The 72089-nt window shown below is 38.3% G+C and overlaps 2 protein-coding genes and 1 pseudogene across 3 annotated transcripts; 1 reads left to right on the forward strand and 2 right to left on the reverse strand.

Moving 5' to 3' along the window:
• Positions 1 to 7106: 7106 nt before the first annotated feature.
• On the forward strand, positions 7107 to 12694 carry LOC104233500 (uncharacterized protein At5g49945). The gene is made up of 3 exons (XM_009786897.2): positions 7107 to 8241; positions 11879 to 12082; positions 12165 to 12694. Exons 1-3 carry the CDS (start codon positions 7183 to 7185, stop codon positions 12393 to 12395), a joined length of 1494 nt encoding a protein of 497 aa, XP_009785199.1. The 5' UTR covers positions 7107 to 7182; the 3' UTR covers positions 12396 to 12694.
• A 6946-nt stretch (positions 12695 to 19640) lies between these two features.
• On the reverse strand, positions 19641 to 27124 carry LOC104227485 (embryogenesis-associated protein EMB8-like). Of its 2 annotated transcripts, none has more exons than XM_009779729.2 (14): positions 26759 to 27124; positions 26436 to 26525; positions 26046 to 26107; positions 25176 to 25276; positions 24758 to 24847; positions 24183 to 24305; positions 23545 to 23622; positions 22685 to 22770; positions 22464 to 22512; positions 21447 to 21503; positions 21236 to 21366; positions 21030 to 21113; positions 20580 to 20646; positions 19641 to 20391 (listed from the first exon to the last, which is right to left on the reverse strand). In XM_009779729.2, the coding sequence occupies exons 1-14, from the start codon at positions 27007 to 27009 to the stop codon at positions 19960 to 19962; spliced, it is 1701 nt and encodes a 566-aa protein (XP_009778031.1). In that variant the 5' UTR covers positions 27010 to 27124; the 3' UTR covers positions 19641 to 19959. The 2 variants fall into 2 exon arrangements, with proteins under 2 accessions (XP_009778031.1, XP_009778032.1); XM_009779730.2 differs by having other exon boundaries at positions 19641 to 20385; positions 26759 to 27093.
• A 761-nt stretch (positions 27125 to 27885) lies between these two features.
• Positions 27886 to 40459, reverse strand: LOC104227486 (embryogenesis-associated protein EMB8-like; annotated as a pseudogene).
• Positions 40460 to 72089: the final 31630 nt, after the last annotated feature.

Raw genomic sequence — 72089 nt, forward strand, 5'->3', positions numbered from 1 at the left:
GCCTCGTATCAATGATTTGTTTGACCAGCTTCAGGGAGCGAGAGTGTTCTCCAAGATTGATCTCCGTTCAGGTTATCACCAGTTGAAGATTAGGGACTCGGATATTCTTAAGACGACCTTCAAGACCGATATGGTCATTATGAGTTCTTGGTGATGTCTTTTGGGCTGACCAATGCCCTAGCAGCATTCATGCATTTGATGAACAACGTGTTTCGGCCCTATCTTGACTCGTTTGTCATAGTTTTCATTGATGATATTCTGGTGTATTCACATAGTCAGGAGGAGCACACTGAGCATTTGAGAGTTGTATTGCAGAGATTGAGGGAGGAAAAACTTTATGCAAAGTTCTCCAAGTGTGAGTTTTGGCTCAGTTTAGTGGCTTTCTTGGGGCATGTGGTGTCCATCGAGGGTATTCAGGTTGATCCGAAGAAGATAGAGGCGGTTCAGAGTTGGCCCAGACCGTTCTCATCCACAGAGATTCGCAGCTTTCTTGGTTTGGCAGGTTATTACCGCTGGTTTGTTCTGGTATTCTCATCTATCGCATCGCCCTTGACTAAGTTGACTCAAAAGGGTGCTCTATTCAGGTGGTCGTATGAGTGTGAGGAGAGCTTTCAGAAGCTCAAGACTGCCTTGACCATATCTTTAGTGTTAGTTTTGCCATCAGCTTCAGGTTTATATACCGTGTATTGTGATGCTTCGAGAGTTGGTATTGGGTGTGTATTGATGCAGGAGGGTAGAGTCATTGCTTATGCTTCTCTCAGTTGAAGCCCCATGAGAAGAACTACCCTGTTCATGATTTGGAGTTGGCTGCCATTGTTCACGCGTTGAAGATTTGGAGGCATTATTTGTATGGTGTGTCTTGCGAGGTGTTTACTAATCATCGTAGCCTCCAGCACTTGTTCAAGTAGAAGGATCTCAATTTAAGGCAGCAGAGATGGTTGGAGTTGCTAAAGGATTATGATATTACCATCTTGTACCATAAGACCAATGTGGTAGTCGATGCCTTGAGTAGGAAGGCGGTGAGTATGGGGAGTTTGGCATATATTCCAATTAGGGAGAGACCTCTTGTAGTTGATGTTCAGGCCTTGGCCAATCGGTTCGTGAGGTTGGATGTTTTGGAGCCCAGTCGGGTATTGGCTTGTGTAATTTTTCGGTCTTCCTTATTTGATTGTATCAGAGAGCGCCAGTATGATGATCCTCATTTGCTTGTCCTTAAGGATAAAGTTCAGCACGATGATTCTATAGATGTAACTATTGGTGATGATGGAGTGTTGAGGATGCAGGGATGGATATGTGTGCCCAATGTAGATGGGCTTCGGGAGTTGATTCTAGAAGAGGCCCATAGCTTGCGGTATTCCATTCATCCGGGTGCCGCGAAGATGTATCAAGATTTGAGACAACATTATTGGTGGAGGAGAATGAAGAAGGACATTCTAGGATTTGTAGCTTGGTGTCTCAGTTGTTAGTAGGTGAAATATAAGCAGCAGAGACCAGGTGGCTTGCTTCAGCAGATGGATATTCCAGAGTGGAAGTAGGAGTGGATCATCATGGACTTTGTAGTTGGGCTCCCACGGACTTTAAAGAAGTTCGATGTTATTTGGGTGATTGTGGATAGGCTGACCAAATCCGCGCACTTCATTCATGTGTGTACTACCTATTCTTCAGAGCGGTTGGCAGAGATCTATATCCAGGAGATTGTTCGTTTGCATGGTTTCCCAGTTTCCATCATTTCAGATAGGGGCACTCAGTTTACTTCACAATTTTGGAGGTCTGTGCAGCGAGAGTTGGGTACTCAAGTTGAGTTGAGCACAACCTTTCACCCTCAGACGGACGGGCTATCCGCGCACACTATTCAGATATTGGACGACATGTTGCGTGCTTGTGTCATTTATTTTGGAAGGTCATGGGATCATTTTCTACCGCTCGCAGAGTTTGCTTATAACAACAACTACCAGTCGAGTATTCAGATGGCTCCATATGAGGCTTTGTATGGGAGGCGGTGTAGATCTCCAGTTGGTTGGTTTGAGTCGAGTGAGGCTAGGCTATTGGGTACAGACTTGGTGTAGGATGCTTTAGACAAGGTGAAGGTGATTCAGGAGAGTCTTCGTACAACGCAGTCGAGACAAAAGAGTTATGCTGGCAGGAAGATTCGGGATGTGTCCTACATGGTTGGTGTGACCACGCAATTTTTTGCCTCATACGAATTACTCCAAAAGAATTCCCCCGTTTCGATTGTACTTTAATTAGAAAAACTCCCTTTACATATACCCTTTTCCGGGGTGTAGGTGAAAAAGGAGGTGTGACAGTTGGTGAGAAGGTTTTGTTGAAGGCTTCACCCATGAAGGGTGTTATGAGATTTGGGAAGAAGGGTAAATTGAGTCCTCGGTTCATTGAGCCTTTTGAGGTACTTCGGAGGATTGAGGAGGTGGCTTATGAGCTTGCTTTTCCACCTAGCTTATTGAGTGTACATCCGGTATTTCATATTTTTATGCTTCGGAAGTATATTAGCGATCCATCTCATGTTTTGGATTTTAGCAGGGTTCAGTTAGATGATGATTTGACTTATGATGTGGAGCCAGTAGCCATCTTGGAGCGTCAGGTTCGAAAGTTGAGGTCAAAGGATATAGCTTCAGTGAAAGTGCAGTGGAGAGGTCGACCCGTGGAGGAGGCTACTTGGGAGACCGAGCGAGAGATGTAGAGCAGATATCCTCACCTGTTTGAGGCTTCAGGTATGTTTCTTGAATCATTCGAGGACGAAAGCTTGTTTAAAAGGGGGAAGATGTAACGACCCGGCCGGTCGTTTCATGATTTACCGCTCTGTTCCTCCATTCCTGCTTATTATTGCCTTGTTCGGCTGTATTATGTGTCATCGAGTTGGTTGGCTCGGGTTCAGAGAGGTTTTGGTAAGGTTTGAGACACTTAGTCTCTTTTGAGTAAGATAAAGTTGGAAAAGTCAACTAGATGTTGACTTATGTGATAAAGGGCTCGGATGTAAATTTCGATAGTTCGGATAGCTTCGGGAGGTGATTTGGGACTTAGGAGCGTGAGGAATGTGTTTTGGAGGCACATAGTAGATTTAGGCTTGAATTGACGAAATTGGAATTTTGGCGTTTTCCGGTTGGTAGGTGAGATTTTGATATAAGAGTCGGAATGGAATTTCGGAAGTTGCAGTAGGTTCGTTGTGTCATTTGGGATGTGTGTGCAAAATTTCAGGTCATTCGGACATGGTTTGATAGACTTTTTGATCGAAAGCGGAATTTGGAATATTTTGGAATTCTTAGGCTTGAATCCGATGCAAATTTGGTGTTTTGATGTTGTTTTGAGTGTTACAAAGGTTGGGACAAGTTTGAATGATGTTATGGGATATGTTGGCATATTTGGTTGAGGTCCCGAGGGCCTCGGGTGAGTTTCGGGTGGTTAAACGGATCATTTCAAGTTGAGAAAAATTGCAGAAAATCTGTTGTGAGTGTTGCACATCTTTGGCCTTCGCGTTCGCGAGTGGGCCCTCGTGTTCGCGAAGGGTTAGGATGTGAGGTTGGAGGTTTGGCCTTCGCATTATCAAGGGAGGTCCTGCGTTCGCGAAGGGTTGGGGTCATTGAGCTACGCGTTCGCGAGAGGGAAGACACGTTCGTGATGGGTTGTGAAGCTAAGTCTTCGCGTTCGCGAAAGGGGAGCGCGTTCGCGAAGAAGGAATAAGTGGTCAACGCCAGGTTGTGCTTCGCGAACGCGAAGCGTTGACCGCGTTCACGATGAAGGATTTTTAAGTGTTGGGCAGAATGTTTAAAAGACTCATATCCGCGATTTTGGGTCTAAATTCCTCCATTTTTGGGCGATTTTAAAGCTTTTTGAAGAGGATTGAAGAGGGAATCAAGGGGGAACACTTGGAGGTAAGATTTACGGACTTAATACTCAATCCTAATGTGATTTTTATCTAATTAATCATGGAATTTGTAGAATTTAAGCCTAATATTAAAGAACTAGGGCTTGTGATTGGAGACCTAAAATTAGGAATTTGAGGGATCATTTGTAGTTGGATTTTGGTGCTTTTGATATGAATGAACTCGGGGAGTGATAAGGAGTCTATTGATGTAATTTTTATCGGATTCCGAGACGTGGGCCCGGGGTCGGGTTTGGCTAATTTCGGAATTTGTGTTGTAATTTGATTTCTTTCGAGTGGACTTTGTTACCTTAGCATATTTTGATGGTTTTGCACTGATTTTGGTTAGATTTGGAGCATTCAGAGGCCTATTCGAGAGGCAAGGACATCGCGGGCTAGAGTTTGGATCGGATAGAGGTGAGTAATGATTGTAAATGTTGTCTTGAGGTATGAAACCCTGGATTTCACATCGTTGTGCTATATTGAGGTGACGCACATGCTAGATGACGAGCGTGGGGTCGTGCACCATTGGGGATTGTGATTTAGTCCATCCCATATGATTGTTTAACAGCGTATTTGATTGAAAACTGTTTGCTATCATCATATTTTGTGATGAATGCCATATTTGGGCCTCGTGCCAACCGTTTTGGACCCTTAGGGAATTTTTACTACTATTCCTCACTGTTTTGACTTTATACTTGTACTCAGTCATGCTATATTCTACTGTTTTTTTATAACTCAGCTATGTTTACTATGTTTTGACATCTTAAATGATATTTTGAGCTGAGCATCATATTTTACTATGCCCACGTGGCTTTTAGAGATTTATGTCTGAGTAGGGCCGAGGGCCTGTGTTGTGAGGTTATTATGGGATCGGGCTGCACCCCGCAGCAGTGTTGTACTGATTTACGATTATGAGGCTGAGGGCCTGAGTTGTACGCCATAAGGTGGCTTGATATGAGGTCGAGAGCCTATTGATTATGCCACAAGATGACTTGATATTGCGCTTGGGTCGTAAGAGGCCCATCCCGGAGTCTGTATACCCCTAGTGAGCGCGGGTGCCCAGTATGATATGTGATATAGCCCGAGGGGCTGAGGTTGTTCCATGTTATTGCCCGAGGGGCTGATTTTGTTGATATTGTACCCGAGGGGTTGATTTTATGTGTTTATCTTTTCTCGCTGTTTTCGTTCACTTGTTTAACTGTTAAAAGATGTTTTAAAGAAGTCTTACTGAACTGAGATGTTTTCACAAGTTTTTCACTATTCTATTGCATTGTATTGATTTTATACTACCTCTTTGTAGCATGTTGCTGTGTTTTACGTGTTTTCTTATCACTCAGCTGCTTTTATTTTTATTACTCACTGAGTTGGTGTACTCACATTATTCCCTGCACCTTGTGTGCAGATTCAAGAGCCTCGGGTCCTGCTATCTGATTGCTTCTAGCGAGCTATTCGGAATTCACTAGGTAGCTGCTCAGCATTCACATCCCAGTGTTTCTCCCTCTTATCTTTATTTTTCCTTGTGTAGGATTCTGTAATAGACTGTGTAGTCCCTTTTCCATTCTCTTAGACTTATGTTAGATGCTCATGACTGGTGACACCCCGATGTCGGGCCGTGTTTATTTCCGCAAATGTTCTATTATATTTTGGGATTTATAGTATGTTAGTGGTTTAAATTGTATTATTATAACTGTAAAAAATGAATTGGATGTTGTGTCGGCTGACCTTGTTTCACGATAGGCACCATCACGACCGGGTACGGATTTAGGGTCGTGACAAAACTCTATTTTAAAAGGGTAAAAAAACGCAAACGATATTTCGCTAAGGGTCTTCGTGCTTTTAATATAATATAGATGGTGATATGATATATAAATAAGTTTATTTGTCGGTTTGGTTTGGTTTGATTTGATCAATTTTTTTTGGTTAATATCAAATCAAATTAATATTATTGGCCTTAATAAATTTCACACCAAACCAAATCAAATTTAATCTTAAGGTAGTTCTTTAAATCTATTTGCCGATTTGGATCGATTTTGCAATTTTATTTGAATAACGCTATCTGTAATAATGTTGGAATGGATTTAACAGGGACTATTGAAGTTTTCCCCTAGCAATATATGTAGGAGCTACGCTTGAAGATATTGTAATCTACCGTCTAAAAATGTGGTGTAGCGGATGCGGTTATTCTTCTCTTAATTAGAGGTTTTGGGTTCGAGCATTGGATATGGAAAAATTCTTGGCAGGGAATGCTTCCCCCGAACAGGGCCCTACGCGGCATAAATCCGGATACAGTTGGACTCCAATACGAATACCGGATAATGGGTGGCAAACCAAAAAAAAGTTATTGTAAGCTAGTAGACGCTTAGTAGTATGCCTCATGTCGCATGTACTGGATTGCGGCATTTTACCACTTGGGGGTCGTTTGGCAGGAGGTATTAACAAAAATAATGCAAGCATTAGTTCTATGCATTATTAATACCTTGTTTGATACATTTTTTTAACATATGTATAATTAATAATTGTATTATTTATACATCATACTTGGTATTATCCTATCTGTAAGTAATGTAAATACCAAGGCTATTAATGCATGCATTAGTATGGTTAAAGACAAAATTGTCCTTAAAGTTCCTTAAAGATAGAGAATATGGAGGGCATTTTTGTAAACAACTATTTTTCTTAAAAATTACGTAATGCATTATAATTTTAATACACTATACCAACAATAATTAAGAAGTAATATCTGTATAACTAATGCTTGTATTACTAACACATACATTACTAATAAACCTTATTCCGCACTATTCTTATAACCCTACCAAACGACCCCTTGGATGTTTGACCTTATTTGGCATGCGAAATCTTGGTGTGTTCTGTGGACTGTAGGCCAGTGATTGCAATAACAAAGTCAATAACCAATTTCTATTAATTGGCATGATGTATAAATTATTTAGTATAGAAACTACGATTAAAAGAGATTATGAAGAATTCTTATTTAAATGTTGTATTATTAATATATGTATTCTTGTTTTATAATTATACTTCACACAAAATTCACTTGTGAAAAAAAGAAAATGATCACTAAATATTGTCAATAGTGCATAGCACATGCTTACAACTAATACTAGGCTAAGACATGATTAAGATTAACCGTAAGATTTGGAGCCTTGGCTAACTGCGCAACTGCACTTTGAAAGTATCTGCTTATATTTTCTCTCTAAATTCTGCATTGCATTTATACACACACATATATATATACATCATCTCAAGCAGAGAGAGAGATCAAATCCATCACACACTCTCTCATGGCGAAGCGGTCCTTCTCCCTTTCTCCTTTCTCTTCCTTCTTCCTCCCTAGAGGCGACACTCTCTTTTACCTTATTGCCCTTTTTTCCATCCTCTCCCTCCTCCTCCACCACCTCTCCCCCGTCTCCGCCGCCGAGAACCGCCACTTCGAGGGTTTCGATGCCGATGAAGTCGATGACTTCGCCGACCCCGTCGACCCAATCATCTCATCCAGTCCACCACCTCCCCTTACTACCACTCTCTCCGTCTCCGACCCTATTGAATCCCACCACGGCCCTCCTGATCCAGCCCCTCCAGTTACATCTCAGCCGTCCGATCCGAAACCAGCTTCAACATCCTTTGACTACTGGGATGAGGATGAATTCGAAGGTATTCCTCAATCTTTACCCTCTGATTCACCTTTAATTACTGAATCTGCCACTGCCAGTCCCACTTCTTCCGATTCGGATCCTAATTTGAAATCTGAACCAGAGCCCGAGCCTGAAAGCCCGAAATCCATATCTTCCTTTACTGTTGAGATTGTTTGTGTTTCTTTCTTGATTATGTTTGTAATAAACTATTTTACTGGAAAAAAAGAGAATGAGAACTTAGCATTAGCTTGGGCTAGTAAATTTGCAACAAAAGACTCTATCTTTGAGAAGAATTTTAGCTTATTGGGTGTTGGGGAGACCGATGATTCACCATTGTTGTTGAAAGAAGGACAAAATGTGTTCAAATTTTATGCTAGTGGGAGGAGATTTTGCCAGGGTTTGTTGGCTACGATGGAGCTTAAAAGCAGGCATGATTTGATTTCGAGGTTGTATAATATGGTGGTGCCTTGCAAAGATGAGATAACGTTTGAGGTGTACATGAATGATGATGCAATGGACCACGTGGTTCTTGCTGTGGCTAGGAAGAAATTGGCCAAGACTATGCAAAAGGAGATTACGGATCTGCAGAGGTTCACATCGTTGGTGAGCCCGCCCACTGGGAGGAAATGGGTTGCTGAAGAGTTGGCTGTTGTCTCCGAGTCGAAGGAGGTGGCTGGGGATATGATCAATGAAACCGTGCTCGATCAGGTTTGTGTCTGAATGCCTTTTGTCTAGCTTGGATATTTTGTTGGTAGAAAAATAATATGAATGTTAGTGAGTTGTGCTTGATTGAAATTTCGTGTTCTTTTGCAAACGTTGAGTTGGAGTATCCAATCTAAGCTCAACTATCATTCTGGACTGTTATATATTTGCAGTGACTTTGATTCCATTTATATTTTTCCTATATTCTAGCACTTATCGCGAAGCCATGAAGGCTTCTAATATAGATATTGGAGCGTGGAAATCTCCTGTGCTTAAATGTTAGTACTAACTTTCAGGTTTTGGAGAATTATGGTTTCTAGGATTTTTTACTAGTAAGCTATTAGTTATAAGTGTTATGATGAAGTTGAAGTAATTATGCCTTGTGGAAGTTGGTGATCTACTGAATCGGAATAAGAGTGGGCAATGTTTGGTAGAGTTGCTTAGTGACAATTGAAGGGTAGTACATGATTGGAAAGGATTGTTGAGTAGTTCAGTTTGCATGTGAACTGTGACAGAGCTTCACTTGCTAGAAGAAGCTTAAAGATTTGCACCTTTAAGTACCTAACTACTTGTATATTTTGTGGGTAGAAACTGAAAGGGACAGGAACCTTAACCTCAAGGATTTTTAAAGCAGACAGAGTGAAATTATCTGACCCTACTTGATCCAAAAAAGGAACGATATTTTGACCCTGCCTGCTCAGTTATCTAGTTTAAAAAGTAGGTCAATGTATTTTTTGGTGGTAAATTATACTATCTTCGCCCAAAGAGATTGACTTTGTTTGATGTTTATGGAGACTAGGAAAAAAGTATGTGAATAATTGTATTAGCTTTATTAGAGACGTTAAGATTGTTAGAAGATGTGGGAAGAGTATGACAATCTCACCTTTAATTCATAATGATATGACACTATTTGTGGTCCTGTGGGGGGGGGGAGACTAACTGGTTTAGGCTTTCTGTTTGAAGTATTGATGATTTACTGTCCTGATAACGGGAAGAGAAGTTCCACCAAAAAGGGGCATGATACATTCTTCTCTTTTGTCCAATTTTTGATGGAGTATAAAAGTTAATGGTGAGGGGTAACCAACTCATTCACTTCTGGTCCACTCATCTTGTACATTGAGATGACTCCTTAGGCTCCACTTTTACTTCTACTCCTTCAGTGTCTCCGCTATTTATCCAAGCAAACAACGTAAAGTAGTGTCATTATCAAATAACTTGGCTTTCTGAGATGTCGATTTATTTTCCATTTGAGGAATAGAATGTTCTCTTTGGAGCATGCTAAAGTAGAAAGTTGGTCAGGCAAAATGGGGGTGATGAAGTATTTGGTAAAAAATTCTTTTTGAAAGGGATACAAAAGAAAAGGAGGTGGACACTTTTTTTTAGGATTGATGGGATTAATGACAATTATAATTACTGAACTTGGGATTGATTGGGTAAATGAAATTCATAATTATTGAAGAGAAAATCTTTCTTAAATGTAAATTTAGTCCCTGGATTAGATTTTAAAGTTTAATTCTTTCCCACATCTCTTTATCGATACTGCGGAATTATCGAACTTTAGATGAGGTGGCTAGGACGGTGTCTATTTCAGACAACCAGTTCGGGTTCATGCCGGGGCGATCTACCACAGAAGCTATCCACCTTATTAGGAGGATGGTGGAACAATACAGGGATAAGAAGAAGGATCTCCACACGGTGTTTATCGATCTAGAGAAAGCGTACGACAAGGTACCTAGGAAGGTCTTATGGAGCTGCTTAGAGGCTAAAGGGGTCCCGGTTGCATACATTAGGGTGATTAAAGACATGTATGATGGAGCTAAGACTCGGGTTAGGACAGTAGGAGGCGACTCCGAGCATTTTCCGGTTGTTACGGGGTTGCACCAAGGGTCGGTGTTCAGCCCTTTCCTATTTGCCCTGGTGATGGATGCCATAACGCATAATATTCAAGGGGAGGTGCCATGGTGCATGCTATTTGCTGATGACATAGTCCTAATTGACGAGACACGACGCAACGTCAATGAGAGGCTAGAGGTTTGGAGACAGGTCCTTGAGTCTAAAGGTTTCAGGTTGAGCAGGACGAAGACGGAATACCTCGTGTGCAAATTTGGGGACGAGCCGACGGATGCGGGAGTAGAAGTGAGGCTTGACTCTCAAGTCATACCTAAGAGGGGTAGTTTCAAGTACCTTGGGTCAGTTATTCAGGGGATCGGGGAGATCGACGAGGATGTCACACATTGTATAGGGGTGGGGTGGATGAAGTGGAAGTTAGCGACGGGAGTTCTGTGTTACAAGAAAGTGCCACCGTTACTAAAAGGTGAGTTTTATAGAGCAGTAGTTAGACCTGCCATGTTGTACGGTACCGAGTGTTGGCCGGTTAAGAAATTACACATCCAGAAGATGCAAGTAGCAGAGATGAGGATGTTGAGGTGGATGTGTGGGCATACAAGGATGGATAAGATTAGGAATGAAGATATTCGAGAGAGGGTGGACGTGGCCCCCATAGAGGACAAGATGCGGGAAGCACGACTTAGATGGTTCGGGCACATTCAGAGGAGGAGCACTGATGCACCTGTGAGGAGGTGTGAGCGATTGGCGGTGGTGAGTACGAGAAGAGGTAGAGGGAGACTTAAGAAGTATTGAGGAGAGGTGATCAAGCGGGACATGACGCGACTTAGGATTACTGAGGACATGGCCCTAGACAGGGAATTGTGGAGGTCGAACATTAAGGTTGAAGGTTAGGGGGAAGTTGTGAATATTTCTACAGCGTACTAGAGTGAGCCTAGCCAGTTAGGAGTTAGGCTTAGGATGCTACTGGTCAGCTACTGATGCAGGGCTTTATGCGTTGGGTATTAGTTTACCTTCCATCTCGCTCGTATTTACTATATTCTCTTATATTGCTGTTATTTTGCTATTTTAGGCTCCTTTATGTTATGTTATGTATTTTATGTTATTTTATTATGAGTCTATCTATGGTACTAATATATCGTCACTTGGTGCTTTCTTGAGCTGAGGGTCTCTTGGAAACAGTCTCTCTGCCCCTCGGGGTAGGGGTAAGGTCTGCGTACATACTACCCTCCCCAGACCCCACTTGTGGGATTATACTGGGCTGATGTTGTTGTTGTAGATGAGGTGGCTAGGAAACTGAGCACCATATTGATTTCTCTATTGTTTTTAAAGTGCTAAAATCAGTCAGAATATTATTCTTATCATCAGTTGTGCCAAGAGGGTAAACCTATTACAAACATTGGGATTTGTCTTGTGCAAATGTTGTGAAGGTGGAATTCTTTTGTGGAAAAGGATTTTGGTTCATGTGTTTCTACGTCTCTGTTCTGACCCGAGGACACATTTATCCAGTTCTATAGCCGCTCCTTTTTGTCACCTGTGGTTGCAATCTACCCGATTATTAGGATTAACTGTCAGTCCTAGTCCTCTATACCTCACCCATAGGTGAAAGTCATTTCTTTTCATTTGCTCTTTTTCTGTGGGAACACTTGCTCCTTTGGTTCCCAGAACAGCAAACTGCAGAATAAGCTATTGATGAACTTTTATTGCTCTCAGATGAGCATCCTTAGTGAGTAGTACATGATATAGCTTTTTTTAATCAGGTGTAGCATGTGATATAGCTTTATGTTAATACCTGCAGGTTTTTGGTGACAAAGCATATGAGAAATTTGGCAAAGGTTTCATCTCGATGCATTTCTCTGATCAACATCTGGGTTCACACAAGAAGATGCTGGTGTTCAAGTTTGCTCTCCCTGATGCCAAAAACATGGCTGATATGACCCGGCTTGTGGCTCTCGTACCTTATTACATTGACTTAGTTGGACGATACAAATTGAGCTCGCATGTGAGTAATTATGGATGACGCTTTACTGTATGTAAAATTTGAACATATTCATATTTTCTGAACTTTGATTTCTATGGTTCAGGCCCGCACAAAAACTGATGGAGCAAGAACGAAGGTTGCTCAAGAGATTTACAAAGAACTGCAGAATGCCAGGCAAGAAGCGCTGCAGAGAAAGAAGGCTGAGCAGAGAAAGAAGATAGAGGAAGCTGAGGCTAAGCTTAGTGCAGAAGCTCTTCGCAAGAAAGAGGCTAAAGAGCGTGCACGGCAGATGAAGAAGGCAATGCCAAAAATGAAAATGACCCGGGCTGGGTAGATTCGAGTTTATGTGCCATCTCAATCTTCTCTAGATCCCGTCAATGGTCATTGTGTGTCCCAGTGTCGCTGAATTTGATTCTTGTATTAGGTAGACGGGATGTCTCTTTGTTGGTTCTGTACCTTAGTCAAGTAGTCTAGGGGTCTTAACTTATTTTGGCCACGGGTTGTGGATTTTGACTTAGTTTGGTGCCTATTGTGAAGTAATGGGTACACTCGGTTAAAATAATATTTTGTTAGAACTGAGAACAGTTTCTTACACTAAGTAGAAAAACTAAAATCTGAATTTTGGTGGTCTAAGTGATTGGAACGAGTGATTGCATCTGCTACAACAAAGTTGATGACGTCACACTTGTTACAACTTTTGTTTTTGTTATTGTTGTTATAATTATAATTTTAACCGACACCTCTAATGCAACGGAAGATTTGACAATTTCTTGAGAGCTTGTATCAGCAATGGTGATGAACGCTTATATAAGTCTGAAAGGCTCAAATGGTTAGCTACTATCTGGTTCTGTACGTTATCACCTTTTTCCTTCCTGTTTCCAGCCATTAACTTAGAAAGAAAGAAATGAGAAATGGTGTAATAAGAACAAAAAAATTATTTACCAAATAATTGATGTTGACCACTGCCAATTTTTTTCAGGAGAAATTCTAAAATAGCTAGATTTACAAGTGGTCATTCAAAAATAGTCACGCTTTCAAAAGTAATCGAAATTTAGCCATTTTTCATGTAAAGATAAATCTGAGCGAAAACACTATTCAAAACCCGAAAAATAAGTCAGTATATTATGCTGGAGTTCTAGCATAAGTATACTTGAACTCCAGCATATTATACTGGAGTTCCAGAATAAGTATACTGGAACTCCAGCATAAGTACACTAGAACTCCAGCATAATATACTGGACTGGAGTTCCAGCAAAGTATACCGGTCCAGTATAATATACTGGAAGTTCATACACAGGTGCATCGAACTCCAATATATTATGCTGGACCGGTCTCTGTTGCAGCAAAATAGTGATTATTTTTCAATGACTTGGCAAACGCTGGCTATTTTTGAATGATCAATCCGAAAACTGGCCAGTCCGTGCTATTTTTACATTTTTTTTTCTTCCAAGATTGTTCTGGATTTGGTTTTGTTGTCTTGCAGACATGAAACAATCAGGAAACTGTTATAAATATATTATATTATGGATGTTCATTTAGTACTCCGTTGTAAATAAGCTTCCTGAAGAAGCTTATCCATATGGGACTCCACCGTAAATATGTTTATCTATTTAGTACTATATTGGAAATAAGCTTCCTGAAGAAGCTTATCACTTCGGTACCCGGTTATGGATAAACATTACCCCCAGTATAAGTTTATCCATACCGGGTATAATAGGCTTATCTTTTCAGTACCCAGTTATGGATAAACATTACCCCCGGTAAAAGATTATCCATACCGGGTATAATAAGCTTATCCATTCAGTACTCCGTTATGGATAAATATTGCTCTCAGTAGAAGATTATCCATATCTGGTATAGCAGCAGCTTACACAACAGCTTGTAGCAGCTTGTAGTAGCAGCTTACACAGCAGCTTATAGTAGCTTACACTGCAGCTTGTAGTAGCAGCTTACACAGCAGCTTGTAGTAGCAGCTTACGGAGCAGCTTCCTTTCTTCTATAAATAGAAGAGATTTCAGTTCATTATGTACATCAGTTTGAATTCGAATAATATATCAGTTTCTCTCTATACTTGTCTTTACTTTATAGTCTTTATTTTATAACACGTTATCAGCACGAAGCTCTACCATCTCGAGCAAATATTTTGAAAGTATCTGAGGTAAGAACTTTCTTTTCCTAAATAATGTCAAATCTTTCTAAACTTGAATTTGTAGCCCTGGATATATCGGGCAAAAGCTACATGTCTTGGGTACTTGATGCTGAAATTCATCTTGATGCGATGGGTCTGGCAGACACCATCAAGGATAAAAACCAGGCATCAAACCAAGACCGTGCCAAAGCAATGATATTCCTACGCCATCACCTTGATGAGGGCCTGAAAATGGAATATCTCACTATTAAAGATCCAGTCATACTGTGGAATAATTTGAAAGATAGATATGACCACCTGAAGATGGTCGTTCTTCCACAGGCACGTTATGATTGGACTCATCTAAGGCTACAAGATTTTAAATCTATCAGTGAGTATAATTCTGCTATGTTCAGAATTATTTCCCAATTAAAATTATGTGGTGATAATATTACTGATCATGATATGTTGGAGAAAACTTTCACCACTTTTCATGCCTCGAATATGCTCCTGCAGCAGCAATATCGAGAGATGGGATTTAAAAAGTATTCTTGAACTTATCTCACATCTTCTTATAGCAGAGCAACATAATGGGCTATTAATGAAAAATCATGAAAGCCGACCTATTGGTTCTTGTCCATTCCCTGAAGTGAATGAGATGAACTTCCACCAAGCTAAACGTGGAAGAGGTCGTGGCCCCAGTCGTGGTCATGGTCGTGGTCGGGGAAGAAACCCCAATCATGGTAATAATAATGCACCAAAGAAGCCTCCTCACCACCAGCAGTGGAAAAGGAAGGAACAAAAGCATGAAGCGGTGCAAGCGCCAAATGCGGAAAATGCATGCTATAGATGTGGAGGAAAAGGGCACTGGTCACGTACTTGTCGTACGCCAAAGCACCTGGTTGAGCTTTATCAAGCCTCCCTGAAGAAGACAGAGAAAAATGCTGAAGCAAATTTTATTTCTGAAGATAATTTAGACTTCATGCATTTGGATGTAGCTGATTACTTTGCACTCCCAGAAGGAGAAATAAGTCATGTAATCGGTAGTGAATCTGTAGAAATGTAAATATTTTAATTTGTGTTGTTTGTAATAAATAGTATGGTTATGTAATTATTGTACATAAATAAAAGTTATGTTTTGATAATGATATTTACTATAATATATTTTATTTATGTTATTTTGAAGAATATGGATAACCCTCAAATTATGTTTGGATCAAAGACAAATCATGAAGATATGTGTGTTATTGATAGTGGAACAACACATGCCATATTCAACGATCAGAAATACTTTTCTTATTTGCATAAGGAAAAAGCAAATGTTTCAACAATTTCTGGTAATATAAGTTTGATTGAAGGCTCCGGAAGAGCCATAATATTTCTGTCTAAGGGAACAAAACTTATTATAGACAATGCATTGTTCTCCTCCAAGTCCCGAAGAAACTTGTTGAGTTTTATAGATATCCGCCGAAATGGGTATCATGTAGAGACAATAGATGAAATGAACAGGGAATATCTTTGTATTACAAAGAATATTTCTGGCCAGAAATGCATTGTAGAAAAGTTACCAACTTTATCTTCTGGCTTATACTATTCAAAAATTAGTACAATTGAAGCACACTCTATCGTAAACCAGAAGTTTACGGATTCAAATACTTTTGTGCTTTGGCATGGCCGTTTGGGCCATCCCGGATCAATAATGATGAGACGAATTACTGAAAATTCGAGTGGGCATCCATTAAAGAACCTGAAGATTCTTACAAATGACGAATTTTCTTGTGATGCTTGTTATCAAGGAAAAATGATCACTAGACCATCACCAATGAAGGTTGATATTGAATCCCCTGCCTTTTTAGAGCGTATACATGGGGATATATGTGGACCTATTCACCCACCAAGTGGGTTGTTTAGATATTTTATGGTCCTAATAGATGCATCTTCAAGATGGTCTCATGTGTGTCTACTATCATCTCGCAACCTGGCGTTTGCAAAGCTATTAGCCCAAATAATTCGATTAAGGGCACAATTCCCAGATTATCCTATAAAGGCTATTCGCCTTGATAATGCTGGAGAATTCTCATCTCAAGCTTTTGATGATTATTGTTTATCCGTTGGGATAAAAGTTGAACATCCTGTAGCTTATGTTCATACTCAAAATGGCCTTGCAGAGTCATTTATTAAACGCTTGCAATTGATAGCAAGACCACTACTTATGAAAACAAAATTGCCCACTACTGTTTGGGGCCATGCTATCTTGCATGCAGCATCACTTATCCGTCTTAGACCGACACATTATAATAAATATTCTCCGTCACAATTAGTTTTTGGTCATGAACCAAATATTGCCCATCTACGAATTTTCGGATGTGCTGTATATGTGCCAGTAGCACCACCACAACGTAGTAAGATGGGACCACAAAGAAGGATAGGAATATATGTTGGGTTTGAATCACCCTCTATTATTCGCTATCTTGAACCATTGACAGGAGATTTATTTACTGCTCGATTTGCAGATTGTCGGTTTGATGAAACAAATTTCCCACAATTAGGGGGAGAGAAAAAGGAAATCAAAAGAGAAATTGTGTGGAAAGTTTCATCATTATCTCACTTTGATCCCCGTACCCCTATATGTAATCAGGAGGTCCAGAAGATCATCCATTTACAGAATATAGCAAATCAAATGCCAGACGCATTTACTGATTTGAAAAGGATAACTAAGTCACATATCCCAGCAGAGAATGTGCCTATCCGAATTGATGTCCCAATGGGACCATCTACTAGCATGAGAGCTAGTGAACCTAAAGCACGCCTGAAGCGTGGTAGGCCTTTGGGTTCTAAGGATCGAAATCCTCGAAAAAGAAAATCGACAAATGATCAAAACGATACTATGAAGGGATCCCCTGAAGAGACCCAAAATCTGATTAGTTCTGAGATTCCTGAAGAAATCAATGAACCTGAAGCTCATGTGAGTGAGGAACTTTTAATAAGTTCGAACGGTGATGGGATTAATTTAAATCGATTTGAAATAGTGGTGGATAATATTTTTGCATATAATGTTGCACTTAATATTATGCAAGATAGTGAGGATCTTGAACCTCGATCTGTCGAAGAATGTCGACAAAGATCTGATTGGCCAAAATGGCAAGAGGCAATTCAATCGGAATTGAAGTCACTTGCTAAAAGAGAGGTCTTTGGACCAGTAGTCCAAACACCTGCTGGTATAAAACCAGTTGGTCATAAATGGGTTTTTGTGCGAAAAAGGAATGATAAAAATGAAGTTGAAAGATACAAAGCTCGCCTTGTTGCACAAGGATTCTCACAACGACCTGGAGTCGATTTTGATGAAACATATTCACCTGTTATGGATGCCATAACATTTCGATATCTCATCAGTTTAGCACTACATGAAAAGCTTGAAATACATCTAATGGATGTAGTTACAGCTTATCTGTACGGTTCACTTGATAATGAAATTTATATGAAAATTCCTGAAGGATTTAAAATGCCTGAAGCAAAATCTCAGGAAATGTATTCAATCAGATTACAAAGATCTTTGTACGGTTTAAAGCAATCTGGGCGCATGTGGTATAATCGCCTTAGTGAATATTTGCTGAAAGAAGGTTACATAAATGATGTTATTTGTCCATGTATTTTTATAAAGAAAATGGCATCAGAATTTGTTATACTTGTTGTTTATGTTGATGACATAAATCTTGTTGGAACTCCAGAAGAGCTCCAAAAGGCAATTGAATATCTTAAGAAAGAATTTGAGATGAAAGATCTTGGAAAGACAAAACTTTGTCTTGGTCTGCAAATTGAACATTTAGCAGATGGGATCTTTATCCATCAATCTGCCTATACAGAAAGGGTCTTAAAACGCTTTTACATGGACAAAGCGCACCCATTGAGTACACCAATGGTTGTTCGATCACTTGAAGTGAATAAGGATTTGTTCCGACCTCCAGAAGAGGACGAGGAACTCCTTGGTCCCGAAGTACCCTATCTCAGTGCAATTGGTGCACTAATGTATCTTGCTAATGCTACAAGGCCTGACATAGCATTCTCTGTTAATTTACTAGCAAGATATAGTTCTTCTCCTACACGGAGACATTGGAACGGGATTAAGCATATATTGCGATATTTAAAGGGAACTCTTGATATGGGTTTGTTTTATGCTAACAAAGATAGTGCAGACCTTGTTGGTTATGCAGATGCAGGTTATTTATCTGATCCCCATAAAGCTCGATCTCAAACCGGCTACGTATTTACATATGGAGGTACTATCATATCATGGCGCTCCACAAAGCAATCTATTGTTGCTACTTCTTCAAATCACGCTGAGATAATAGCTATTCATGAAGCAAGTAGGGAATGTGTATGGTTGAGATCAATAATTCATTTTATTCGAGAAAAATGTGGTTTGGAATGTGAGAAAAGACCCACAATTTTATACGAAGACAATGCTGCATGCATAGCCCAATTGAAGGGAGGATTTATAAAAGGAGATAGAACGAAGCACATTTCACCAAAATTATTCTACACACACGATCTTCAGAAAAATGGTGACATTGATGTGCAACAAATCCGTTCAAGTGATAATCCAGCAGATTTATTCACTAAATCTTTGCCAACTTCAACTTTTGAGAAGATGGTATACAAGATTGGAATGCGGAGACTCAAATATTTGAAACAAGGTTTTCATCAGGGGAGTAAAATACGCGATGCACTCTTTTTCCCTTACTAAGGTTTTTTCCCATGGGGTTTTCCTTATAAGGTTTTTAATGAGGCACCTAACAATGCGTATTACTAAATATGTGTACTCTTTTTCCTTCACTAGAATTTTTTTCCCACGTGGTTTTTCCTAGTGAGGTTTTAATGAGACACATGATCTTTTAATGAACATCCAAGGGGGAGTGTTATAAATATATTATATTATGGATGTTCATTTAGTACTCCGTTGTAAATAAGCTTCCTGAAGAAGCTTATCCATATGGGACTCCACCGTAAATATGTTTATCTATTTAGTACTATATTGGAAATAAGCTTCCTGAAGAAGCTTATCACTTCGGTACCCGGTTATGGATAAACATTACCCCCAGTATAAGTTTATCCATACCGGGTATAATAGGCTTATCTTTTCAGTACCCAGTTATGGATAAACATTACCCCCGGTAAAAGATTATCCATACCGGGTATAATAAGCTTATCCATTCAGTACTCCGTTATGGATAAATATTGCTCTCAGTAGAAGATTATCCATATCTGGTATAGCAGCAGCTTACACAGCAGCTTGTAGCAGCTTGTAGTAGCAGCTTACACAGCAGCTTATAGTAGCTTACACTGCAGCTTGTAGTAGCAGCTTACACTGCAGCTTGTAGTAGCAGCTTACACAGCAGCTTGTAGTAGCAGCTTACGGAGCAACTTCCTTTCTTCTATAAATAGAAGAGATTTCAGTTCATTATGTACATCAGTTTGAATTCGAATAATATATCAGTTTCTCTCTATACTTGTCTTTACTTTATAGTCTTTATTTTATAACAGAAACAATGATATCTTTCTAATAATTAGCTTATATAACGATATAAGATTATTTTCTAAGTAATAAGAAATAGTACAGCCTCAACAAATCTAGTTTGACAACAGATAAGAAATTCAAATTTCCAAAACCAACTTTGGAGCTCAGCTTGTCGCCCTTCTGCAGCAATTGTATGACAAATGTATCTCCAACAGCAATGAACAGAGCATAGGCACTGCCACATGCATGACATCATCATCTTTTGGGAGAAGATAGCGAGAAAATATTGCGCAGCTTTTTCTTGAAAAACAGTGGTAAAGCTGAACCGAGAATTGGCAATGTGGTTATGATTGCAGCATATGCAAGTACCCACATTGAAATCTTGCTACGCCGAGAGAGCTGATTAAGACATCTCTTAACAGGAACCATCATTGCATCAAAATCTGCTTTCGGAGCAGGATCAAGCTGAGTTGTTGCATTTGTTTCTTCTTGCTGCACTGTAGCATTGACACCTCTAACACTATCTCCAGCATTGTCATCTTCAGCCAATTGCTCATTCTGCTGACTTCCTGCATCACCTGATGGCTCATTGCTAAATGCAGTTATCATTCCGTCTTCTCTGACATTCACATATGGCGCCTGATCAATGGATGATTCCAGGGGACTATCCACTGTGGTATTCTGCATCTGCGAAATATAATGACATAAAGGCTCCCAATTACTGTAGCTTCAACTATCATTCTGATGTATAAGAATTCACAATCATTTGTCTGGACCTTCACAATAACTTATGAGTAGAGCTATCAATTAACTAGGTATTTAAGCTTAGCTTTAAAGTATGAGCAGTTTCAAGGTGAGTGTACAAATCTGCATACGTTTTCTCGATGGATCAATGAGCTGGATTTCAAAGCACGAAAATATTCTTCAACAGCCCTAACCCACCTGCACCATAAGGAACACATGATTAACTTGTTCTCAGTAAGTATTGATGTCATAGCTCATGCTACTAAATAGTCACCATACACTTCAATACGACACTTGGAGGAGTAAGTAATACCTCTGAATGCTTATCAAATACAGATTTACTGAATTCTCCAATTTAGGTCTCCCCTACAAACCCCAAATTCTATATACAATCCCAAAGTATATACTCAAAGAACTCAGTTTTTTCTTTATCCTTCCATTTTGGAGCATTTTTGCATGCTAAAAGAATTGAGATGAATGAATAGTGGCGGAGATGAAGTGCTAATTAAATTTAACAAAAAACATAAAGGTAACTAAATTACAATGCCAAAACCATATCAGATGAGAGGAACGCAACTTACCAGAGGCTTTTTGCAGTAATCCCTTCAAAATATGCCAAGTGTCCACCATGGTGCGTGGTAGCTAGTACGATATTTTTGTTTGCCCTGAACAAGAATCATGTTGTCATACTGTATTTAGAGGTGCACATTAGCTCTGACCTTTTATCCGGTCTAGAAAATTCGAAAAGAAGCTAAAAGGATATTCTGCAACAGAAAGGATGACATACCTACATTCATCCCATGGAATTGCTTCTCTTGTACAGACTGGATCATCCAAGCTACTAATGCAGAGGAGGGGAACCATCACATTCCCTATATAACTGGTACAGCTTGCTTTTCTGTAATATGTATCAACAGTCTTGGGGGAGGGGATGTAAATAAATGCTGATTAATAAGGCATTGGACAGACTACTGGAAAAGGAGGCAAAGTTGTGTTACCTCAAGATTAGCAAGAATACGAGTAGCATGGTGGTCAAAATCTCTGATAGAACGTGACTGCAAGAGAAACAAAGAAAATAAGCCATCAGAAGGAGCAATACACAAAAGATTGATCATCTACCTTTTAGTTGCATAAATTATCAATTAAATCAACTCTTTTACAAGGAACACAGAGAAATGTGCTCTTATTACGCGTGAAAAAAGAGGACTTCACCACATCCTTGAAGTTACTCGGGTTAGAATATTATATCTAACTGAGGGTGCCTGTGTTTCATTAGCTTCTTGATACTGCCATGGAGCTAAAAGTTCAAAGCACATCAAAGGTTTCTTGTCCCCTACTAATATTTTCTTTCTTTATTCTGTTGTAGATGTCTCATCTCAAGAGGAACATCCCAAACTAAACTAAAAGGGATAGACGGATTCACATATGAATAAGTTAAGCCACTCAGGGTTTACATGTTATCTTTGTCATCCTTCCTTGGCACTAACATAACAAAATTTTCCATCAGATATTAGATTTCACATTTACTTTCTTTTGACATGTAGACTTCCTATAGTGTAATATTCCAGATGTCTTCACACATGTTTGTATTTCCCATCTGATGCCCAACAATTTATGTAAAGTCAGCACTATGCTCCTTTACAGGAAAACCTATAGTTTGGTTGCCTGATAGAAATCTCAAACGTCAGTGATTAGAACTCAATATATTTTAATTGGGGAAACTCCATCTATGTTAGTCTTTGTTAGCTGGTCCTAGCATGAAATAGTCATAGTATAAAAAATCCTTTAAACGTTGAATTCGTTAAAACGTGTTCTCTTAGGCACGTGCTACGTCTGCACCAGGGTTTCGTGCTAAATGGGCAAGGGTTCCATGACGATACCGGCCCGAGAGCGGAATGAATACAGATGATTTATATAACCAGTGCAGCTAGTATTGGATTGAGGTGTAGTTGATTGATTTAAGTGATAGTCATTGAAGATAAGGTACAGATAATAGGTCAGAAGAATTAGATGACCTTAGCAATGCCTTCCCAATCTGCCAAACGGGACCAAGTAGTCTGATGCCTGCAAACAGATTTTGCCACACAAAAGGAATTAGGACTTCTGAATGAAGACCAAGTGAAATAAAACTACAAGGAACATAAAATTAACTTAGGATTAATGCCATCACAGCTAATAGCAAAGCCATTAAACAAAACACAATATCAAACTGACTAAAGAGACTAGAGGGACGTACAGCTTGGCATAATCTTTTAATCCAATTGAAAGAGCTCTGTCATAGAATCTCTGCACTAGCCTGCGTTTAATAAACCTGTCACCAATCTGGAAAAAAAAAACAAGTGGATTTGACTTAGATAGATAGAGAAAAGCACGGATGAATTTTTGTCTGACACAAGCAAAGGACGGATCCTGGAATAACAAGATTAGGGGTGTGTTTGGTAGGAAGGAAAATATTTTCCATGAGAAATTATTTTCTAGTGTATGGTATGACAGAAGTCATTTTCCATCAAAAGGAAGAAAATGACTTTCCCCACTTATAGACGGAAGTTATTTTCCTTACAACTATCTTAACTTTTAACTGCATATTAGTTGTTTTAGCTAACACTTAGACATTATTATTAATCTCTAGTACTCAATAGTTTCATCAAAACACTCTCCGATTGCTAATATTATTTTTAATTTTTAACATACACTTTTTATAAAATATATTTTTCACTCACCAGTCAAACAACACAAACATTTTCCATGAAAAATGATTTCCTTCAGACCAAAACACCATAGGTCCTAATGTTAAAGAATAAACTTAAAAAATGACTAATTTGACTTTAATTAGACTAAGGTTGCCACTATCACTATATTCATCTAGCATCTTCAAGAATTATTTCAGGCCAGACAAACTCTTTCAAGATCATGATAATCCAACAGATCATACATCCAAAACAGCCTTTAACCCGAGAAATAAAAATATATAGTAGAATCCATTTTAGTGGGAAGATATACCCGATAAAGGATGACGAATGAAACAAAAAAGTTAGCAATTCACCAATACCTTAAAAGATAGTTAGAGCATGCATATTAGTTAGTCTAGATACTAACCAAAAGGTCCCACGGAGAACAGATAGCAGCTGCCCCAACAATTGCAGTATTAACTCCTTCCTCACCAAGATATTTTACCTGGAAAGTATTAATATTGTCAATAAAATAGTTCTTGGCTTCATCCACAACAGCTGCCCCGTTGAATATACCTGAACTCGTTAGAAGCTCAATATTTAGAAGAGAAATGCCCATTTACTTAAAAAGCCTTTGAAATCGAATCATTAGCACGTCCATTCATGCCTAAGGTTGTAACATATCAAACTTCAGCAGATGGACAATCTAGTAACCTGAGAATAATCTTGTTTAGATGTAACTTCCTCACTAATGTGGGAAATTTTTTTAATGGTCATAATGTTGATATGCAATAGGGGTTTTGTATATAACGATGAAGAACTGACAACTAAAGCTTTATGAAAGTCATCAAGACAGTTATCATTTGCCTGTGTACCTATTGTGTGTGCATGTATATATACCTTGCTGACAATAATAACTTCTCTGAAGATATTTACTGTAACAAGCTATGGTAATTCTCTTCCTTTATCTTTCAAATTTAGTTTCTGTCTTCAGGTAACCATACTGAAGATTCTTTAGCAAAGGAAGCTAACAAAATATTCAATAACAAAATTGTAACAGCGTACCAGAACATTAGCACCAATGCTAGTCCCAACAACAAATAAAGGAGTTTGAGGGTATTGGGTGTGAAGATGGTCAATCACTTTGCGGGCGTCCTCCGTCCATCCAGCATTATAAAAGCAATCAGACTGCCATCAAGATATCATGAATCTTGAGCTTTCATTGCCCAATAGTCCACAAACTATATATTCATAACACAATAAACATATTACTAGCAAAGTTATGCACCTTAGATGAATTAAATTTATTTTAACTTTCACTATTTTCAGTCTTATTTATATAACGTGAAGAGAAAATTTACAGGCAAAAAGTTTAAGAGGAACAACAAAAAATAATGAAAATGGGAGGCACCATAAACCATTGAAGAAGTTTCAATTTGCTGAATTTCCTCAGGGACCATAGTAATAAGGCAGTTCAGTGTAAAAACTAGCTGATCCACGAGCAACTTAAAATTAGAAAGTTCATAGCATCTCTCCTCAACTAAAAATTCAACTGAAGTAAATCTAGGTCATATTCTCTCTTATCAAAAATAACTAAACTGGAAAAGATTAAAGTTCTTGCTTAAGGATGGAGTACTCACAGTTATTGACACTCCGCCGAGACCCCGATGATTGCTCACAACGACATTCCATCCACTTTTAGCCATCTTAAAGGCAAGATGCTTTATGTACTGCTAAATTATAGCTGATTTAAGAAAGAGCAAAGCGAATATTTGCAGTGGACAGCATATAACCTCAAGTAATCATATGATAGAGCTCAATCAACCAGTATAAAGTTAGAAAAAATAAAATTTTGTAAAAGCCAGAGGACCTGGTTATATCTATAGAAAGGAAAAGGAAAGAAATATGTTTATAAACAGAGAAGAAGGGAAGAGAATAAAAACTCAATGGAGGAAGGAATTATTTTTGCAGCACAATTGTTTCTCCAAAAGAGAGACATAAACATGCATAAAACTCATAATTTTGAAGACAACAGGAAAAGAGTGGAAGAAAGCTTACAGCAGAATCAGAGTCACTTGTTAAACCAGGAATCACTACCATTATGGGACCTTTATCATCACTGTGAAATCCATCAAAACGTTCAACGGCTGGCTTTTTAACTGACAAATAAAAAGAAACAGAAATTGGTGTAAATTTACTCCATTAAGTACGTAAGATATAAAAGAAATTGGCGTAAAATTTACATCCTTATAGTTTTTTCCATCAAGCACACCCAAAAAAAATAGAAAGTTGATCTTCTATTGGTTCATTCTAACATTCAAAAGGGCTTCGCACTTCCTAAAAGGAAAAAGATGGAGTTGGAAGAGGTTCTTCCATAGCTTTTTATTTCAACTTTCCAATAATTTTATAACCTTTCAGTGGCTGTTCTTACACAAAACTAATGGCCAAAGCTAAATATAATACCATCTTCTTTCTCCCCCTGAACTCCTCCTCGAACAGCAAAAACTATATTATACGGTCCTCCTTAACTCAATTCCTTTATACTTTATTCAGTTGGCTAGTCCTCATTTAACACTTCAACTAATCCTTCATCTTTGATATGAGCTACTAGGGACTACTTTCCAAGTTGTCCAGAGCATCTTTTTCAAAGGTCTAAGTTGTCTAGAATGTAAAGCCTTTAGAACTGGTTATCCAACATAGTTGGGAAACGTTCTCGATGACTAGACAAAACTTTAACTATTGGAATTCCATAAATTCCTCCAATCTTGTAAAGAAATTGACTTTTACATCAAAAGTACATTGTCATATTCCAGATCTTTATTCTAGTTTTGAAGTTTAGTTATGTTCTAAGACACGAGCTCATTCAATCAATTATGAGTTGAAACAGTCCGTGATGAAATGAAGAATGATGCTTAAAATGTACTTTACCATCCGCATTCGATAGCCAATCCAAAGCTATTGTCCCACCATCAGACGTACGAAATATCTGTCTGGAGGCAACAATGCATTAGTGAGCAAAAAGTAGCACTTCTTCACTGCCTCATATGAGAATATGATGTTTTCACAATGTCAAGGGTAACTGCTCGCAGACAAGTGAGTCTCATTTATGTCATAAATGAAGAGTATGCTTAACACGTGAATCCCATACTTACACAGTTCAAACCGTAAGTGCACTGAGCTAAAATTGTCTGCCAATATTTACCTAAACATACAACGGAGACCAAAACTGCTATTATCATAGTATGATACTCTAGATTGAACATTTAAACCCCGTTTATTTCCTTAAGGTTGAAACTAAATAAGCCGGTTAATCGTCACCTTCTATAGTTGCAAACGGGTGCCCTTCCAAAGAACTGTAAAAAGGCAGTCTGGATATGAGGACTGCAAAGCCATGGAGTAGACAAATACCTGCAATAACCAATAGAATAAGTATACCAATGAGTATACTCATGTCACACTAATTTCAGTTTAAAACTCCAGGTTATAGCCATCCTACCACTTACAAGATACATTCAAGCATGTTTTGTCTAGAATTAACACTTTTTTGTTATAAGCAAGATAGAATTTAAAAGATATGATGATCAAGATTCAGAAAGCATTCAAGATTATATTTTTATTTACCCCCTTTATTCAGTTTTTACCTGCCATGTAGAATTTTACATTTGGAAACAACCTCTTGATACAGCTCAGAGGAATGGTTAAATGTCAAGGACACAGGCTGTCCCCTAAACGCAGTGAATAAATCTTGAAAGAAGTGAATCTCCACGAAATGATAGAGGAATACACACAGTAAAAACAGGACGCCCAAGAAATAATGAGAAGTAGGTATCAAGAAAGCAGCTTTCAGCAAAAGCTCATATGGGGATTCTGAGCTAAACTCAATGCAATCCATGAGGATCTTGTATAGAAAAACAAGAAACAAGAAAAATTGATGGAAAAGAAATATGGAAACAAAGGGTGGGTAGTTAAATGGGTAAAGAAGGGAGGGGAATAGTCGGTTGGGGCTAGTAGGCTACGAAACCTTGAATTTTCTACAAAATGGTTGGGACTTGGGCCATTTGGACACGTGACTATAGATGTGCTCTTTGCTCTTGTTTTACTTTTCGATATTTCCATAGTTGTCTTATTTCGAAATTAGTTCAGCCTAGAATATTTTACACTATGAGCTTACTTAAAAAATAGTAATTGTTGTTAAACATAATTATAATATGTTAAAATACACTGATGTGAGTATTTGACATATATAAGTTGAATATTATAAATTGTTTGAAGGGAAGTGGAAGTTTGCTCTTCTTCCTGTTTGACCAGTTAAGGCTGCTCGGTGGCAGAGTAATTTTGGCCACCAACTTGGTAAGTTCAAAATTTAACATTTATAATTATATCGGGATGGAGCATTGAAAATGTTGAAGTATTTCTTCACTGAAAATGTTGTTGTAGTATTTCTTTATGGTTTAATGACTTTTGAAAGTTAATTTTTTTTTTTTTTTTTTTTTTGTGAAAAAGATATGAAGAGAAAGGGTCGAATTAATTGCACAATGAATTGTATTTAAGGTGTTTTATGTTGAACAATATCGTTAAGAGTTGTTTGACATTCAATATCAACAAGAGGTTGTCCTTGTTTAGAATAAATTTTCACACCCTTTTGTTACGATGCATGCCTCTATTTTTAGAAGTAATTTATATTAACAAGCTACCAATATTGTAATTACAAGCAAATTTCGATAATAAATATTAACTGGTCACGTAGTAAAAATAATAAGTAACATGCTATCACAATATCAATATATATAACTTAAATAAATGTATGAAATATCAGATTCGTCTGCGGAAGCTAGCTGCAAAGCTTTACTCGCACTGTCAAATAAAATAAAGAGAAAAAAAAAACAAGTTGAGTGGAGTGAATACTGCAAAACCCAGCTAACAGATGAATTAGGAGACGTACAATCACCAGAATTGGTTAAAGCTACCATCACCATAACTTGTATAGCAATAAGCAACCAAAATAAATTAGCTCTTATTGGTTACGTATATATGATCATTTTTAAGCGCTAAATAAGAAATCGTATAGCCTTGACAAATCTAGTTTGACAACAGATGAGAAATTCAATATTCCAAATCTGACTTAGGAGCTCAGCTTTTACCCCTTACCCAGCATTCTGTCATAAATGTTTCTTTGGTGATAATGCATATATAGTTACGCATTGCCACAAGCATGACCATCATCATCTTTTCAGTGAGGATAGTGAGAAAATGTTGCGCAGCTTTTTCTTGAAAATCAGTGGTAAAGTTGAAGCAAGAATTGGCCATGTAGTTATGATTGCAACATATGCAAGCACCCACATTGATATTCTACTATGCCGAGAAAGCTGATTTAGACATCTTTTAACAGGAATGATCATTGCATCAATATCTGGGTCAGGAACTGGAAGAAACTGAGTTGTTGCGGTTGGTTCTTGTTGCACCGTGTCATTGTCACCCGTAATACTATCTCCAGCCTTGTCATCTTCGACCAGTAGCTCATTGCTAAATGCAGTCACTAAACCGTCTTCTCTAATATTCACATATGGTGCCCGATTAATGGGTGATTTCAGGGGACTGTCCACTGTGGTATTCTGCATCTGCATAATACAATGAATGACAAAAGACATAACTTTCAAGATTCCTAGTAGCATCAATTATCATGCTGATTTACATAAGAATTAATTCACCATTGTTTTTACGGGGCCTTCACAATAACTTATGAGTAGAGCTATCAATTCAATAAAGCCAATTAACTACGTGTAAGTAAGCTTATCTTTAAAGCATGAATAGTTTAAAGGTGAGTGTACAAATCCGCAAACCTTATCTCGGTGGATCAATGGGCTGGAGTGCAAAGCACAAAGGAATTCATCAAGAGCCCTAACCCACCTGCACATAATTAAGGAGCACATGATAAACTTGTTCTCAACCAGAATTGGTTTCACATCTCATACTAAATAGTCACCACACACTTCAATCAAAACTTGAAGGGTTAAGTGGTACACCAAAATACTTATCAAATGCAGATCACTTAGTTCTCTAATTTAGGCCCCTTAGAACAACACCAATGTCTATACCAACTGAAAATTAGCTTTTTGATCCTTTGGTTTGGGAGCATTTTGTCATGCTAAAAGAATTGAGACGACTGTATAATAGCGACATGCAGTGCTAATCAGATATAAAAAGACTTTCAAATAAAATAATTACAATGCCAAACACCTAGGCTATGAAAGAATCACAACTTACCAGAGGCTTTTTGCAGTCATCCCTTTAAAATATGCCAAGTGTCCGCCATGGTGCGTGGTAGCTAGTACGACATTTTTGTTCGCCCTAAAAGAGATACATATTGCCATGCTATATTTACAGCAGCACCACACGCATATGTATTAAAAGCAAAAAAGAATGATCTTGACACATTAATTAAATAACATACAGTTATATCATCTTTTTTTTTCTCCATAGAACCGTATAATCTTGCAATGGTATTACTTCCATTAATACCGACCTTTCTTATCCTATCTAGCAATTTGAAATGAAGTTAAAAGAAGAGACTTTGCAATATAAAGGATGACATACCAACATTCATCCCATGGAATTGCTTCCCTTGTACAGACTGGATCATCCATTCTGCTAATGCAGAGGAGGGGAACCATCACATTTCTTATGCAACTGGCAGAGCACGATTTCCTATAATATGTATCAACAGTCTTTTGGTTTGGGGGGGGGGGAGGGAACGGGTTGGAATTAATGCTTGTTAATAAGTCGTAGGATGCAAGTATTGAAGAGGAGGCATAGTTTTGTTACCTCTAATTTTGCAAGAACCCGAGTAGCATGGTGGTCAAAATCTCTAACAGAACGTAACTGCAAAGAGAAACAAAGAGAATAAGCAATAAACAATAGATAAATCACCTACTACTTAGTTGCATGAATCATCAATTAAACTCATTCTTTTAGAAAGAACATAGAGTGTGCAGTTAGTGTGATTGATAATAGAGGAATATATAGCCAGTTTTTTTAGGGAGAATTACATCCCTTGTCACTTGACCCAACAACCCATCAGAAAATGGCCCACGTTTGAAGCCCTTACCCAGTGTAGCCCAGGTTGTACATAACCTGAAAATTACTTTTCACCGGTTAGCCCACCCCTTTTTCTTTGTTCCTCTTTTTTCTTCGTTCTTCATTCTTCGTTCTTCTTCTTCCCTTGTCAGCCTTTGCACCACAAAATTTCTCTACTATTGTTATTCTCCTTCAATTCTTTTCCGGATTCCAATGGTTAACTAAGGATTTGAAAAATAAAAGTCACCATTACAGGGGGTTCGAAGATTCGATTTCAGAAATTGAGTTTTCTGATTTGTTAGTTGTTTGGAATGGGTGTTGTCCCAATTCTTCTTCCCTTGTCAGCCTTTGCACCACAAAATTTCTCTACTATTGTTATTCTCCTTCAATTCTTTTCCGGATTCCAATGGTTAACTAAGGATTTGAAAAATAAAAGTCACCATTACAGGGGGTTCGAAGATTCGATTTCAGAAATTGAGTTTTCTGATTTGTTAGTTGTTTGGAATGGGTGTTGTCCCAATTCTTCTTCTTCTTCTTCTTCTTCTACATAGTGTATCAAGAATATTTTCACTCTGTGATTATACATCTTTATACACTTTTATACAACTATATACATAATGTACCTCTTTGTATAAAAGTGTATAACATTGTATAAAAGTGTATAAGCATCTATGACGAATTTTTTGTATGATTTTCATTTGCAATTCTTGTATAAAACTAGTCCAAATCTCCAGCAAATAACTTCAAACGTTGTATACAACCTACTCAGACTATTTCTAATAAGTTCAAACAATACCCACTCCAAATTTCTCGCAAAATCATAATCGAAAATTAACAAGATTAGCATTAAAGGAGATGATATTTTAGGTTTCTCGTGTCTATTTTTGCGTTTTGTAGTTGTGATAGGTATGTATAAACTTGAAGATATACAAAATCAAAAAAAAAAAAAAAAATCGGAGAAGTATTGGTTATGGAAGAAGGCACGAATGAGTGTTGACTCAGTGTCTCGATCAATGGTTATACTAAAAATGGGGAACTGATTTTTGTTTGCATATGATTCTTTTTTATTAATTAAATTAAATATTTATAGGTGAAAAATGAGGAGAGAGCTACAATAGGGGTAGGTAGGAATAAATGAGGTTGTTAAAATTAGAGGGAATGGGAAAAGAAAAGATCTTATTGATATTTGGCTACACATTTGCAAACTTGTAACTGGGCTAATAGTGCAAGGTCAACTTATGGAGTACATTATACTGTAATTTTATCTTTTTTTATCTGAGGAGCCTGTGTTTCATTAGCTTGATAATGCAATGGTGGTAAAAGTCTGGAGATCTAGCGTCAAATGTTTCTTAACACCTACTTATATTACATTCTTCAGCTCACATACTTCCTATAGTAGATAAGCCTTATCTCAAGAGAAACACCTGAAACTAAACTCGAAGGGATAGGCATCCATAAAATATATTACAGCGGCAATGGGCTTAACATTTTACCTTTGTTCTACTTATCCATGGCTCTAAAATGATCATCAGATGCTAATTAGATTTGATATTTATTTCTTTTGCAATAAACACTTCCTATGGCATAATGACTTCACATTTTGGTATCCTCCCAACTGACTCCCAGATCATTCAATGTAAGGTCAGCAGCCATTGCTCATTTGCTTTTTTATATCACAATCCACAAGCTGCTTTCCAGAAAAACCTTTAACTCAGTAACTAAGGGAACCCAAAATCTTGATGTGATTTAAGTGATAGCCATAAAAAATAAAGCACGGACAAGAATTCAACAAGAGAATTTAGATAACCTTAGCAATGGCTTCCCAATCTGTCAGACGAGAAAAAATAGCCTGATGCCTGCAAAACTCAGATTTTGCCACACAAATGAATTAGGACTACTGAATGAAGGCCAACTCACAGTAAGCATACGAGAGACTGCAGGCACTTACAGCTGGGCATAATCTTTTAATCCAATCGCTAAAGCTCTGTCATAGAATGTCTGTACGAGCCTGCGATGAAGAAACCTATCACAAAGCTGAAAAAAGAAATGAAAAAGTGTTATGAATTCATTGAATTGTGGATGTTCGTTAAGTACTCCTAGACATCCTTATTCTATGAACCAGGTAATATTACATTATATCCATTAAATTATTCGCTTGATTCTTGTAACCATTGGGATGTATTTTGGGTAAGTATAAAATCGGTTATTCCTAGACCAACAAGAGGTTCATTTGAATGAGATTAACTTGTAACAATCTCTACATTCTACTCTATGCATCTCTTGTCTACATCTCTTGTTCTATCTTGTTCTTAGTAATTCTATAACAAATGGGGAGTTGACTTAGATACATTCAGAAAAGAAAGGATGACTATTCTGAGACATAAGCAAAGGACAGATAAACCTTCTAACGATAATGAGAATAGATCCTTATGGTACAAAATAGAAGATAAGAAATGGGTAATTTGACTCGATTTAAAACTAGGTTATCATCATAACTATCTTCATCTAGCATCTTAACAGAACTTTTTCAGGCTAGTCAAATCTCTTCCCACATTGTGATAAATCCAATAGATCTACCATAAAAAATAACCCTGAACGCAAGAAGTAAACAATTGGAGTACAAATCCCACAGAATTGGAAGAGACGCCGGATAAAGAATGTCAGAAGGCAAACAAAGTAAGCAATTCATCAATACCTCAAAAAAAAGTAAGAAGAACCAAAGTAAAAATGTGTTACAGAATGAACATGGACACCCTTTGGTCATATACATAGTAGCAAATATGTAGAGTTTCTTAGAATATTCATAGGATTTCCTTCTTATTCTTTCCTTAGTTAGAACCAATGTATATGTATATATGTATATAGACCTCTTACAACAACAACAACAACAACAACAAACCCAGTATGTTCCCACCAGGTGGGGTCTGGGGAGGGTAGTCTGTACGCAGACCTTACCCCTACCTAACAGATAGAGAGGTTGTTTCCAATAAACCCTCGGCTCAGGAAGGGTAATAAGAAGAAGTGGATAGCAAGAAAGGAAGAAAGAGGGAAGAGAAAAGAAAAAGGGAGAGATAAAGGATAAGCAGTACTAAATACTAGCAACAAGGGATACAATACCTGAGGCGAACAAAACCACATACCGTAATAAAAATCTAAGAATATAAAGGGACATGCGTGCTACTAAGACTATCGGTGAGCAACTAAAAACTACCTACTAACCTTCTACCTTAATCCTCGGCCTCCACACTCTCCTATCAAAGGCCATGTCCTCGGTAAGCTGAAGCAGTGTCATGTCCTGTCTAATCACCTCTCCCCAGTACTTCTTAGGCCTACCTCGACCTCTTCTCAAACTCGTTATGGTCAACCTCTCACACCTCCTAACAAGGGCATCAATGCTTCTTCTCTTAACATATCCGAACCATCTCAGCCTCGACTCCCGCATCTTGTCCTCCACGAAGGCTACTCCCACTCTGTTTCGGATAACTTCATTCTTAATCTTATCTCTCCTGGTACACTCACACATCCATCTCAACATCCTCATCTCTACTACTTTCATCTTCTGCACGTGGGAGTTCTTGACTGGCCAACACTCAGCACCATACAGCATAGCCAGTCGAACCACCACCCTATAAAACTTGCCCTTAAGTCTTGGCGGCACGTTCTTATCACATAAAACACCGGAAGCGAGCCTCCACTTCATCCATCTCGCTCTAATGCGATGTGCGACATCTTAGTCAATCTCCCCGTTACCTTGGATAATAGACCCGAAATAGTTAAAACTCGCTCTCTTGGGAATAACTTGAGCATCAAGCTTTACCTCTACGTCTGCTTCATGGGTCTCGTCACAGAATTTGCACTCCAAGTATTCTGTTTTGGTTCTACACAATTTGAAACCTTTAGACTCCAAGGTCTGTCTCCAAACCTCCTACCTCGCGTTTACTTCGCTTCGCGTCTCGTCAATCAACACTATATCATCAGCAAATAGCATGCACCAAGGCACTTCCCCTTGGATGTGTGGCGACAGTACATCCATCGCTAAGGCAAATAAAAACGGGCTAAGAGTCGATCCTTGGTGCAACCCCATCACCACAGGGAAATGCTCCGAGTCACCACCCATAGTCCTCACCCGAGTCTTAGCATCATCATACATATCCTTAATTATCCTAATGTACGCTACCGGAACGCCACTAGCCTCCAAACACCTTCACAGGACCTCCATCGGGACTTTATCGTACGCTTTCTCAAGGTCAATAAACACCATATGCAAGTCCTTCTTCCTCTCCCTGTATTGCTCCACCAATCTCCTAACCAGATGAATCGCTTCCGTTCGAATGCCCCGGCACGAATCCAAACTGATTCTCGAAAATAGACACACACCTCCTCACCCTAGCCTCCGTCACCCTCTCCCAAACCTTCATAGTGTGACTCAACAGCTTGATACCCCTATAGCTGTTACAATTTTGGATATCACCCTTGTTCTTGTAAAGCGGAACCGTCGTACTCCACCTCCATTATCCGGGCATCTTCTTCGTCTTAAAAATAACATTAAACAGCCCAGTGAGCCACTCTAAACTTGCTCGCCCTGCGCTCTTCCAAAATTCCACCGGGATTTCGTCTGGCCTCGTCGCTCTGCCCCTGCACATCTTATGCATCGCCCCTTCCACCTCATCTACCGTAATCCGCCTACAGTACCCAAAATCCCGCCGACTCTCGGAGTGCTCCAACTCACACAGCACAATGCGTTTATCCCCCTCTTCGTTCAACAGTTTATGGAAGTATGTCTGCCATCTTCTCCTAATAAGTGCCTCGTCCATCAATACTTTGCCATCCTCGTCCTTGATGCACTTGACTTGGTCTAAGTCACGGGCCTTCCTCTCTCTCACCTTGACTAACCGGTACAACTTCTTGTCCCTGCCTTTGCCCCCGAGCTCCTCGTACAAACGAGCAAACGCCGCATTTTTAGCCGTCGTAACTGCTAACTTTGCCTCTTTCTTTGCCTTTTAAGTCCTTTTTTCCTCCTCGTTTGTACTCTCTACTAGCTTCAAATAAGCAGCTTTCTTAGTTTCCACTTTACCTTGGACCTCTCAATTCCACCACCAGTCCCCTCTATGATCCCCAGGAGAGCCCTTCATGACCCCTATGACCTCTCTAGAAGCTACCCTAATGCAATTCGCAGTCGTAATATACATTATGAGATTCCTCCATATTCTTTTTACTTACAGTATGTAAACTGCATATCTAGCTACCAATTTATGCATATTAGTATAAATTGTATGTGTATGTTTCTAAACTAACCAAAATGTCCCAAGGATTACAGATAGCAGCTGCTCCAACAATTGCAGGATTAACTCCTTCCCCACCAAGATATATTACCTGAAAATTATTCATAAGGAAAAATGAAACAGGTTCAAATGGAATTAAATGAATAGTGAGGATCCATATAACTGACTTCAAGTAGCTTTGCAATTTTTTTGTTAAATTAGGAAAACTAACAGAATATCCGATAAATAAATAGCATAACAGAGCATTAGCACCAACGCTAGTGCCAACAGCAAATAAAGGAGCTTGAGGGTATTGAGTGTGGAGATGGTCAATCACTTTGCCCGCATCCTCAATCCATCAGCTATTAAAAATGCAATCAGACTGCCACCAAAATATCATGGTTCTTGAGCTATCATGTCTATTTAGCACACAAACTACATATTCATAACTTAATATATTACTACTTACTAGCAAGGTTTTGCACCTTGGGCAACTGCATTATTGGTCATTTCAAACCACTATTTTACAGTGTTACTTGCATAACACAAAGATAGAAGTTCACAGGCATAGGGTTCAAGAGGAACAACTAGAATTACAGAAATGAAAAAGCACCATATACCATTATAGAAGTCGTAAATTCCTAAATTTCTTCAGGGACAGCTTCGCTCCATGCTACGAAAAATGCAATCTAGTAACTAAATCATGATGAATGAAAAAAAAAACAAATCTAACAAAAAAGACCTCTTTATGCCACTGATATTTAACTTGAGCAAAAATACAAGGCATTTCCTTAGAGATGAGTCACTTAAATAGTAACGAGGCAGGTAAAGTACAAAAGATTGCTGATCCACCAACAACTTCAAATTCAAAGTATCATAGCATCTCTCCTATCAAAGGCAAATAAACTGAAGGAAATCTGTAATCATTTAAAAGAAACTAAACTGGAAAATTATTATATCCTTGCTTAAAACGGAGCACTCACAGTTATTGATACTCCTCCGATGCCTCGATAATTGATCACGACAACATTCCATCCACGGTGAGCCATCTTGGAAGCAAGATGCTTTATATACTGCTAAATTAAAGTACAATTAACAAGGAATAGAGCAAATACTTTCCATCAAAAGCATGTAATCATAAAAATAGAGCTCAATCACCACCAGTATAAAGTTGAAACAATAAAATTTCGTAAAGCCAGATAGCCCTGGTTATATCTATTGGGAAGAAAATACTTTTTTTATATGAAGAAGGAAAGGATAATACTTATAAACAGAGAAGAAATGAAGGGGAATAAAAACTCAATGGAGGAAGAAATTATTTTAGCATAAAAATTGTTTCTCCATAAAAGGAAGACACAAACTAGCAAAGAACTCATACGATTAAGGAGCGATGCAAAAGAGTGGAAGAAAGCTAACAACAGAATCAGAGTCACTTGTTAAACCAGGAACCACTACCATGATGGGACTTTTATCATCGCTCTGAACTTCATCAAAACCTTCTCTGGATGGACTTTTAACTAGCAACAACAACAATAGCAATGCCTCAATCCCAAACAAGTTTGGGGTCAGCTATAATGCCATGTTCCCCATTTAAATTCACATCAGGAGAAGGAAAGGAAAAATTTATGCAATTTACTCCATCGAGTAACATATTTTTTTTTTGATTTGCACCGGGTGTCCGAGTCTCTAAGAGCCCCGACTAATCCCTGGGGTGCACAGGCCCTCGGCAAGGAGTTTCCCGCAAGTGCACCACGGTTAATTCAGGTTTTACCCAGTCCGATGGCCCTCAGAAATTGTTTGTACCCAGTGGGTTTCGAACTTGAAACCTTGAAAGGGAGCAAACCCCAAGGCTCAAGTCAATTGCCACCAGGCCAACCCCTAAGGGTTCCATCAAGTAACATATAAAAGCAACATAAGTCAAAGAATCACAAACTCGTCTACTAAATAGTTCAAAAACACTCAATTGGTCTGGCGTAAGCTTGTAACTTACCACAAATACCTATCAAAGTAAATGATTTTCCATATAGTAGCTCTCATATTCAATATATGTTCAACATAACAGATTCCAAATGCTATCAAATAGAAACCAACAACAGAAACCAAATCCACCCTTAAAAACAGCTACTTCAATAATATAATGAGTAGAACCAAAAGTATTAGCGGGTAGCGGCCAAAAGCGAAATATAAATACTTTGATTTTCTCCTCAAACCTAACAACCAGATAATGGTTTTATTTCGCAATGGCCGTAGCAGAAGCGATTGATTTATCTTCATCTTTCCCCTGCAATTCTCAGCCAATGTGTAATATCCGCGCATCTCTTCTATCAATTGGTTCGCCTGGGTTTGTATACAAGACTATGAAGTATGGACTATGGGTTAATGCTTTCTCCGATTCCCGCCATTCCTAGAAATATGGTAACCCAACACGGTTTGACCCGTATAAGTATACATGGGTCGAATTTTGACCCGTTCTCTATTCAATTCGTTTTCAATACCCCGTTGGAGCAAGTCACTTTAACATTATAGTAGGTAAAGTTTTGTGAGTTTATTTTTATTGTGGATGAAATTATTTTAAGGTGACAAAAATAGTTTTATCACTTTAATGTTGTAGTGGTTGAAGTTCAATTATTTTAAAGTGGTAAAATATAGTGTAGTGGCTTTACTATTACAACATATAACAGTAGTAAAATACCTTTAACACCCCCTAAATTTGACACGCATTATTAGTTTCAACCTTAAACTATTTGTGGTCTTAGTTGCCCCTCAACTTGGCCTTTTGAGAGCCATTACCCCTGAACGATGATGTGGCAAAGAGTGTAGGTGCACTCGCCTGCCACGTGAATTTTTTCTGTATATGTGACATTTTTTTAAAATAAAATATATTTTACCTTTTTAAATATGTTACTTTTTTGGATAATTTTTTTTGAATACAATTTATAATAAAACTTGGATAGAACTATATTATTTAGGTTAAATTTTTTTATTTGACTAAAAATAATAAAGTTTTAGTTAATCTTTTTTTGAATTTGATTTGAAAATAAAGATTTACTTGAAATAAATAGTTATGTGTATCTTTTTATAACTTTTTAGATACCTTGACTATTTATAACATATACGCATGATAGTTATCTCATACTTTTTTATTATTATTTTCTCTTCTTGTAATACTTTTGTCATATCAAGGATTCTCATTTGTACTTACAATTATCAAATTTTTAGATGAATATAATGAAAATGAGGTAATTAGGCAATTTGACATAAATACTTTATTTAGAGGTTCATTATTTCTTGTCAGAAGATGTACATAATTTTAAACAGAAATTTCAAAATAACTAAACCAATTAATTTGAAATCTCTAAGAAAACAAACCAAACTGAGATTATTTGGTTTGGTATTTCATAACCGAAAAATTGAACCGGAGTTTTCATAATCCAATTCGAAGTGTCTGATGTTAGAAGAAACGAAAAGTCATGTATTTTTTTATAACTTTTTAGATGCCTTGACTATTTATTTCAATTGTATAAATCTTTATTTTCAGGTCAAATTCAAAAAAAAGATTAACTAAAACTTTATTATTTTAAGCCAAATAAAACTATTTAACCTAAATAATGTAGTTCTATCCAAGTTTTATTATAGATTGTATTCGGAAAAAATTATCCAAAAAGTAACATACTTAAAAAGGTAAAAATATATTTTATTTTTAAAAAATGTCACATATACAAAAAAATCCACATGGCAGGCGAGTGTACCCACACTCGCTCTCAAAAGGCCAAGTTGAGGGGGTAATTAAGATCACGAATAGTTTAAGATTGTAACTAATAATCCGGTTTAGGGGGGTGTTAAAGTATTTGTAATATTGGATAATCCATATTTATAATTTCGGAATGTGTTACAAGTCCTTTTTTCTATTTAAAATTTCATACCAATCAAAAACTATCATATAAATGGGACGTGGTAAGTAAGATCAAGCTCTTAAAACAGGTTATCCAACATGGTTGAAAAATGTTCGTCACCAATTATATAGATAGGAGTATAAAAATGTAGTTTAACATCCACATTCCTTAGCCAATCCAAAGCTATTGTCCCACCATCAGACGTGTGAAATATCTCTCTGGAAACAAGAATATTTGCATTAGTTGCTATGAAAAATGGAACGTAACTCCAAACGACCAAATTAACAAAAGAACTGTCGACACTTGAATTGTGGGTGAAACATATTCCTTAATCAAAAGTCTGTAAATTGTCACCTTTGATAATTGCAAACAGGTGCCCTTCCAAAGAACTGTAAAAACACAGTCTGAAGATGAGGACTACAAAGCCATGGAGTGGATGAAAACCTGCATTAAGAAATAGGATATTTAATATACCAATAAATGATGAAAGAAAAAAAAGTAGTTCGGTGCACTAAGCTCCCGCTATATGCGAGATCCGGAGAAGTGTCAGACCACAAGGCTCTATCGTATGCTAGAAATAAATGAATGCACAAGCTAGAAATCATTATAAACAGTAAAAACGAACACATTCAAGCATGTCTTGTCTAGAATTAAGTAACACTTACATTAGATACAAAAGGCTCTATTTTTCACTGATTAAATATCATCATCACATTGTTCCAAAATTTCATTATGACCAAAGACTGAGAAAGCAGAAAATGTTATCAAGATTTCATTTTATTATTCACTCCATAATCAGTTTTTACCTGCCATGAAGAATTTTACACTTGGAAACGACTTGTTGATACAGCTCACAGCTAGAGTTAAATGTCAAAGACACAAGGTGCCCCCTAAACCCAGTGAATAAATCTTGAAAGAAGTGAATCTCTAAGAAATGATAGAGAAATACAAAGAGTAAAAACAGGAAGCCTAAGAAATAATGAGAAATGGGTATCAAGAAAGCAGCTTTAAGCAGAAGCTCATATGGGGATTCAAAGCTTAACTCAAAGCAATCCATTGAGATCTAAAATGAAAGAAAAATCTAGAAAGACTGATGAAGAAGAAGATTGTTGAGCAAACAATAGTTAGTTAATTAGGCTCAGTAGCCAATAAGAAACTCGAAATGATTAACAAATGTCTGGGCCCTTTGGAATTCAAGACGCGATCAAAATTAGAGTGCGCCAATCATTTTTCTAGTTTTATTTTCCTTTGGCCTTGTTTTTTTCCATAATTGTATTGGAAAAAAACTGAGTTTATATTAAAAGATGATGTGGCATGACACATGGATTAGTTAAATGGTCAAAGCGCAGCAATTGACTAAGAGGCACGGATGGAAACAGCCACGAGAAGAAGAATTTAAATAGGCACGAGACGACGTATAGATAGGAGTCTCGTACCAATTTAAATTATTTACAGCCAACGGATAGAAGGCATTGAAAGCAAAGATCTGGTGACAGAAAGGAGTCCAAATTCATTATTAAATACTTGATACGTTACGAAATTGGTATTTAATAGGAATGATTGTATAACGGCTTATTTAATATCATTTATTACTCATGATTATATCATTAAAGCTGAGGCTTCATTCCTTTACCTAGAATTATCTATAAAAGGAAGAAGTATCATCATTTGTAAGGACACGGAATACTATTGAGAATTTATTGAAATATACATCTATTTGCTTCTTTACCATCGTTCTCAAAAGTATTTTATTTTTGTCTCCTGATTATCAGTAACCCGAATTTCTTTTTAGCTTTGACCAAAGACTCAGATTTTTGGTTAAACAAATTGGTTCCGTTACCGGGAAATCTGATAATCTTTCCTTTTAAGCTATATCTTATCTATTGGCGTCACCATGTCAAACAACAACGCCGACAACAATAGTAATAACACATTGGGAAACCATGAGAATCAAATACATCAAAATCAAGATAACGTGGTTCCCTCTCCTCTAAATTCACCACGTCAATCTCGTGAAGGCACTCCTGTTACTGAATCCCGTGCTGATCAACAAGAGCAATCTGAACATTTTGAAGGAGTTACAACTGAAGCTTTGCAAAAGCTAATTGATGCACAGGTCGGCAAAGCTCTTCAGGCACTTGTTAGTCGATTGCCTGCTGCGCCACCTACACCAACTCCTAATAATAATACATTGGAGAACCCCCGTTCTGGTCTTGATAATTCTGGAAACGGAGCAACCCCCAGTGAACCACAAGAAGGGGGACCAGGTAATTTAAATAATTCGTATTTGCAAAATTTAGTACTAACCTTGCAGAAACAGCTTAAGGAACAAAATGAGCGTATTGAACAAATCCCTGGAGTTCCACCTGTAATAAAAGGAGTAGACATGGACAAATACTCACAACAACCATGGAAGCCTAGTGTTGCTCCCCTTCCAATTCCGAAAAAGTTCAAAATGCCTGACATCCCGAAATATGATGGTACTACAGACCCACGTGACCACGTGACTGCATTTACAACCGGCGTAAAAGGCAACGACTTGACCAAACAAGAAATTGAATCAGTATTGGTCAAGAAATTTGGAGAAACACTCACCAAGGGTGCATTAACCTGGTATTCTCTTTTATCTGAAAATTCTATTAATTCTTTTGCTGAGCTTGCAGATTCTTTTATTAAAGCACATTCGGGAGCACAAAAGGTTGAGAAAAGGATGGAAGATATTTTCAAAATCAAACAAGGGGATTCGGAGTTGCTTAGAAACTTCGTTGATAGATTCCAGCGTGAAAGAATGACTCTACCTCGTGTGCCTGACAATTGGGCTGCTATAGCTTTTGCAAGTAATTTAAATGACAAAAGTTCTGAAGCCACGAGACGACTCAAAGAAAGTCTTCGAGAATTTCCTGCAACCACATGGAATGATGTTTACAACAGGTATAGCACGAAGCTGCGAATCGAAGAAGATACCGTACCTAAGCTCCATCATGAAGAAAGGGGCGGTACCCGAAGGTCAGAAACCGAAAAAAGATCAGGTAAAAACAGGTACGATCCATATATGGGACCCGCAGGAAAGGACCCATGGTTGAAACAAGATAGCCAGCAATATGATCAAAAATCAAGGAACCGGGATTCTGGCTCTTCTTCAAAGTTCAGGAATGATCGGAACAAACAAGAATCACGAGATGATGACAGGAGTTTAAAGGCACGATTCGGTGGATATAATTTTAATGTCTCTACCTCCGAGCTCGTAGCTGTTTTAAGAAGCATGGGAGATAAGGTACGGTGGCCAAAAGAGATGCGGTCAAATCCAAGTAGACGCAATCCGGATCATTGGTGCGAATTTCACAACGATCACGGGCACAAAACTTCAGAATGCAGATTCCTGCAGAGTGAAGTGGATCATTTATTGAAGCAAGGGTACCTCACTGAGTTATTTAGTGAGAAAGGAAAACAAGCTTATATGAAAAACAGACAAGAGCCACCACAACCTCCTTCACCCAAAAGGACAGTGAATGTCATAAGCGGGGGAGAGGACATTCACGGCGTAACCTACACAGCCTCCAACAAGGTTTCTAAGGTAACAATTACACACGGGAAACGGGTGCGGCAGGTCCTTGAAAATGAAAGTATTTCGTTCGATGACGCAGATACCGAAGGAGTGACAACTCCACATAATGACGCACTGGTAATATCTTTACTTGTACATGATACTAATGTAAAACGAGTTTTGATTGATCCAGGGAGTTCTGTAAATATTATATTACTAAGGGTACTACGAGAAATGCAAGCTGAAGACAAAATGATACCCAAGGCGCACACCTTGTCAGGCTTTGACAATTCAAGTGTAGTAACAAAAGGTGAGGTATTTCTAACAACTTTTGCTATGGGTGTTGTGAAGGAAACTAAATTTCAGGTAGTTGATATGGAAATGGCCTACAATATGATCATGGGGAGACCATGGATACACGATATGGACGTTGTCCCATCAACTCTACATCAGGTTATTAAATTCCCATCACCATGGGGAATTTGCCAAATTCGTGGGGATCAGCAGATGGCTAAAAGTGTCAACGCTGTAACAAGTATGAGCGCCAAAAATAAAGAAAAGTAGCAATTACAGGAAACAGTTGAAGGTAAAAAAGATCAAACTTCAACTGAACAGGAAAAGACGGATTTGGACTCAAGACCTGACACAATTCAAGAACCTGAAGAAAATGAAAGCATCAAAACGACAATTGAAGAGCTTGAGGCAGTGATGTTATTTGATCAATGGCCTGAACGGAAGGTTTATGTCGGGGCCAATTTAAGCACGAACATGCGAGGTATGATAATCGAATTTTTAAAAGCTAACTTAGACTGCTTTGCTTGGTCCCACGCTGACATGACAGGTATTCCACCAAATGTGGTGACTCACAAACTCAATGAGGACCCTTATTTCACACCAATAAAGCAAAAGAAACAAAAACAAGGTGCTTTCAAGAACCAGGTGATTCAGGATGAAGTCCAAAAATTATTAAAAATCGGATCAATCCGTGAGGTAAAATATCCTACTTGGTTAGCTAACACGGTGGTTGTACCCAAGAAAAATGGTAAGTGGCGTGTTTGTGTAGATTATACCGATTTAAATAAAGCCTGTCCAAAAGATTCCTTTCCCTTACCGCATATAGACCAACTAATTGATGCAACCGCAGGTCATGAACTTTTAAGTTTTTTAGATGCATACTCAGGATATAATCAAATTAAAATGGATCCTGGTGATGAAGAAAAAACTTCTTTCATCACAGACAGGGGGACTTACTGTTATAAAGTAATGCCCTTTGGCCTCAAAAATGCTGGGGCAACCTATCAAAGGTTGGTCACCAAAATGTTCCAAGAACATTTAGGGAAAACAATGGAGGTATATATAGACGATATGCTCGTCAAAACCCAGCAATCTCATGATCATATTTCTCATCTATCTATTACTTTTGAAATTTTGCGAAAATTTAATATGAAACTCAACCCAGAAAAATGTGCATTTGGTGTTGCATCAGGTAAGTTTTGGGGTTTTCTTGTTTCTAATCGTGGTATTGAAGTGAATCCTTCTCAGATCAAAGCAATAGAAGAAATCCCGGATATACTTACTAATAAAAAGGAAGTACAAAGATTAACGGGAAGAATTGCAGCTTTGGGGAGATTTATTTCCAAATCCTCGGAAAGGTGTTTTAAGTTTTTCTCTGCACTTAAAAAGCAAGATCATTTTGAATGGAATGAAGATTGTCAACAAGCCCTTAGAAATTTGAAAGCTTATTTGTCAAAACCACCGTTGTTGGCAAAACCGAAGGTGGGGGAAAAACTTCTCATTTATCTGGCCGTATCTGAAGTCGCAGTAAGTGCTGTTTTAGTCCGCGAGGACCAAGGTAAACAATCTCCTATTTATTATGTAAGTAAGTCCTTATTGGAAGCTGAGACACGATACCCACAGCTAGAAAAATTAGCATTAGCTTTGATCATGGCATCTAGAAAGTTAAGACCTTATTTTCAATGTCATCCCATTGTAGTAGTTACTGCTTTTCCACTTCGAAATATTTTGCATAAACACGAACTTTCAGGAAGATTAGCAAAATGGGCTATAGAACTAAGTGAGTATGAAGTTATTTATCAACCCAGGACCGCTATAAAGTCTCAAGTACTAGCTGATTTCGTGGCTGATTTTAGCCAGGGGATGCATTTAGAAGCAGAAAAAGAATTATTAGTTTTTAATGGTGCGAACCCGGGGACTTGGGTTTTATACACTGACGGTTCATCTAATGTAAAAGGGGCAGGCTTAGGAATAGTCCTCGTACCACCTGCGGGTGAGACCATTAGACAGGCTATAAAATGTCATTCTATAACTAACAATGAAGCAGAGTATGAGGCTGTAATTGCAGGTTTAGAATTGGCACGAGAACTCGGCATAACACAGATTATAATCAAGAGTGATTCTCAACTCGTGGTTAATCAGATGCTGGGGACTTATACAGCCAGAGAGTCACGAATGCAAGAATACCTCGCAAAGGTACGGGAGTTAATAAAGCAATTCCAAACTTGGAAAGTAGTGCAGATCCCAAGAGATGAGAATGTAGAGGCAGATGCTTTAGCAAACCTTGCATCCGCAGCAGACGTGGCAAACAATACAGATGCTTCAGTCATACATCTATTTCATTCCGTTCTTGAATCTGATAAAAACGAGGTAAATTTTAATCATCTAACATGGGATTGGAGAAATGAAATTGTTGCCTTTTTACAGCACGGAACCGTGCCTAATGACAAAGGAAAGGCTTACGCGCTTCGCAAAAAAGCTGCACGATATTGTTTATATCAAGGTAATCTTTATCGAAAGATGTTCGGCGGACCACTAGCAAGGTGTCTCGGTCCCTCTCAAACCGAATATGTCATGAGAGAAGTACATGAAGGACATTGTGGGAATCACGCAGGAGGACGGTGTGAGCACGTGATTTTTGCCTTACGAAAACTACTCCAAAATAAATCAAAAAATAAAATAAATTTCTTTTACTGTGTAATTCTTGAATTTGCGTGGTGTTAAATATTTGTGTTATGTCCGTAAATGTTTACTTTGTCATAATAAAATGAAAATTAAAATAAAATACATGTTGCATGCATATAGGATTTAATTATGTATTTGAAAGATAATTTAAATAAAATCACCAAAATATGCATTTCGTTCTATTTTTTATATTCCACTGTGTGATTAATGTTTTATCTACACGTTAATGGTTATTAAAATATAATTAATATTATTGTAATGATAATTTTGTTTTTATAATTTTTGATTAGGATTTTATTAATTAATAATAAAATTAGAAAATAAAAAATATACAAGTTGTAAAATAAAAATTGGACCTGGATTAAAATCCAGGCCCAAATCAAATTACCCCCCCACAGCCCAATCCAAACAGCATGTCCGGTCCAATTCAAAGCCAAGACCAAACGACGACGTTTGGTCACACTTTATCAAGACCGTTGGATCAAAGCCAACCAACGGCTGAGATCCCACGAACCGTAACCCATAGCCCGTACCCGATCCGATACCCGGTTCAACCCGCCCCCCCCCAGCTTAAACCAAACGACATCGTTTGGTTAAGTGAATAAATCCTGACCTTTCATCCTACTAGATCTACGGTCAGCATCAACCCACCCCGTCCCTATATAAGCCCATAATCCTTACCCCGGCCCCCTAACTAAACCCCCCTCTCCACTGTTCATCATCATCTTCCTCAGACCCACCCCTAACCCTAGCCGCCCTAGAATCCCACCGCCTGAAACTCGGCGGCATCAACGCCGCCGGTCACCAAAATAACACCCTAGAACCCCCTGAACATCCTCTACACAAATCTGACCTTAGTTTCCTTCGAATCAGACCCCAACTCTTCGAATACTAAATCGAAGGTGGGTCTGAAAACTCAAACCTTTCCAATGGCTTCCAAAATAACACCATAGTACCCCCTAGCATGCCTCGTTATGGATCTGAAGTTTGTTTGGCTCGAATCAGTTCCGAGCTTCTCGAATCTTCTTTTGAAGATTCGGACCAAACAAGAACAAACTCAGATCCGTTCTAAACTGACACCAAATGACCCCTAGGCTACCCTCACCCTTGTGTCGTATTTGGTCCCCCTCGAATCTGACCAGAAATGGTTAAGTCCCAAATCGAACCTTCAAGAACCCTAGAAATACCAGACTTTTGGATTCTGTTCACTTCAGACGAAAGATTGAGGTTTAATCGACCTTAGTCGAAGTATTTTCAGCGGAAAATACTTCGACTAAGGTCTGTTTGATTTCAAACAAAATCCGAAGCCAAGTTGAATTCGAGTTTGATTAAAATTCAGAGGTACTGTTCTATTTCTGTTTGTGTATTCTGTATGTATTTTCGTTTGTTTTAATAACTTGTTAATTTTTCACATTTTTGTTTTGATTAATTCTGTCATTTTTTGTCTCATACCCGTCTATATGCTCAAAATATGAAATTGTTTCTGTTGTTCGTGATTATTTACAATGTGAGTAATCGACTCGATTAAGTTCGTCGATTAGTTATATTGTGAATTCTCATTTATGATAATGCTAATGGAAACAGTCTGCTTCTATTGTTTTAGACTGATTATGGACAAATGTTGTAAATAGTCTACTGATTAATACTTGTCAATTAAATCATGTTTGTTTGCAAATCAGTAAATTCAAATGTATGATGTGTATATATTGTTTTCTGAACAGGGTATTGTCAGTATATTGACAATGCTCCTGTGTATGTTTGATCTTGATTCAATGTTTAAGTCCAGTCTGAATTGTTATAATGATTTCATTGATATGTTGTTATGATGTTAGTTCTGAATTCAGTGTGATTTTACAAATGTTGATTAGATGTAATTGTGTTAGAAGGTTACATTCTTAGTTAGGATTCAGTCCAAAACTTTAGGATTGGTTATAGTTGCTTAAACAGATTTTAAAATCTGTATTGTTAGATTCTGAATTTAAGGCAGTAATAACAGTAATTACAGTAGGAAATCTGGGACATTTTCTGGGATAAAACAGTAAGGGTAATGTGACATAATAGTGGGCTGAAAGTGGTTTGTTAATGGTTTTTAATTTAATAGGATAGTGGGAAACAAAGGGTAATGGGCTGCTGAAAAACAGGATAATAGCACTCAATAGGATTTAAAGTATTTAAAAGTAGTGGTAATGGAACTTTCTTAGTTTTTAAAGGAGAAAAGGGTCCATCCAGCACTAAAAGAGTATAGGACCAGCCCTGTATAAATACAGGGAGCTGGACTGATTTAAGGGGACAGACTTGAAGAGATTTTAAGAGAGAAAAAGATCATTCTTTGAGAGAGAAAGAAAGAAAAAAGACAGAAAGAAAGAAAGGAGAAGAAAAAAATCAGATTTTAAGAGGAGAGTTCAAAAAATAGGAAGAAGAAAACAGAAAAAAAAATAGTCAGAAACAGGAATCCGAAACAGGAAGAAATTGAAATCTGAAAAAATGTTATCCTTCTAGAATCTGTCCGTTGTTTGTTTTTTTTTTAATATTATTCAGTTTGAATCTGAAATCTTTCCCTCAAGTTTCTGTCACTGTTCATCTGGGTTAACGGCTCTTGTTCAGACTTGTTGTGTTATTGGTATATTCTACTGATTTTGTTACTGCTGTAACTGCTGAAATTCACTCCTTCTACCTTCATTTTCAGGTACATATCTCTTAAATTCTATGTTGGAAAGAGATTCAACATGACAAATAAATAAAGTTTGAATTGTAATACTATCTTTTATTCATTTGAGCTCTTTAGTTAAAAATTCAGTTTTGTTTATCAAATAAGTAGTATATGTTGACAGGATGACTGTAAGTTAAATGTCCTTTATTGAAGACTGTATAAGTGTTGTAACAAGGTTAATTTCTAAATTTTCATTAAAGTATAGTTATGATTGAATTGTTAAGATAGGGAACATGGCAGGAAGTTGGCTATTAGTTAAGTCCTATGACATTATTAGTCAGGTATAGAGTATTCTGAAATATCAAGAAAATGCATGGTTAGTGTACGCCTGATCATTTGGTTGTGGATAAAGGTTTGATGTTGTTAGTTGAATAAAGAGTAGTATAAAAATGTCAAAAACCATATTTAGTTATGGGTTGAATGATGTGAGTTATACGTTCATATATGGCATGATAACAGGTATATATATAACCATTAGTGGATGGTGAGTTGATTATGATGTTAAAATGCTATGAATGTTTTAGACGTACATCTATATTACATGTAAGGCAGTATTATTAATCGATTTATAATTCCTTTTCTTATCAATTTGATGCCTATCTCCCATCGTAAATAAATTAATTTCGCCTATTAGATTAAAACAAGTATATGAAAATGAGACGAGATATATAAACACGAATCGCAACACTTTATATCAAGGGTAAGTAGAAATAAAACTTGCACTAAATAGAAATAATAAAAGTTCTTGAAAAATATTCTTCCCTTTATAAATCATTTTTAGTTTCATATACAATTCATTATTGGGCATATAGATATATGTGTTGGATTTGTCGAAATAGTGTTAATCATATTTTTATTCCTTTCTTTAAATTTGTATAGTCTGGATAAATATAATTTATATCCGGAAATTATAATCGACGGGCAACATTTAATAAATTGTGAATTCTTTTAAAAGAATTCAAAGACATCCCTTGAATATGAATTTCTCAGTATTTTCATATAAAATGTGTAGATATAACAAACAATTTGTGAAAAAATTCATAATACCATTAAGAATATTTGGTGTAATTAGGGATACGTTCGCGTAATCTGATTATACCAATAAAAGCAATTCGAATTATGCGTACGCGCAATTTCGAGTGAATATGTAATATAAGGGATTTCTTCGAGGACGTTAAATTAATTTCATAAAAACCCGAGATGTGCGGTTCACTATTTAAGAAAAACAAATATTCTTGATTCGACACAATTTCGAAAAAATGATTGTTTAATAAATATATTATCAAAAGTTATCGTGTACACGTACGCGTGACACAATTTCGCATTTTTAAATTTATAACACGAATATACGTACGCGTAATTCGATTCAAAGAAGGGTCCTTAATCACAATAAGTAAAAGCGGTAGTAAAATCACGTAACAAAAATATATTTAATAAAATCAAGATAATTAAGCCAATAATAAAAACAGTTAAGCGACCGTGCTAGAATCACGGAATTCGAAAATGCCTAACACCTTCTTTCGGATTAACAGAATTCCTTACTCAGGATTTCTGGTTCGCAGAATAATAAACAGAGTCATATTCTCCTCGATTCAAGGATTAAATTTGGTGACTTGGGACACCTTAAAATTCCCAGGTGGCGACTCTTAAATAATTAAATAAATCCTGTTTCGACTGTCCTTCAATTGGAGAAAACTCCCCACGCGCCCCGCGGACGCGGTAAAAAGGAGGTGCGACAGCTCTGGCGACTCTGCTGGGGATTTGAGTGAAACCCAGAACCACTGGTTCAGGGTTTAAGAATTCAAGCTTAAAATAACTGTTATAATTGGCTTTATTTATTATCTGATTTTTACATGATATATGCTCAATATGCTAAATGAAATTTTTACTGCTTTAATATTATTTGAATTATGCATATACAATTGCTACGAAACCTCCCTCTTACTGAGTCTTCTAAATTTATGGTGCACACGTGCGCGTGGCCCACCTTTCTGTTAAAGTCATACCAAATAAGACGAAGTTGGGACAAGTAACTAGGCCGGGTAGACTTTCGTGCTCCCGGTACGTTGCCCCCGCTTCGGCTCAAACTGTCCGTTTGGGTAAGCCAGGTTTAGAACAATCAACCTCAGGTTTTTCACTTAGAATAACTCAGCCATGTACCGGATCCCTAGTAGGAACGTATATTTGCATCATGTACATTTGGCCTTGGAGACTCAACACAGGGGTTGGGTCTGTCTAGGACAGGTGAACCCGAAATAAAAAGACCATCATGATGCATCCTACTTGCTACTTGTGCATTCATTTGCCTCGAACATGCTTGTTGACCAGCTTAAATGAAATCATGGTGAGAAGAGAGGAATAAAATGGGTTGTTTTAAAAATTTCAAAAAAAGAAAAATAGTTTTAAATCTTGAAATAAAGGTATTTAATAAATAAAAAATTTTGGAAAATGATTTTTTAGTATAAATTTTCAAAATGAATTTTGACTTTATTAAAATTAAATTTCAGATACAAAATGAGCACCACACAAAGCCCCTCATCCACGAGTACAGAAGAATTTCTATTTCAGCTTCAAATGTGGTGGTATGATTTAGGCGAAGATGGTCAAAAATGGGTCGTCAAGCATTTGGGAAATCTCACGGACATTATGAAAGTTAAACCCCGTGATGATCTGATTGCGGCGTTAGTAACTTTTTGGGACCCTGTTCACAATGTCTTTCGTTTCTCTGACTTCGAGCTTACTCCTACATTAGAGGAGATAGCTGGATATGCTGGTTTTGACGGAAGTCTAAGAAATCAAAGCTTGATATTCACAAAGGCTCCTTCGGTACATCGATTCTTCGGTCTTCTGAACATCAGCAGTCAAATCAGGAAAAACAATGTCATCAATGGATGTTGTTCCTTCAACTTTTTGTATTCAAGGTTCGGAAAGTCAGATGGGTTCGAAATTCATGAGAAAGGCCTTACCAACAAGCAAAACAAAGACACTTGGCAGATTCACCGTCGCTTTGCCTTCATGGTGGCTTTTCTAGGAGTCATGGTCTTCCCAAACAAAGAGCGAACAATTGATATTCGCACCGCGAAAGTTGTGCAAATCCTCACCACCAAAGAAAATCACACCCTTATCCCCATCATTCTATCAGATATTTATCGGGCTTTGACTTTATGTAAATCAGGAGCAAAAGTCTTCGAAGGATGCAAAATTTTGTTGCAAATGTGGGTGATGGAACATCTCCAACAACAGCCCAAGATCATACAGTATGGGTCAAACAATGATAATTGCATCGAGAGCTATGAGGAAAGAACAAAAAATTATCAGGCTCCAGAAGGGATAGAAGCATGGGTATCTCATCTAAAGGCTTTAACGGCAAATCAGATTGAATGGACTTTGGGATGGCTCCCGATGAGGGAAGTAATACACATGTCAACCTCAAATAGTTATCTACTACTATTGGGATTGAGAAGCATTCAGCCGTATGCGCCACTAAGAGTCCTAAGGCAATTAGGGAGATATCAAGTAGTTCCTGATGATGAAGATTTGAGTATGCAAGTAATCGAATTACACCCAGAAGCCACTATTCCCGAGGCTCTACTTCAGCAGATGTGGAATGGATGTCGATACTTAAAAAGTGATACTCAAGTCCCAGACACTACAAAGGGTGAGATAAATCCTGGATATGCAAGGTGGTTTGAAAAACGGTCTCGCGTGGATGATGTACCAGAGCCTGAGCTAAGAAGGCCAACAAAAAGACCCCATGTTCAAAACTTCAATGATAAAATCCAAGAGCGGTTGATCTGGGGAGAAAAGGAAAAAGGGTACAAAGCAACTATCCATGCCCTAAAAGAAAATCTGAGAAGCCTCAGTTTGGAGAAAGATTTGCAAGCACAAGAAGCCGAAGGCGAGAAGAAGAGTCTAGCTTGTGAGAATGAAAATCTTCATGCTCGATTCCAAAGAATGAAAAGAGTTTCTGAGACACCAAAGAGGAGCTGGAAGGATCAAAAAACCACCGCCAATCTTTTTGAAAGAATGCAAGATTATGATTCTATTCTTGCAGAAAACAAAAGGGCATTGAGCAAAGCAAAAGAAAGGATCCAACAATTAAATGAAGAAGCCAGATCTAATAAGGAACGCCAAGATAGGCAATCCGAAAAAGACAGGGCACAATTCAAGAAGGAAAAAGACCATTGGATGCGATCAGAAGACCAGCTTCGTGCGCAACTAGAAGAGGCAAGAAGATGCAATAGAGAACATCAACAAGCAGACCTCGACAGGGAAAGAGCGCAAGCAAGATTAGAGCAGACCAGACTTCGAGCTCTATTAGAATCAGCTCTAGATCGTGAAAACCATGTCAGAGATATAGCCACCACTCGTCAGCAGCAATTGCAAGACCAAGACCAACGTCTCCAAGGTTTCAGGGCACAAATCCACGACCTGGCAGTCTTCACATCTCAAAGTTATGTAAACTGCCAAGGAATGGATTATGAAAGGTTTACAGAGCATGCACCCACTTTTGCTCGTCATCTAGCAATGGAGTTGGAAAGGATGTATCGTACGCTGGGAGGCCATCCAGGTCAAGCCCCACATTGAGCAGATAATCCAATAATTGACGACAAAAGTGGAAAGTGGGGAATGTTGTGAGATGTTAAGAGTTGTATCTTGTATTTTATTTAAGTATGTGTGTTTCAAACCATTTTCTTAAAAGTTTTCAAATGTAATTCCATCTTTGTATAATGAATAAAAGTGATTGCCTTTAGCCCGAACTACGCAAGGTCTGATTCATGTAAGGGCATGATATGTAGGCAATCTCTATAAGATTTGACCACCACGATAAAAGATATATATAATAAATAAAAGTGAATAACAATAAAAATTTCAAGAAAGCTGGGACGACAGAAGCAGCCGAGCAAATGCATAATAGAAAGGGATTATTTGTCTAGGAGCATTACATCTCAACGTGTGATTATATATGTGTTAAACTCTCAAAACTAACAAGTTTGTTCATTTTCAGAATTCAAGCAGTTAGTTTCTCTAAAGAGTATACTGGCATATTATCACTATCACACAAGATCAAAAGGACCACTACCCGAAAGTATGTCTATCCCAGATGTTGACACAGGTATGGAGCTAGAGGAGATGGATGTCAGGAAAATGAAAGAAGAGATGTTTAAACTCAAGCAGCAAATGGCTGAGATGTACCAAGCCTGGTCTACAGGACAGTTACCCCCATCTTACCCAAATAACCCTGCTCCATCAATGACCCAAACTCAGGATAATATTACCACTGAATTATCCCCAAATTTCCCCATTTACCAGCACTACCGAGGCACCACCTCTCAGACACCGCAGTCTCCACCTCCGAAACCAGTTCCATATTTTCCTCCACCTATGACTCCTGTTTTCGTAGCACCTCCCCCTGCTACATTCCACAAATCTCCTAGTTAGCCTACATTCTAGGCCCAGGACAACCAATATTACCCCCCGGAGCCTACCCTCAAAGCCTCCGAAATCCATTCAATTACTCCTCGTTTTGATCTCCCAACTGAAATTGACAAGCCAGCCAAAAATGCTGAACAAGAAGAGATGTTCAGGAAGGTCAAGAGTCTAGAACAATCGTTCAGAGATATGCGAGGATTAGGCGGGCAAGTCAGTGTAGCATACAAAGATTTGTGCTTATTCCCCAATGTACAATTACCAGTTGGCTTCAAAATGCCCAAATTTGACCTATACAACGGGCACGGCGACCCAGTAGCCCACTTAAGGGGTTTCTGTAGCAAGATGCGAGGAGCTGGGGGAAAGGATGAATTATTGATGGCTTACTTCAGTCAAAGTTTAAGCGGATCAGCTTTGGAGTGGTATACACGCCAGGACCATGGGAGATGGTACACCTGGGATGACCTGGCACAGGCATTCGCATACCATTTCCAATACAATCTGGAAATCATCCCAGATCGATTATCTTTGACAAAATTTGAGAAGAAACACAATGAAAGTTTCAGAGAGTATGGTTTTCGGTGGAGAGAACAGGCAGCAAGAGTGGATCCTCCTATGAAGGAGAGCGAAATGGTAGACTACTTCCTCCAAGCCTTGGAGCCAACTTACTATGCCCATCTGGTTTCAGCGGTTGGAAAATCATTCAACGAAGTGGTGAAGATGGGAGGTATGGTGGAAGAAGGTCTCAAAACAAATAAAATTATGAGCTATTCAGCAATTAAGGCAACTACTCAAGCTATTCAAGGCGGGGTAGGAGGAATCAGAAGAAAGAAGAGGGAGGAAGCAGCGGTAGTTGATTCAGGAATTTGGTCGGGACCCAGAGGTTCACCGCTTTACTATAATCAACAACGACCTCGCCAATCAGCTTACCACCATGATTCATCCCAACACTACTATCACCCTTCGGAGCCTCATTTCTCCATTAACCATGCTCAAGCATACAATCAGCCACCTGTTCACACCAATTGGCGTGCTCCTGCCACACCAAGTACTTACCCACGAGCCTATCCCGGACCAGGTTTCAGGCCGAGGCCAGCGTTCAGGGGGGAAAGAGAACAGAAAAAGAAAACTTACACTCCATTGGGAGAGTCTTACACTAGTCTGTTCCACAGGCTGAGACAGCTGGACATGCTGAGACCAATACAATCCAAGCTACCCAATCCTCCTCCAAAGAATCTAGATTACATCATTAGCTATGAGTATTGCTCCGGTGCACCAGGCCATGACACGGAGAAATGCTAAATGCAATACAAGAGCTGATTGATACTAATAAAATCGAGGTTCAAACCCCCGAAGCCCCAAATATCAATAGAAATCCAATGCCAGCCCATCAAGAGGCTAATATGATAGAAATCATACAAGCTGATGGGGAGACAAAGAAGCCGTCACAAACTGTCATGATGATCAAGTCTCATGAAGCCAAGCCAGATAAGCAGTTAACAGAGGAGAAGCCGGTACCTAAGCAGAACAGAAATGGTGATGAACCATCTATGATAGTCGAGGAGGGATCATCGAGCAAAGTTGCCACAAAACAAGAAAGGCCGAAAGTGATAGTACCAGGGGTTGCTAACAAACCCATTGTATTCGTGGAAGGAGCCCGTACAGATCGGGTTATTATCACACCTGTAATCCAGCTGCCGGACATCAACAACAAAGCCATCCCATGGAACTACGAACGGGTGACTGTAATGTACAAAGGAAAAGAAGTCAAGGAAGAAGTGTGTGAGGTGCAAGGCTTGACTCGTTCGGGAAGATGTTTTACGCCCGAAGAGTTAAGAAAAACTAAAAATAATCCAACACCAATAAAGAGAGCTGTGACGGAAGAAGAGGCGGAAGAGTTTTTAAGAAAAATGAAACTCCATGATTATTCTGTTGTGGATCAATTAAAGAAGACGCCCGCTCAAATTTCATTGTTGTCATTACTGATTCATTCAGAGGAGCACCGTCTGGCTTTGATGAAAATCCTGAATGAGGCTCATGTTCCTGAAAAGATCTCCATAAATCATTTAGGAAGAATAGCCAACAGAATCTTTGAGACAAACAGAATTACATTTGCTGATGACGAATTACCTGTGGAAGGTACTGAGCACAACAGAGCTCTTTACCTCACCGTGAAATGTGAAAACTCCGTAGTAACTCGGGTATTGGTTGACAACGGGTCAAGTGCAAATATCTGCCCTCTCTCCACTTTAAGCAAATTAAAAATTAAAGAGGAGAGGATCCAGAAGAATAGTATCTGCGTACGGGGGTTTGACGGTGGAAGCAGAGATTCATTTGGCGACATAGTGTTGGAACTAACAATAGGGCCAGTTGAATTCACAATGGAATTTCAAGTGTTGGACATAACTGTCTCTTACAACTTGTTGTTGGGCCGACCATGGATCCATGCTGCTAAAGCAGTCCCGTCAACACTACATCAGGTTGTCAAGTTTGAATGGGATCATCAAGAAATAGTTGTGCATGGGGAAGAAAGTTTAAATGCTCGCAGCAGTACCATTGTACCAGTCGAGGGAACAGAAAATGACCAGGGACCATGGGTATACCAAGTGTCCGACACAGTGTCGGTGGAGAAAATTCCAGAGGGGAAATACCTTCCGAATCCAAAGATATCCTCTGCATCAGTCATGGTAGCTTATGAAATGTTAAAGAATGGTTTTATACCCGGCAAAGGTCTGGGCTTATCTTTGCAAGGAATTATACAACCAGTATCTCTCCCCGAGAACTGGGGAACATTCGGTTTGGGGTTCATACCCACCGTAAATGACGTGATAAAAGCCAGGAAGTTGAAACACCAAGCATGGGTTCTTCCAAAACCAGTCCCACGTCTGTCAAAATCTTTTGTCAAGATCGGCGTTAAAAACCGCCCGATAACAACAATTCCTAAATCCCGGGTCAATCCTGAGGAGGAATTAATTGAAAGATTCGCGAAATTGTTTAATGATGTGAATATGTTGGAAAGCGGAGAAGGGTGTAGCAACGCAGAAGTTCAATTCGTTGGGCCAGAAACAAAGCTTAATAATTGGAAAGCCACTCCTCTCCCCATTCGAAAGGAGTCTTGGTAGTTTATTTTGATTTTCTTTCAAGTTTGTTTGGGTTACTTCAGGGTTGTAATCCCAAAGCTTATCTTACAGTTTGTTTGAAGTGTGCAAACCTTGTTATCTTTCATCATCCAATAAAAAGCAGTTTCCTTCTTATTATCATTCTTGATAGTTTTCTTTTCTTTTTCTTTACAGTTCTTTTTACGCTGGCTCTAGTGATATGGCATGCATGAGGAATCCTCAGCCCAGTCTTAAAAATCAATCTGGTTCCGAAATATTAATTCAAGAAATATATTGTGATTATGAATCAGAATATGATGAAGATGAGGTTTTTGAAGAGATTAGTAAAGAGTTAATTCACTTTGAGGAAAAAATCAAACCTAACTTGAGTGATACCGAGGACATCAATATAGGGGACACGAGTAATATCCGAGAAACTAAAATAAGTGTCCATCTGGAACCAAAGATCCGAGAGGAGTTAATTAAAGCACTCATAGAATTCAAAGATGTTTTTGCATGGTCATATGACGACATGCCGGGCCTGAGCACTGATTTAGTGGTTCACAAATTGCCCATCGATCCAACGGTGCCTCCTGTCAAGCAAAGGCTGAGAAAATTCAAGCCTGATATAAGTGTGAGAATTAAGGAAGAAATCACCAAACAATTGGAAGCAAAGGTCATTCGAGTCACTCGATATCCTGTTTGGTTAGCTAATATTGTTCCTGTGCCAAAGAAAGACGGCAAAATTAGAGTATGCGTCGACTACCGCAATCTCAACAAAGCCAGTCCGAAGGATAATTTCCCATTACCCAATATCCATATTTTGATCGATAATTGTGCCAAGCATGATATAGGATCTTTCGTGGATTGTTATGCTGGGTATCATCAAATTCTAATGGATGAAGAAGATGCAGAAAAGACGGCATTCATCACACCATGGGGAACTTATTGCTACCGGGTAATGCCATTCGGTTTGAAGAACGCCGGAGCAACCTACATGAGAGCGATGACCACAGTGTTTCATGATATGATACACAAGGAGATTGAGGTATACGTGGACGATGTGATCATAAAATCAAAGCATCAGGCCGACCACGTTGGGGATTTGAGGAAGTTCTTCTTAAGACTTCGCAGGTACAACCTCAAGCTTAACCCTGCCAAATGCGCATTTGGAGTTCCATCTGGAAAGTTGCTGGGATTCATAGTCAGTCGGCGAGGCATCGAGCTAGACCCATCAAAAATCAAAGCCATCCAAGAATTGCCACCTCCAAAGAACAAAACTGAAGTAATGAGTTTGTTGGGAAGGTTAAATTACATCAGCAGGTTTATTGCTCAGCTCACAACAACCTGTGAACCAATTTTCAAATTGTTGAAAAAGGATGCTGCGGTCAAATGGACCGATGAGTGTCAAGAAGCATTCGATAAGATAAAAGGATACTTGTCAAACCCACCCATGTTGGTCCCGCCAGAGCCAGGAAGACCTTTGATTCTTTACTTGACAGTCTTGGAAAATTCATTTGGTTGTGTATTGGGGCAACATGACCTCACTGGCAGAAAAGAACAGGCCATCTATTACCTTAGCAAGAAATTCACAGCCTATGAGGTTAAGTATACTCATCTGGAAAAGACATGTTGCGCCCTGACTTGGGTAGCTCAAAAGTTGAAACACTATTTGTCGTCCTATACTACTTACCTCATTTCTCGTCTGGATCCATTGAAATATATTTTTCAAAAGCCTATGCCAACGGGAAGACTTGCAAAGTGGCAGATATTGCTCACAGAATTTGACATCATCTAGGTGACTCGGACTGCAATGAAAGCCCAAGCACTGGCTGATCATTTAGCCGAAAACCCGGTCGATGAGGAATACGAGCCGTTGAAAACCTATTTTCCTGATGAAGAAACAATGCATATCGACGAGGTGGAGCGAATTGAAAAACCTGGCTGGAAACTTTTCTTTGATGGAGCCGCTAACATGAAAGGAGTCGGGATAGGAGCCGTAATCATTTCTGAAACAGGGCATCACTATCCTGTTACGGCTCAATTGCGATTTTATTGCACCAATAATATGGCTGAATATGAAGCTTGCATTTTGGGGTTAAGGCTAGCCGCAGATATGGGTATCCAAGAAATCTTAGTCATGGGAGATTCAGATCTTTTGGTACATCAAATTCAAGGAGAATGGGAAACTCGAGACTTGAAGCTCATACCATACCGACAATGTCTACATGATCTTTGTCAGCGGTTTCAATCAGTGGTGTTCCAACATATTCCAAGAATCCATAATGAGGTCGCCGATGCATTGGCTACCTTGGCATCAATGTTGCATCATCCGGATAAAGTTTATGTAGATCCGATACATATTCAAGTCCACGATCAGCACGCTTATTGCAATATGGTCGAAGAAGAATTTGATGGTGAACCATGGTTCCACGACATCAAGGAGTATATCAGGATGGGGATATATCCCGCACAAGCCACAGGAGATCAAAAGAGGACCATTAGGCGATTGGCAAATGGATTCTTCTTAAGCGGAGGAGTTTTGTATAAAAGAACACCAGATCTTGGATTATTAAGATGCATAGATGCCAGACAAGCTACAACTGTCATGTCTGAAGTACATTCAGGAGTTTGCGGACCCCACATGAGTGGATATGTGTTGGCAAAGAAAATCCTCCGAGCTGGTTACTATTGGCTTACCATGGAGCGAGATTGTATCAGTTTTGTGCGCAAGTGTCATCAATGCCAGATACACGGAGATTTGATTCATTCTCCACCATCCGAGTTGCACACAATGTCGGCACCATGGCCCTTCGTTGCCTGGGGCATGGATGTGATTGGACCAATTGAGCCGGCAGCATCCAATGGGCACAGGTTCATTCTGGTAGCTATTGATTATTTTACCAAATGGGTTGAGGCCAAGACATTCAAATCAGTGACCAAGAAAGCTGTGGTCGATTTTGTCCACTCAAATATCATATGTCGATTCGGAATCCCGAAGGTGATCATCACAGATAACGGTGCTAATCTTAACAGCAACTTAATGAAGGAAGTATGTCAACAGTTTAAGATTACACATCGTAACTCTACCCCATATCGGCCCAAGGCGAATGGAGCAGTAGAAGCAGCCAACAAAAACATAAAGAAGATACTTCGGAAAATGGTAGAAGGTTCAAAACAATGGCATGAAAAATTACCATTTGCATTATTGGGATACCGCACTACTGTTCGCACTTCAGTAGGAGCAACTCCTTATTTGTTGGTATATGGCACTGAAGCAGTAATTCCTGCAGAAGTTGAGATTCCTTCCCTTCGGATCATCGCTGAAGCAAAGATTGATGATGATGAATGGGTCAAAACCCGTCTGGAACAGTTAAACTTGATTGATGAAAAACGATTGGCCGCAGTATGTCATGGTCAATTATATCAAAGAAGAATAGAAAGAGCATATAACAAAAAGGTGCGTCCACGGAAGTTTGAAGTGGGTCAGCATGTGCTGAAACGTATTCTTCCACATCAGGTTGAGGCAAAAGGCAAATTTGCCCCGAATTGGCAAGGACCATTCATTGTGACCAGAGTATTATCAAATGGTGCACTATGCTTAACAGACATTGAAGGCAAATGCATAGACATGGCAATCAATTCTGACGCGGTAAAGAGATATTATGCATAACTTTTTGAATGTTTGTATTTAGTATTATTTCGAAGATTGGAATGACAAAGACAATTTATTCTGCTATCCAAACACTATACCATTTGTTTCCCCTTCGATCCATATTTGTTTCTTTCTTACCCTCTCTTGGAATCAATAAAAAAAAATCATCACTATTATCTAGTGAACTACGTTTGACCCGATTCCTCAAAGAAGGATACGTAGGCGCCTCACGCTCGGTCATAGGGTGCACAATATACATAATGTGCACAAAAAGAAACATCAAGCGACCTCAATCACGAAAACTGGGGCAAGAATTGTATTGGAAATAAGAAAAGATTCCAAGAGTTGTAATTTTAAACCCATACCAAAACTGTTTAGCTTTTGATACCTTTCCATTTCCAACCACATACCAAAAAGACCTTTCGATCAATCTTAGAAAAATGCTGAGTCGAACAAATGAAGATGGTTCATAACACTCTGGTACAAACAAGAAAAGAAAGTAAAAATGAGAGAGTCTTATAAGTGAAAACCCACACGGGCACCATAAGGCGATGGAAGTTGAGAGAAAGTAAAATGAGAGAGTCTTATTGGTGAAAACCTTCGCAGGCACCATAAGGCGAAAAATAAGTAAGAAATGAACAAATGAGGAGGGTTTATCGGTGAAAACTCTTTGAGATACTGCAAGTCCAACAGGTCTGCAAAATGAAAAATAAAGGACTCAGAATTACGAAAATTTTGGGGAAAACTAAAAAATGAGGCAATTGAAAGGAGATTGATTAAAAGACTGGGTTGATTAATCCAAAATGCATACCATGATCATTGGCGCCAGTGACTCCAATCAGATAAGTTTATTCCTTTTCCAAACAGTCATCCAAACTCGGATTTTTCTTTTCATTCTATAATTGTCGAAATCAGCGTGTTTCGTCACTAATAATCTTACTTTTCTAAAAGCTTTGAGATAAGTTTTATTCCAAACAAATAAGAAGGGATGTCAAGGTATACTACCAAGATTCAATGTTACATGATACAAAATAAGGCCATGAAAGGCGGGAGATAAAAACAATAAGATATGGGAGGAAGAAAAGTAAAATCAAAAGTGGATCAACAATGTCAGGAAAGACATATGATTACGGTTAAAAGGGTTTGAAGGAAAACATACAGAGGGGAATCCTATAGTCAAGGATCAATCACAAAGACAAAATAGTCTTTTTCAACCATTCCAAGGCAATAAAACAAGACGAAGAAGAAGCCCCACCATCGGCAGGAATACCCCAGTTAACCACCCTGCTTTAAACTAACGAAGTTTTCTTTGATTTAAAACAGGGGCAAAAACAACATATGTATCAGGCGTCCACCTGGCGAATGAGGATGAAGAATTGAAGAAATCAGGCGTCCACCTGGAGAATGAGGATGAGAATTAAAGAAGTCAGGCGTCCACCTGGAGAATGAGGATGAGAAAAGAAGAAGTCAGGCGTCCACCTGGAGAATAAGGATGAAGAATTAAAGAAGTCAGGCGTCCACCTGGAGAATGAGGATAAGAATTAAAGAAGTCAGGCGTCCACCTGGAGAATGAGGATAAGAATTAAAGAAGTCAGGCGTCCACCTGGAGAATGAGGATGAAGAATTAAAGAAGTCAGGCGTCCACCTGGAGAATGAGGATGAAGAATTGAAGAAGTCAGGCGTCCACCTGGAGAATGAGGATGAGAATTAAAGAAGTCAGGCGTCCACCTGGAGAATGAGGATGAGAAAAGAAGAAGTCAGGCGTCCACCTGGAGAATGAGGATGAAGAATTAAAGAAGTCAGGCGTCCACCTGGAGAATGAGGATGAAGAATTAAAGAAGTCAGGCGTCCACCTGGAGAATGAGGATAAGAATTAAAGAAGTCAGGCGTCCACCTGGAGAATGAGGATAAGAATTAAAGAAGTCAGGCGTCCACCTGGAGAATGAGGATGAGAATTAAAGAAGTCAGGCGTCCACCTGGAGAATGAGGATGAAGAATTGAAGAAATCAGGCGTCCACCTGGAGAATGAGGATGAGAATTAAAGAAGTCAGGCGTCCACCTGGAGAATGAGGATGAGAAAAGAAGAAGTCAGGCGTCCACCTGGAGAATGAGGATGAAGAATTAAAGAAGTCAGGCGTCCACCTGGAGAATGAGGATGAGAATTAAAGAAGTCAGGCGTCCACCTGGAGAATGAGGATGAGAAAAGAAGAAGTCAGGCGTCCACCTGGAGAATGAGGATGAAGAATTGAAGAAATCAGGCGTCCACCTGGAGAATGAGGATGAGAATTAAAGAAGTCAGGCGTCCACCTGGAGAATGAGGATGAGAAAAGAAGAAGTCAGGCGTCCACCTGGAGAATGAGGATGAAGAATTAAAGAAGTCAGGCGTCCACCTGGAGAATGAGGATGAGAATTAAAGAAGTCAGGCGTCCACCTGGAGAATGAGGATGAGAAAAGAAGAAGTCAGGCGTCCACCTGGAGAATGAGGATGAAGAATTAAAGAAGTCAGGCGTCCACCTGGAGAACGAGGATAAGAATTAAAGAAGTCAGGCGTCCACCTGGAGAATGAGGATGAAGAAGTTAAAAAGAAGTCAGGCGTCCACCTGGAGAATGAGGATGAAGAAGTTAAAAAGAAGTCAGGCGTCCACCTGGAGAACGAGGATGAAGAAAGAAAAGAAGCAGTCAAGGCACCCACCTGGAGAACGAGGGAATGCAATTGAAGTTTTGAAATCAAAAGCCCGCTCATATGATAAAGGAGCACATTTAGAATCAATAAAGCAGAGAAGTCCAACAAAATCCCCAGCAAGAAACAACAAGAGTCCCAAAAGAAAATACGGGACACAATGAAAAGGAATACGGAATAAGCCAAATGCCCAAGAGTCACCAAGATATCAAGACAACAAGAAACGCAAGGGCATGATCTAGATAAGATTTTTATAATTCATGTACCATAGTCTAGTTTAGCTTTTTTGTATTTCCTTTGAAGTAAGGTGTAATAAGGAGGTCAGCAAGCAGTAAAAACAGCACGAAACAGCAGTAACATCACAGTCCCACGGTAGTCCCAGCTACCCAAAACTTCCCGAACTACATTGACCTGATTCCTTTATAGCCAAGGATATGTAGGAAACCTTTGAAGTAGAGGTTCGGTCAAATCTTTCAAAAAATGCTTCCCACGGAGTATTTGAACGGGCAAAAATCGCTCGTATCCGCTCACTTTATCTTTGCACGAAAACTCTTCGAGTTTCCGCACAAAGAGGGGCAGCTGTGAGCACGTGATTTTTGCCTTACGAAAACTACTCCAAAATAAATCAAAAAATAAAATAAATTTCTTTTACTGTGTAATTTTTGAATTTGCATGGTGTTAAATATTTGTGTTATGTCCGTAAATGTTTACTTTGTCATAATAAAATGAAAATTAAAATAAAATACATGTTGCATGCATATAGGATTTAATTATGTATTTGAAAGATAATTTAAATAAAATCACCAAAATATGCATTTCGTTCTATTTTTTATATTCCACTGTGTGATTAATGTTTTATCTACGCGTTAATGGTTATTAAAAGATAATTAATATTATTGTAATGATAATTTTGTTTTTATAATTTTTGATTAGGATTTTATTAATTAATAATAAAATTAGAAAATAAAAAATATACAAGTTGTAAAATAAAAATTGGACCTGGATTAAAATCCAGGCCCAAATCAAATTACCCCCCCCCCACAGCCCAATCCAAACAGCCTGTCCGGTCCAATTCAAAGCCAAGACCAAACGACGACGTTTGGTCACACTTTATCAAGACCGTTGGATCAAAGCCAACCAACGGCTGAGATCCCACGAACCGTAACCCATAGCCCGTACCCGATCCGATACCCGGTTCAACCCGTCCCCCCAGCTTAAACCAAACGACATCGTTTGGTTAAGTGAATAAATCCTGACCTTTCATCCTACTAGATCTAACGGTCAGCATCAACCCACCCCGTCCCTATATAAGCCCATAATCCTTACCCCGGCCCCCTAACTAAACCCCCCTCTCCACTGTTCATCATCATCTTCCTCAGACCCACCCCTAACCCTAGCCGCCCTAGAATCCCACCGCCTGAAACTCGGCGGCATCAACGCCGCCGGTCACCAAAATAACACCCTAGAACCCCCTGAACATCCTCTACACAAATCTGATCTTAGTTTCCTTCGAATCAGACCCCAACTCTTCGAATACTAAATCGAAGGTGGGTCTGAAAACTCAAACCTTTCCAATGGCTTCCAAAATAACACCATAGTACCCCCTAGCATGCCTCGTTATGGATCTGAAGTTTGTTTGGCTCGAATCAGTTCCGAGCTTCTCGAATCTTCTTTTGAAGATTCGGACCAAACAAGAACAAACTCAGATCCGCTCTAAACTGACACCAAATGATCCCTAGGCTACCCTCACCCTTGTGTCGTATTTGGTCCCCCTCGAATCTGACCAGAAATGGTTAAGTCCCAAATCGAACCTTCAAGAACCCTAGAAATACTAGACTTTTGGATTCTGTTCACTTCAGACGAAAGATTGAGGTTTAATCTAAGGTCTGTTTGATTTCAAACAAAATCCGAAGCCAAGTTGAATTCGAGTTTGATTAAAATTCAGAGGTACTGTTCTATTTCTGTTTGTGTATTCTGTATGTATTTTCGTTTGTTTTAATAACTTGTTAATTTTTCACATTTTTGTTTTGATTAATTCTGTCATTTTTTGTCTCATACCCGTCTATATGCTCAAAATATGAAATTGTTTCTGTTGTTCGTGATTATTTACAATGTGAGTAATCGACTCGATTAAGTTCGTCGATTAGTTATATTGTGAATTCTCATTTATGATAATGCTAATGGAAACAGTCTGCTTCTATTGTTTTAGACTGATTATGGACAAATGTTGTAAATAGTCTACTGATTAATACTTGTCAATTAAATCATGTTTGTTTGCAAATCAGTAAATTCAAATGTATGATGTGTATATATTGTTTTCTGAACAGGGCATTGTCAGTATATTGACAATGCTCCTGTGTATGTTTGATCTTGATTCAATGTTTAAGTCCAGTCTGAATTGTTATAATGATTTCATTGATATGTTGTTATGATGTTAGTTCTGAATTCAGTGTGATTTTACAAATGTTGATTAGATGTAATTGTGTTAGAAGGTTACATTCTTAGTTAGGATTCAGTCCAAAACTTTAGGATTGGTTATAGCTGCTTAAACAGATTTTAAAATCTGTATTGTTAGATTCTGAATTTAAGGCAGTAATAACAGTAATTACAGTAGGAAATCTGGGACATTTTCTGGGATAAAACAGTAAGGGTAATGTGACATAATAGTGGGCTGAAAGTAGTTTGTTAATGGTTTTTAATTTAATAGGATAGTGGGAAACAAAAGGTAATGGGCTGCTGAAAAACAGGATAATAGCACTCAATAGGATTTAAAGTATTCAAAAGTAGTGGTAATGGAACTTTCTTAGTTTTTAAAGGAGAAAAGGGTCCATCCAGCACTAAAAGAGTATAGGACCAGCCCTGTGTAAATACAGGGAGCTGGACTGATTTAAGGGGACAGACTTGAAGAGATTTTAAGAGAGAAAAAGACCAGTCTTTGAGAGAGAAAGAAAGAAAGGAGAAGAAAAAATCAGATTTTAAGAGGAGAGTTCAAAAAATAGGAAGAAGAAAATAGAAAAAAAAAATAGTCAGAAACAGGAATCCGAAACAGGAAGAAATTGAAATCTGAAAAAATGTTATCCTTCTAGAATCTGTCCGTTGTTTTTTTTTTTTTTAATATTATTCAGTTTGAATCTGAAATCTTTCCCTCAAGTTTCTGTCACTGTTCATCTGGGTTAACGACTCTTGTTCAGACTTGTTGTGTTATTGGTATATTCTACTGATTTTGTTACTGCTGTAACTGCTGAAATTCACTCCTTCTACCTTCATTTTTAGGTACATATCTCTTAAATTCTATGTTGGAAAGAGATTCAACATGACAAATAAATAAAGTTTGAATTGTAATACTATCTTTTATTCATTTGAGCTCTTTAGTTAAAAATTCAGTTTTGTTTATCAAATAAGTAGTATATGTTGACAGGATGACTGTAAGTTAAATGTCCTTTATTGAAGACTGTATAAGTGTTGTAACAAGGTTAATTTCTAAATTTTCATTAAAGTATAGTTATGATTGAATTGTTAAGATAGGGAACATGGCAGGAAGTTGGCTATTAGTTAAGTCCTATGACATTATTAGTCAGGTATAGAGTATTCTGAAATATCAAGAAAATGCATGGTTAGTGTACGCCTGATCATTTGGTTGTGGATAAAGGTTTGATGTTGTTAGTTGAATAAAGAGTAGTATAAAAATGTCAAAAACCATATTTAGTTATGGGTTGAATGATGTGAGTTATACGTTCATATATGGCATGATAACAGGTATATATATAACCATTAGTGGATGGTGAGTTGATTATGATGTAAAAATGCTATGAATGTTTTAGACGTACATCTATATTGCATGTAAGGCAATATTATTAATCGATTTATAATTCCTTTTCTTATCAATTTGATGCCTATCTCCCATCGTAAATAAATTAATTTCGCCTATTAGATTAAAATAAGTATATGAAAATGAGACGAGATATATAAACACGAATCGCAACACTTTATATCAAGGGTAAGTAGAAATAAAACTTGCACTAAATAGAAATAATAAAAGTTCTTGAAAAATATTCTTCCCTTTATAAATCATTTTTAGTTTCATATACAATTCATTATTGGGCATATAGATATATGTGTTGGATTTGTCGAAATAGTGTTAATCATATTTTTATTCCTTTCTTTAAATTTGAATAGTCTGGATAAATATAATTTATATCCGGAAATTATAATCGACGGACAACATTTAATAAATTGTGAATTTCTTTTAAAAGAATTCAAAGACATCCCTTGAATATGAATTTCTCAGTATTTTCATATAAAATGTGTAGATATAACAAACAATTTGTGAAAAAATTCATAATACCATTAAGAATATTTGGTGTAATTAGGGATACGTTCGCGTAATCTGATTATACCAATAAAAGCAATTCGAATTATGCGTACGCGCAATTTCGAGTGAATATGTAATATAAGGGATTTCTTCGAGGACGTTAAATTAATTTCATAAAAACCCGAGATGTGCGGTTCACTATTTAAGAAAAACAAATATTCTTGATTCGACACAATTTCGAAAAAATGATTGTTTAATAAATATATTATCAAAAGTTATCGTGTACACGTACGCGTGACACAATTCCGCATTTTTAAATTTATAACACGAATATACGTACGCGTAATTCGATTCAAAGAAGGGTCCTCAATCACAATAAGTATAAGCGGTAGTAAAATCATGTAACATCAATATATTTAATAAAATCAAGATAATTAAGCCAATAATAAAAACAGTTAAGCGACCGTGCTAGAACCACGGAATTCGGAAATGCCTAACACCTTCTTCCGGATTAACAGAATTCCTTACTCAGGCTTACGCGCTTCGCAAAAAAGCTGCACGATATTGTTTATATCAAGGTAATCTTTATCGAAAGATGTTCGGCGGACCACTAGCAAGGTGTCTCGGTCCCTCTCAAACCGAATATGTCATGAGAGAAGTACATGAAGGACATTGTGGGAATCACGCAGGAGGACGGTCACTGGTAAGAACGTTAATTCGCACAGGATATTATTGGCCTAAGATGGAAGAAGAGGCAACCAGTTTCGTGTCCAAATGTGATAAATGTCAAAGGTACGGCAATAATATGCACAGACCAGCTGAGTTACTACATCCTGTTTTAGCCCCTTGGCCCTTTATGAAATGGGGAATGGATATCGTAGGTCCACTTCCACAAGCAAAAGGTCAGGTAAAATTTCTACTTGTACTTACAGATTATTTCACTAAATGGGTAGAAGCAGGGGCATTTAAACAGGTACGAGAAAAAGAAGTTAAAGACTTCATATGGCGAAATATAATATGCCGCTTTGGAGTACCAAAGGAGATCGTGTGTGACAATGGACCACAATTCATTGGAGCACAAGTTACAGAATTTCTTCGAAGTTGGCAGATCAAAAGCACACGATACGATCAGGCAACGGAGGAATCTAATAATGAAGAGATGCGGGTTAGCCTAGATTTACTTGAAGGAAGAAGAGAAGCTGCTTTGATAAGGATGGCAGCACAAAAGCAAGTAATAGAACGATATTACAATAGGAAAGCACGCCTCAGATTTTTCAAAATTGGGGACTTCGTGCTTAAAAAGGTGTTCCAATCTGCAAAAGCTGCTAACTCAGGAAAGCTAAGTCCAACATGGGAAGGACCATACAAAGTCCGTGGCATTGCGGGAAAAGGAGCATACCAGTTGGAAACAATGGATGGTAAAGTTTTACCCTCACATTGGAATGCTGTCCACTTAAAAAGATATTACTTTTAAGAAAGTACCTACGGTCAGGTATCATCATGTTAAAATTTCTCTCTTGGTTTATTAATATTTTACTAACGATTTTAGATGCTAGGCAAAATATCCTAACTCGTGCCAAATGATGAGTCACAACCTGCAAGGCAAAATGGAGTATTCTTAAATTCCTAGCCCAGGGTTACAATTAATCTGATGGAAATACACACGAGTTAGGCAGTCTTCATCTATAATCGCACCGTCGAGTCCCGTATATCTTTCTGTTTCAGGAAAAGGGCCAAAGTAAAAGAAATAAACAAGTGCTCGAGGCTTCATACTTCACCGCTCAAACACTTGGGGGACTACATATTATACACAGATATGTGTAGAGAAACAGATACGAGTATCGAAGAAAAATCGGCCACAAAGAAGCAAGTGTTGAGAAAAAGTTACGAAGTCTTCAGCATTCATGAGAACAACAGAGTCATCTCTCAAACTCATAAACAAAGTCACCTCTCAAACCCTTCTTAACATGTAAAGATAGGGTCATGACTATGTACTGAAACAGGTTATGAAGAAAAACCTTGTTTATTTTATGTTATTTACAAATCTGTTACAAGAAAAACAGTTACGAGAAAGTTGTAGATGTATTGTAATACATGTAACAGTCAAACACTTGTTAAAAGTTTATGAATAAAAACTTGCCAAAGTTGTTTCATACAAAACGTGTGTTTTCCTATTACTTTCATCGTATTATAACACCATTATGAAGTTGAGACGTCTTCTTCATTAAGTGTCGATAAAATAAAAGGGCCCTCTTTTATAAGCCTCATGTTAATAAGTCATGAGAAGAATCATAAAGCATTTTCAAAGGATAAAAATGCTAAACTATTCTATAAGTCCTAAATAAGTAAGGAAAAGGCAAGAATAGAACACATTGAAGTACTAACAAAACTTCTTAATATAATTAAAAAGACTAAGTAGAAACTTAGTCAATAAAAGTTTATACAAGTGCCCCATTATGATAACTGGGGACTTTCACCAAAAAATCCCTTAAAAACTAAGGGATAAAACCATCATCTAATTGAAGGGGTTAGCACATCAGAAGTTGCAATATTTATTTCATTTTCAGCCACATGCACGGTGGCAACTTCTGAAGAAGCAGCAACAGGAACGATTTCAGCAGAGCTTGAAATGTTAGGATCAATGAGGGAAATAAGAGTCATGGAAGCTTCAACTTCCACAGACTGGGTCATAGAAGTTTCACCCTCTGAAGCTGGAATTGCAACATTTTCAGCTGAAGCAGGAATTGTAATCCCAATTGCTGCAGTATTCACTTCTTCATTTAAAAGTTCTTCTGTTCCAGGAACTTCAAGTGCAGGAGAAGGAGTATCAGTAGACTGTTGGCTTTTCTCGATGGTATCTATGACTTTGGCCAGTTCAGACTGCAAGTCAAAACCTTCTTGAGCAGCTTCCGTCAAAGCATCACGACGAGATTTCAGGAAAGCCCAACTCACTTCTATGTTAAAATTTTCCTCTAGAAGTCCATATTCCTTTTCCCACATAGCAAGATCGTTTTTTAAGATTTGATATTCAGCTAAATGGGAATCAAGGGAAGCTTCAAGAGAAGCATGAGAACTCTTCAAGGCATGAATCTCGTCAGAAGAAGTCTGTAAGTCAGCCTGAGCTTGAGTCAAGCTTTGCACTAACTCTCCTGCATATTCTTCCTTCCTAGCCAAAAGTGCCTTCAGCTCTCTAACTTCTTCACTAGCCCTGGATAATTGTTCTGACAAAGAGCATTCCAAAAGCTCTTTGTCTCTTTTCAATTGGCTTCAAGAGGCTTTGACAGTTACCAGTTCAGAAGTTAAACCACGGTTTTGCTGCTCCAGGAGATTTTTATCTTCTTGCAACTCCTCTATGGTCCCTTGAGCACTCTCGAACTGCTCCTTCCAATTGGTTGCTTCAAGCTGGGCTCCCCTAGCTATTTCCTCGGCCTCGTGGATAGTCTTTTCAGACTCACGAGCTTTTCTTTCCAGTAGGGAAATTCTTCTCATTAATTCCGTGCCAATAAGGTTAGCCTACAGAGGAAAGTCATGGAAATGAGAGATTGAAGATAATTAAAAAAAAACTTGTTGGTAAAAATACCTTCAAAGTAGAATGAACTACGTCATTCATCAGAGTTAAGCAACTATGGCTCTCCATCTTCTTCTTCTCGATATCTCCAATTAGAGGTTCGAGCCAAACATCGGCTCTGCCGGTCTTCCTCAAGAGGCTATGATTGGCAGGAACCTCCAAAGTAACACTTCTCATAGTCATACTTCCACTGCTAGAACCTGTCTCTGTATGATGAACAGAGGGAAGAGGAGCAGTGGAAGGAATGGAAGGAAAAGATGTAGAAACCAACACAGGAGCGGAAGCAGGTGCGGAAGAAACAACCAAGGGAACGGATATAGGAGCGGTAGAAACTAGCAAAAGAACGGAAGTCGTCAAAACTGGTAAAGAAATACTTACGACTGGAAGAGGAATGGAGGAAATAGGAACAAATGAGGAAAGAGGAGCTTCATCAAAAACAGGGTCGAGCTCGCCACTCCCGAAACCACTGTCAAAAAGATGTTGAATTGACTCATTATTATCTCTTGGTTCGGCGTCCTCATCAGATTGAATCAAAACAGGCTCGGTGGTGGAGGTACGAGCAGGAGTATTTTCAATTTCATCATCAATGATTATTCGTCTCCTGACCCTTGGCCTGGTAATTAGGGAGGTACCCTCCTCTTCTTCTTCAGAACTTTCCTTTGTACCTTTCCTTTTAGGCAGCAAGGCTCGAGCCTTATCCAAATCAAGAGCAGCATTCGCAGACATGCGAATGGCCATAGCTACTTCAGCCGTCATTCCTCTAATGCC

The sequence above is a fragment of the Nicotiana sylvestris genome, chromosome 1 (assembly GCF_000393655.2).
Source record: "Nicotiana sylvestris chromosome 1, ASM39365v2, whole genome shotgun sequence".
Classification (NCBI taxonomy): domain Eukaryota; kingdom Viridiplantae; phylum Streptophyta; class Magnoliopsida; order Solanales; family Solanaceae; genus Nicotiana; species Nicotiana sylvestris.

Coding starts and splice junctions, on each gene's coding strand:
- LOC104233500 (XM_009786897.2), top strand. CDS start 7,183: ATGGCGAAGCGGTCCTTCTCCCTTTCTCCTTTCTCTTCCTTCTTCCTC. Junction 8,242..11,878: donor ATGAAACCGTGCTCGATCAG/GTTTGTGTCTGA, acceptor TAATACCTGCAG/GTTTTTGGTGACAAAGCATA. Junction 12,083..12,164: donor GATACAAATTGAGCTCGCAT/GTGAGTAATTAT, acceptor TCTATGGTTCAG/GCCCGCACAAAAACTGATGG.
- LOC104227485 (XM_009779729.2), bottom strand. CDS start 27,009: ATGGATTGCATTGAGTTTAGCTCAGAATCCCCATATGAGCTTTTGCTG. Junction 22,771..23,544: donor GTTCTCCGTGGGACCTTTTG/GTTAGTATCTAG, acceptor TTTTTTTTCCAG/ATTGGTGACAGGTTTATTAA. Junction 20,392..20,579: donor CATTGATCCATCGAGAAAAC/GTATGCAGATTT, acceptor TATATTTCGCAG/ATGCAGAATACCACAGTGGA.